Source organism: Cannabis sativa, chromosome 1 (genome assembly GCF_029168945.1).
Source record: "Cannabis sativa cultivar Pink pepper isolate KNU-18-1 chromosome 1, ASM2916894v1, whole genome shotgun sequence".
NCBI lineage: Eukaryota > Viridiplantae > Streptophyta > Magnoliopsida > Rosales > Cannabaceae > Cannabis > Cannabis sativa.
The window spans coordinates 31592126-31664214 of NC_083601.1; the positions used below are offsets into that span (position 1 = coordinate 31592126).

The window sequence follows — 72089 nt, forward strand, 5'->3', positions numbered from 1 at the left end:
ATTTTTATTTTTATTTTTTGATTTTATTTAAGCTCTGCCCAGGTACGGGATCGGATTCGGGTTCAAGTCAAAAGTCGGGTTTAGCGTCAGGACCGTAGGGAGGGGATTTGGATCCAGGTCTGGTCGTAATCTAAAAGATTGATTAAGAAAAAAAAACTGTTTAAAAAAATATTGAAAGTGATTTTTTTTTTGTTTTTAAAATTTTAATTTTTAATTATAAAATTGAAAAGTAAAAACAGTTTTATAGAACATGTTTTTGAAAAATATTTTCACTTTTCTACTTTTAAAAACAAAAAACTAATTAAAAAAGTGTTACAAAACGCCACCTATGTCTATAAAAGTTAATACCACATAAAGTTTTATATAAAAATATTGTATAAAATACAATTCAATATAATACAAGGGAAATTTGATTTTCTATACTTAAAAAATCAAAAAATTTGATTTCTAAACCAATAATTTAAACCCTAAAAAAACTATACCTTTTTTTTCAAAACCCCAAAAATACCCCCAAACTCTCACAGCATCTCTCTTTCTCTCTCTATCTCGGCCGGTCCCAAGAATCCCACACCCCAGGTCCAATGGTCGGACCATGGGGTCCGATGGGGTCCGACCAATCGGACCCATCGGACCCCAAGGTCCGACCATCGGACCTCTCTCTTCCCCTCTCTCTCTCAAATCGCAGGAAAAAAAAATAATTAAAAGACGGTCGGACCTTGGGGTCCGATGGGTTGGTCAGACCCATCGGACCCCAAGGTCCGACCATCGGACCTCTTTCTTCCTCTCTCTCTCAAATCGCAGAAAAAAAAAAAATTAAAAGACGGTCGGACCTTGGGGTCCGATGGGTCCGACCAATCGGACCCATCGGACCCCAAGGTCCGATCATCGTAACCTCCGTCTTCTTCCCTCTCTCAAATCGCAGAAAAAAAAAAAAGTTTCGAGACTCGCCTGACGGGGCCGGGGCCTGACCGGGGTTGCTCTTTTGGGTTGGGGTTGGGGTCGGAGGGGTTGGGGTCGTGGTCGACGGGGGTGAGGGTGGTGATCGGCGTTGGGGTTGACGTGGGTGGGTGAGGGTGGTTCGGGTGAGGGTGGGCGGTTGGGGTGAGATAGAGGGAGAGAGAGATGATGCAGAGAGAGAGAATATTGTGAGGGGGGTATTTTTGGGGTTTTGAAAAAAAAGAATAGTTTTTTTAGGTTTTAAATTTTTGATTTAGGGAATTTTTTTTTTGATTTTCTAAGTATAGAAAATTAAATTTCCCTAATACAATACAGTACAAGCCTTTCTAAACCAACCTCAAGAAAGATTATTTCCATACAAATTTGTTGACTGTGGAAACTGGATGGACAATTATGAAAATGCGTTAACCTCCCTAGCTCCCCTGGATCTTAGCACTAATTTCACCTCTATGATTTTACCCCATTTATTTGTCAAAATGAGTTCCGGTCTGTTGGAACTAGATTATTATTATTATTATTATTATTATTATTATTATTATTATTATTATTATTATTATTAAGGAGGATCTAGAATTTTCGTGTGAAAAGAAAAAGCCAAATTAAAAAAATACAAGTAAACAAAATTGTGAGAGAGAAAAGTAGTTTCTTGTGTAAAGTTTGAGAGAGAAGAAAAATGCATTCTTTATATTAGAAAAATTTCGTTAATATGTAATTTGTTTAAATTATAAAACATCCCTATAATATTTTTTATGTTCTACATGTCCATAAATTTGATAAAAACAAAATTGTTATACTTCCAATTAATATAATTTTTGATATTCAATAATTTGTACTATCACCATTTTGGTGTTTCAAATTTGCTAAACAAGTCCATTTTTTGTCCGACAAATAAAAAAAGCTCCATTTTCTTTCTTCTATATGTCTAAATATTAATGACGTTTGCAATGTAGGATGGTCCACCTGCACGTGCGGGACACGTTTACATTAGGATTTGCATATGCTTTTTTTTGACAATTGTGTTTTGGACTTTGTGTTTTATAAAAGTTACTCATTGCACTCTCTGTTTTGTTAAATGACAAAATAAATTTTATATTTTCTAAAATGGTACAAATAAGACCCTTAACTTAATTTTTGACAACTTTTTTTTTAATATAACCAACTTGAAAATACGAATGTAAACAGTTTTGTCATTACACTTTTAGATTGGATTATTATTAAATTTTATTTTGACAAAAAATTAATTCAGGGTCCTATTTTTACCATTTTGAAAAATACAAGGTCCATTTTATCATTTAACAAAACAGAGGGTCCACTCGGTAACTTTAACAAAACACAGGGTCTAAAATGGTATTTACCCTGTGTATAATATATATAGTTACCAATCACACATGGTATTTTTCTTTCAAAAAAAAAGTCACATACCACACTTCTACATAAGGTTGTTCATCAAACCGCTCAAACCGTCAGCACCGTAAAAAAATACAGTTTGAAATTCTTTGCGGTGCGGTCGCGGTTTGAATTTTTCCTAAACTACGCGGTGCAGTTTGTGGTTTTGAATTATTAATATGCAGTTCAAACCGCAAATTATAAAAATACCAATTTTTATAGTGAAAATTACATGAAATATGGGATTTCATAACAAAGTTAGAAAAATATGGCATTTTTAGGTTTGCCACTCTTCTATGGCTTTTTTTCACATTTAAGATTTTTTATGGTATTTGATATGCCATATTTTTATAAACTTATTATCCAATCCCATGTTTTATGTTTTTGTTTTTAGCTTAATTAGTTTTATTTATTTTTTAATTTATTTTACACTTACATTTTAGGGTTTATTTTTATTTGAAAAATTTACACCAAATACTACATTTTTTTCAAACATTACATTTTTAATTTGACAAGAACATTTTACTTTTATACTTTTATTAAATTTTTTTTTCTTTTTTACTTATTGAAACTTCAAAAAGTTTTTTTTATATATTTTTTAGTTAATTTTGGCTCTCTTTTTTCTTTTCAATTTTGAAGTCAGTTGTTACTTTTTTTTTTCTTTCTTTCGCTTATCTCTCTATTTTTTTTTTCTAATTTCTCTTTGTGTCTCTTTTTTTTTTAATTTTTTTTTCTCAACCTAATTTTTTTCTCTTAATATATATAATAAGTGTACATTTTTATATTTCATTTTTTTTTACAAAAATTAAACTTGTTTTTTTTTTTATTTAAACTACTATTTGTTTTTTTTTTTTGTTAAAAACTAATTATTCCATTAAAAACAGCAGAAAAAAAAAACCAGTTTCATCAACATCATCCTGAAAAAAAAAACAATATAAAAAATCATAATCTAAAAAGAATCCAAACTTTAAAAACTAGTTTCATCAACATTGAAAGAAACTAATAATTTCATTTAAAGAATACAAAAAATAGTTTCATCAACAAGATAATGAAAAAAATTACAATCTAAAGACGATACTAACTTTAAAAACCAGTTTCATCAATATTAAAAGAAACGAATTATTTCATTAAAAGAGGCAAAAAAAAAAAAATAATTTCATCAATAACATAATAAAAAATACACAATGCCTAATAACTAAACTTTTACAAATTAACGATACTAAATTTAAAAACCAGTTTCGAACATATAAATTTTATATCAATACCTAATAATCAAACTTTTAACTTCATTCTTTATTTTGGCATTTAATTTTTTATTTGCTTGCTCAAAAATTAGAGTTAATTTAAACATACAATATGCAACAAATATAACAAAGAGAATCATAAATTTAAATCAAAGAGAAAAAAAAAGAAACAAAGAAAATTAAAGAGACAAAAGTGCAATAAAAACCATAAAAGAATAACAAAAAAAAAACAGTGGAATGTGAGAAACCAGTTAGTAAAACAACCAAAATAAAAACAAACAAATAAAAACCAGTTTCTTGAAATAAATTAATAAAAAAATTGAATAAAACTCAATTATGAACAACAATAAAAAAAAATTAGTTATAAAAACTAGTTACTTAAAAAAACCAGTTATGAAAATAATAAAATAATATGTGTGTCGAAATCGACTAATTAAAATAAAATAAAAATTGTTGTTCAAATATCATACAATAATAAACTCGGTTTTATACAAACTAAAAAATATATAATAATATCATAAAAATTGAGCAACCCCATTACAGAACAGTTAAAACCTGTGAAACCAGTTTCGACATGTGAAACCAGTTTTGACGTTATAAAAAATCATAATAAAATACAAATGTTAATAATAAAATTAATTGAAACCAGTTTCATCAGACAATCAAATAAAAACCTACACACACAAATATACAAAAAAAAAAAAAAATACTAATCACAAATATAATCAAAACAACACATAATTCCTACCAATAATTTAATAACAAAATATAAGTGTAAGTTTCCAACCTAGAAACAAAATAATAAAAAAGTAACTTGAAAAAAAATTCTAATAACATAATGAAACTATTTTTTTTATTCTTTTAATGAAATTAATAGTTTCTTTCAATGTTGATGAAACTGATTTTTAAAGTTTATATTATCTTAGATTATAATTTTTTATATTGTTTTTTCTTCAGGATGATGTTGATGAAACTGGTTTTTTTTTCATGCTGCTTTTAATGAAATAATTAGTTTTTAACAAAAAAACAAAGAAAAAAAAATAGTAGTTTAAATAAAAAAAAAAAAAACAAGTTTAATCTCTGTAAAAAAAAATAATATCTATAGTTGAGATCATTTTTTATTTATTTTAGTATTTTATTTTTTTAAAAAAGAAAAAATAAATAAAAAGAAACACAAATTTAAAGTTTTTTATGGCATTCCTCAAGACTTTTTCCCATATTTGTAAGTTTTTTAAAAAAATGTCATATTTAGTGTAATTAAGTTTTTATGCCATATATATCAAAACTTATCTTTATTTTCCCATATTTTTGTAAATAGCCCATTTTTATATTTATTTAGGTCCATGTGAATTGTCCAATCCAAAGCCCACTAATTATTATATTATTGAAACTTAATTTTTTTTCATATTTATTTTCAAGTCTTACGGTATTTTTGACAAGTGTTGCTTAATTTTATTGTATTTGTGATAGTTAATTTATTGGTGATAGTCCAAACCGCATAAATTGCAAAAATCGCACAGCACCGTACCATTTTTTGCAGTGCAGTTTTTGCGATTTGTTAATTTCGCAGTGCGGGTGCAGTTTGAGAAATTAGAAAAACCGCATGTGCGGTTAGTTTGAAAAAATACTCAAAAACCGCACTACCCGCACTGCGAACACTCCTACTTCTACATATATATTTTTCATATATTTAAGTGGCATTTTACAAGAGATGAGAAATTATTGTTGGTGCATATTAATGGTGAGTGTTAAAATGTTCGGTCAAGTTATGTCTCATCTCTTATTGGTGGAAGTGGTGCAAATGTTATCACATTTTCTAAAGTTGTTCTCGCATGGTGTTGGAAAACCAGGGTATTGTTGTGTGTTCTTTATTTAGTAAACAAAATTCACTTATTATTACTATTACATTCTAATATTAGAATCTTAATTTAATAAATAATAATATAAATTCTTAACTAATTATAGAACGCTATATCAGTAGATATTATGATGCTTAATACCACTATGAGGTAATTACAAATAATTAGTTATTTCCTATAATTATTAATAAAATAAATAAAGAAGATCTGATATTAAATTACTCATATAATGCTGTATTCATAGTGGAGCTAGCTAACTATGTGGGTGTGCCCTTTACCATTTCTTTAAATCATAATGCTCTTATTTAGTAAAAAAGGCAGATAGGAAACTAATGAATTGAATATTGAGGGCAGAGACATATATACAGAAGAATGTATGTGTATTTTGCTTGAAGCAGTGAGTAAATTAATTAAGTTTCGTTTACAATCTAGAGTTAATATTTTGGTGCTTATTATTAGCTTGTAATACAAGTTCCTTCCTTAGAATTTTGCCTGCTGCTGACCTTGGAATGGCATTGATAAAGTCTACTTTCCTTACTTTCTTGTAAGGGGCCACCTGTGTGTACGTAATTACATCATCAATTCCACCATATCAATAATCACTAATTATAATCAATAAAATTAACATTATAATTATTTTGTACGTACTACCTGGCGAGCTACATATTGTATCACTTGTGCTTCTGAAAGCTGATCAGCTCCGCCCGCTCTCACCACATAAGCCATTGGTATTTGTCCTACTTCTTCATCTTCTACCCTGCAATATATATATATGTATGTATACACATTAATACATATAATAACACATGTATTCAATCAATGGATATCATATATGAACAGTACTCACGGTACAACGGCTGTGTCCAGAACATTAGGATGGGCCAAAAGTATAGCTTCCAGCTCTGCGGGAGCAACCTGCATTTATTATATATAACTATTAAAAAAAATTACTAAAAAGTACTGGTGTTAATTAGGTGTAATATTGAATTGTATAATTTTGTATAATAAATTTAATAAATATTAATAGGCGGATTCATTATTAATTACAAATTTTTTATGATAAATGTTAAAGAGTTCATGGTTTCTAGCACCAGGATAAGTCTTAGATATAAACAGGCTTTCCGTGACAAGAGTACTCTAACATTTTTTGAGAGTCCAAAAATAAATTAAAATTAAAAGGTCCAATTACATGAAATTATGAATAATATTAATGATTGTCTACAATTGGGTTGGTTCATGAGGCGTATATAGCATTCCTTCGAATTTGTTTGTCAGTCCAATTATTTACTTAAAAGATTTATTTAAATTAATTTCGCATTCTACTTTTTTCTTATGAAAAAGTTTTTTACTAATTTAAATTCTATTTTTTAGCAACTTTTCATTTTATTTCTTTCTTTAATAGTAAGCTCTGTTTAATTTTTTTTTTTCAGTGGTCCACATGAATCACTCATATATTAACATTATTGTGGGAAAAAATTCATTAATTTAATCATCAAATATGTTCATAATAATATATATATATATATATATATTATATTTTGGTAAATATTATTTGATTAGATTCGAAACTTTAATTAAATTTAAATCTTAAAGATAGTCTTCAGTACATGCTTTGATTTTTTTTTAATATAGGTAAAAATGAATTTCAGGTGTACTAGGGCTCTAAAATTATCTTAGACCATACATTTTTAGGCCAGCTCAATCAACTAGTACTCTTCAGAGATGTAATATGGTCATTAGTGCAATTTAATATCAAATATTACTTATTTTTCTTTAATAAAAAAATCACTAACTAATTATAATTAATTAATTACTACTTAGTGTTAGTGCTAGACGCCCCATATCAATGCATAATTTTTATATATGCATGCATGAGGATTGAAAGAGGTACGTACTTGATAGCCATTATGCTTAATAAGCTCCTTAATCCGATCAACCACGTAAAGAAACCCATCCTCATCAAAATAACAAAGATCTCCAGTTTTCAACCACCCATCCCCACTAACCGTCTCAACCGTCGCTTCCCTCTTCCCCAAATATTCCTTCATCACCGTTGGACTCTTCAACCATAGCTCACCCACCTTATACGGACCCAAACTCATCCCATTATCAACATCAACTATCCTTCCACAAAATCCGGGTATAAGGCCACCACAAGATCCAGGCCTCACCTTCGCCTCTTTCTCCGAAACGAACAAAGTCGCCGCCCCTGAACTCTCCGTCAACCCATACCCAGGCCTCAGCTCCACCCACGGGAACTTCTTCCGAAACCCTTCTATCAACTCTTTACCCAGCGGCGCCGCTCCCGAACTCACCCTCCTCAACGAAGAAAGGTCCCCGACTCCGCCGGCGCAGAATCTCCCGGCGTACTTAACGAGCCCGAGGATCACGGGCGGTACGGCCGGGATGTTGGTGACGTGGTGGGTTTGAATGGCTTTGAGCATTGCGTTGAGGTCGTATCGCTCCATTAGAACGGTTGTGGTTCCGCAGCAGAAGAGTCCGAGTCCGAAAAAGGCCAAGCCGTAGATGTGGAACATTGGGATGAAGCATAAGTACACGTCGTTCTCCGCTCGCGTGACGTCCACGCTCCACCTGAGCAGCGCCATGATGGAGATGAGGTTGGAATGTGTGAGCACTACTCCTTTGCTGGTTCCTGTAGTTCCCGATGAGTAGAGGATGGCCGCAGTGTCGGACTGAGTCGGGCGATTTAACTCAGTTTCGTCTGTGTCTGACCGAGTCAACTCGACCGGATCGCAACTCGAGATCAGCTCTTCGATGGAGAGTTCATAAACATCATCATCATCATCATTGCCCTCTGGTGACCGTGTGGTTTGGATTGTATGGACCCCGGTTGGGATTAGCTTGTTTAACAAATCGGGGGCTGCGATAGCGAGTTTGGCGCCCGAGTCGCTCACTTGCTTGGCGATTTCCGAGTCGGTATTGAGTGGATTCGCTGTGGTCAGAACTGCTCCGATGGATAACACAGCTAGGCAAATAATCGGGTAAAGTAACGAATTGGGGGAAAGGACGAAAATGACCTCGCCTTTTCTGATTCCCAACGCGTGGTACAATCCCGAGGCTAGGGAGAGAACAGAGCGGTTGAGTTGAGCGTAGGTGAGTCGCTGATTCGTGGCCGAGTCGATTAGTGCGACTCGTAACTCGGCCTGGTGATGGGGTGGGAATTGTGATAACACAAATGTGGCTGTGTCGAGATTAGGCGTTGTGGGAATTTTGTGATGTTTACCTAGTTGGTGAACCGAATGGTAAATTCCAGTACTTTTATCGAAGCTCGATGGCCGGAGATTACTACCGGAATTATCTCTGGAGGCGGCTGCTTCTGCACGGTATGATTCCTCCGCCGACATGATGATGTTTTTGAGGTAATTATAATAATAATAATGATGATGATATATAACAACTCTGTATATATATACATATATAGAGTGAGTATGGGTTGGGGCCGTTGGGCACTGATTAGCATTGTTAAGTACGTTGTAATATTTGGAACTGTGTATATAATGTTGCCGGCTAGTCCAAAAAATGATGACCATTTCCAAGGAATTTTTTACCATGATACCTAATCTCCTTGGAATATTATTTAAGCTCGATTAACAACATATTATTAGGTAGATAAAGATTCATTTTTTTAAAATATATTTTTGTTTTATGTACATAGAATTAATAATGTTTTATGTAAAAAAAGAAAATGCATTGAATTAATAATGATCGATTGTGTGCTGTTCTTTATTTATTTAGCAAGATTGATATCGCTGCCGTCCTTGGTTATATAAAAATATTTTAATTTTATACTTATTTGAAAAGGATTTTATGTTCTTTTGCACAATGTGTTTTTGAAAAATTACAATTAAAATTTTATATTACATCTAATAACTACTAAGTTTTAGGTTTTAGTAATTAGATAAATTATACTTCTACGTATATATATATATATATTTAATGGAATTGTTCATGTATGTGTTAATTGAGGCAAGTAGCTACAAAGCTTTTGAATTTATTATTATTTTGGTGTGATTAAATTTATATAAAGAAAAAAATACGTTTTTGCTATATAAAATATGTTATTTGGACTACTTGATATTTGATAACAACACTTGGAATAAAATCTATGAAACAATATTAATAATTTTTGATAATTAGATAAATGGAACGTGTGATTGATTGAAATCTACCAAACAAAACAGTACTTGTAATAACAATTACATTCAAGAATACTAGTTTGAAAGCATCGGTGCCTTCCTTGAAAAGAGCAAGACTGGATATGCATGGATTGGTTGGCTGTCTACTTAAAATTATTTTGGTAAAGTTAAAGGAAAGAAAATAATAAATAATTATTTAGCATTGCTATTAGGCACTAGTGGTGTTTAGCACTTTTACGACATGTAGCGTTGCGATTGGCTAACGATACTCCCTAAAAACTATTATATTAAATTATATGGGACCTGATACTTAGTTGTACCGATAGCAATATTGACACATAGGAAGGTGCCTTTTAGCATTTCTCATAATTATTAGCATGTTTACTATATTAATATATATATTCCTATTTTAATTTTTATTATTTATTTTCAACAAAACAAAATACAAATTAATGTCTCTTCTTCAGTCCCTCTAGTAAGGAAGATTTCCTTTCCTTCAGCCTTTTATCCTTATACCAAACAAATACTAGAGGGAAGATTTCCTCTCCTTCAGCCTTTTATCCTTATACCAAACAAATGAAACTCAAAAATATATTTGATCATTCCAATTTATAATCTTTAATCCATCTTTAATTTATTCTAATATATATCCCTTTCTACCAAACAAACTTAAGGGCAACAAATAGCCTTGTGGTTGTGGTTATGTTAAGAAAAAAATCAAATTGTAGGTTGGAGTTAATTTTATTTTAATGATTAGGGAAGAGTTCATTGAAGTCAATACTACTTTCAATTTCAGTTTTAAACAAATCTATATATAGAGTAATTGACGGTGAAACCCTTTGTATTTTAATTTTTATGTACTTAATCAGTTGATTATTTTTTTTTGTTTGTGTGGCAATATACTTCCTTAATTTTACTTTTTAAATTTGAGTTAAATTTTATAGTTAAATCTTAACTTAGAGCCAATGAAAACATGTTACTTAACAATCAAGTACGTATTCAAACAATAAAATTTAACTGGAATCTCAAATTTACAAAAGAAAAATTAACCGAAACTTTTTTTGTATTTTTCCCTTATCTTTTTCAAAATTTGTAGTTTGCCTTCCTAATTTTAATTTAGAATAATTAGCAAATTTGCTCCCTGAACTTATGTCACTACCAAGTTGTGGCCCCTAAAATATAAGGGCTGTTAAAAAATCTCCCTAATATATAACCAGTATATTATTGTACCCCTTCTGTTGGGTTTTTTAACAGATCCCCGTTAATTTGCTGATGTGGCATAAGTAAATTTGAGGTGGCATAGTAATTTGATGGTAGTTGAAAGTTTATTAATACCCCTACCTAACAAAATGGATTTAATTAGAAAATAAATAAAAAAACATAAAATAGGAAATCTAAATATCCTCACAATCTTCGTCTTCTTCTCTGCCTGTTTCTTTTTTTTTTTTTTTTTTTTGCCTTCAAAAATTTTTTGCTCTGTTCATATTTGCTTAATCCCACAGCTCTTTAGTTTAGGTAATGTCTTCTTCCAGTAACTCATACAAAAGTAGAAGGAGATTCGTAGAAGGGGGTGAATGGATTCCACCCGAATGTAAGTGTAGAATGAAATGTGTTGAACGTACATCGTGGACTGAAGGAAATCATGGTAGAAGATTTTTTGGGTGTCCTAGATACAAGGTGTGTACTAAATTATGTGATAATCAATTGTTTTTTTTTTTTTTTCTGGTATCATGATTTGCTTATGCACTTGATGTTTGTTTTATTTTTTTTATAGAATAATGATGAAGTTGGGTGTCGTTTTTTAAAATGGATAGACCCTCCACCACCAAAAAGTGAATTTGATTTGGTTAGAAGGATGGAGGAGCTTGAAGAGAAAGTGAAGATTTTATCTAAAATTATTCAGAGAAGGAATGATGAAGTTGACAGCTTGATGAAGTTTAGGAAAGTGTTCAATGTGGTGGCTCTATTTGTTTTGGTTTTAATGGTGGCAGTATTATTGTTCTATTATGTGTAAGTTTAGTTGTATATGTTTGGAGCCACATTTGGTTTTTTGAGCTTCATTTTGTGTGTAAATTTAATATTGAATATGAATGAAAATGTTGTTATGAATTTGGGAATGTAAAAACTCAGTGATAGACACATTTGATTCATGATTTTGGGTATGTGAGAATTACTTAATTTTATTAATCAATATAATTTTGAGGTCTCAGTGGAAATAAAATATTGATTTTCAAACTCAGTGAAAATATATTTTGTTTTGAAGGAGTAAACCTTATTATTTTCAAACTCACTGGTGGGTCTGTGGGAGATGGTCTTTTGCATCATATCAGGTTCATCAAATTTTGATTTGTTTATTTTCTTTGCTTTGTTCTTATAGGCTCATTTTTATTTAACTGAACTGTATTTGTGGGTCTGGGGGGTTAAAGATAGTTTAGTTTGAAGCTTTAGTTGTTGGAGTAAGAACATTAATTGGGTGTTATAGATTTTGTGTAATATATCTGTCATTGGTTTTTATTCATATTACCTCAACTCTTGTTCTGTGGAAGAAGCCATATTGTTGTGTACTGTATTTATGTGTGTAGAGATTGAATCATGAGGATTTCTCACAAGTCCTTTATTTTATTTTGTTATTACTGCTGTTTATATAATTTATAAATGGCAACAGCAGGGTTGGTGTTAAGAATTGATTAAATAATGTAATTAGGCTGTTAATTATTTTCGTTAAAGGTAGTGTGCTGGTGCACACACTACTGAATGTAAGAAATTAAATTGTGTTATAGCCTTTTTGCTTGAATTGGTTGTATTGCGGTCCCATCTTATAGGCCTTGTGTCATCTGGTAGGACCCTGTTAGAAGGATTTACATGGCAAGACATATTATTGAAAAGTACATAAAACCAGGTACATAACAATATCAAGATCTTTTTCTATGTAAGAAATTGTAATTGTATGTTTGGTACTTCATGAGGATAGATAGTCTCCAAATGTTGTTTCTAGTGGGACTTTTGTATTCTTCCTTCCTAGTCTGATAATTCAAATCAAAGTACATTTGGTTTGCACCTAATTTTCATCACTCATACAGGAGCATCAATGGAAGTTAATGAAAATGGTAAGCTATTTCTGTTGATCATTAATAACTTTGTTGGCATTCCCATCATAGTACTATTATTAATTGTGGCTTAAAGAACTTGCCTTTATTTATTTTTTTATGGTTTCTCTCTATAAAGAACTTGGGAAAAGATTACTGGTCATCAATGTTCTTCATGAAGTTCAAAGAAGAAACTAGCATGAGATCAAACGACTGCAATTTAGAGCAGATGACAGGATGGAGTTACTCTCCCAGGTTGAGTGCACTGCATGGAGTTGATGATCCCTTCCATCAAGAACACTTGTCAAATGGCTCTAGTTGTATATGATTAAAGTTAAAAGGATACTGAACCTTACAACAAAGAAGAAAAAGAAGATGTTTTTATGTATAAAAGCTGTGCAGAGATGATTAATTATTTGATTATACAGCTTAGGGCCACTTACTTAAATTGTATTAAACTACTCATTTTTGTCACATATTATACGAAGCTATATAGTAGCACCTGGGCTGTTGGTCTATGTTGGGTAATTAAAACATAGGAAAGAGTACTTGGGACCAGTGAGTCAGTGACCCCACAAAAATTAAAGAGAGAAAAGTGTCATACAATAAAGGAGGTCAATTTTTGCATTGATTCTATCATTCTATATAGGTGGTGCCGTGGTGGTAGTAAATTTAGAGTTTCTGTGGCATACTTGGTTGCTCACATTGAATTGTATTTGTCATTCAACCAATTCCTGACAACTAAGGGATAGTTCCATTTCAAAAATCCCTCATCTCTTTTGAATAGTTGTGGCATTCACAAGCATCACACATCTATGCTTTCCATTTTCTTTAAACAGTCCTATCAATTCTCATTAACCAGAAGCTATCAACAACAGCATAATAACAAACCAGAAGCTATCAACAACAACATTTACTTGATTAATTAACATGAAACAACTAAATTTACTATCAACACCAGCATTTACTTGATCAAATACAGCATAATAACAAAGAGTGGGATTTACACATCACTTCCAAACACATTACAACTCTTGATAGCTATACCCAAAAAATAAAAAACACTCCCAACTACCACCAGGTATCAGTACATATTCTCCAAAATTAGTTTCTAACTTCAAAATACCAAAAGCCATTACCAGCAAAATACATTACAACTCTTCATATCTATATCCAAAAAAAGAAAAAGCACCAACTCTTGTATTCCATTACTGAGGGGGTAGCATGAATTCTGAAGATGGTGTAAATGTTGTTTGCTGCCATGATTAGTAATCAATATTAGTGCTCAATAAAAATTGTAGGCATCAGAGTAGTTGCTGCCATGATTAATTTCACAAGTTATAAATTTTTAAAATTTACCTCAACTTGTGTAGTTGCTGGCTGCAATGAACTATCCCTATTTGCAGAGCTCACAGATTGGTTTATTTCTAGGTTAACATTCCTAGAGTACTCCTCAGGGTCTGCTGGTGCTTCATTTACCTACAAGCAAAATGATACATTACATGATACATTGAATAACAGCCACAACAGAATTTATAACACAAAACAACCAGAACAGAATTTATAACACACAACAATCATAAATATACCTTGTTCTTGTTATTTTTGCTGCAAGTCCTAAAATTATGGCCCTGTAAACCACAACCAGAACACCTCATTCTGTGGAATCTCCTTCTCAGCCTCTTTGCTCCTGGTGGAGCAATTTCATCTAATTCAAGCCTCCTATTTTTCTTTGGTCTTCCAGGTTGTATTTTGCCTTCAGGTTTCACCATTACCAACTTCCCACTCCTTGGCCACTCTTCTTGACTCCTAATAGGGTAAATCTGTTGTGAGTATGCTTTCATGTAGTACTCTTTTGTGTACCATTTGCTCACATACTTCTCTGGATCCTCTCTGTTAGACCAGATTGCAGCAACAGCATGGCTACAAGGTATTCCATTCAATTCCCATTTTCTGCAAGAACAGACCCATCGTGCCAAATCAACAGAAAACATGCCCCCGTACATATTCTCCACTTGGTACAACCCATTACCAGAACTAACAGGCAAGTGACCCCCTGCATCTACTTTGTTATTTTCCAATTGTTCTGATATCTTTGGTGCAATGTTGGACTGCCACATCACCACTGAATTTCTATTTTTGTTCATTCTTTCCATCAAGTACATTCTAATCTTCTCAAGCATAGTGAGAATAGGTCGATCCCTAGCAGTCAATATAGATTTGGTACCATTGAATCCTTCACACATATTATTACAAAGTATGTCACACTTAGGAGTAACCCTAAAGTGTGCTCGACTCCAATGGTGTGGCCCTGCTGCCATTAACCATTTGAAGGCTTCCTCATCCAACACTTTAATCTCCTCCATCACTGCTTCAAATCTTCTCACAGTATCACTTTTGGCAGCTTTCCATAGCAGATTCTTCAAGGTTTTGTCTTTGAACACCTTGATGAAATTCTTCTCAAGATGTCTAACACAATGTCTGTGCTCTGCCTCTGGTATTCCATCTCCCCACAAACCCTTCAATGCTTGCTCTAACCCTTTCTGTTTATCTGTGATAAAGCTCCAATGCAGTGAGTTTTCAATTTTCAAATCATCCCTCAAAAGGTTGACAAACCATGACCAAGTGTCCTTGTTTTCTATCTCTACTACAGCAAAAGCAACAGGGTACATTTGGTTATTTCCATCAATCCCAACTGCTGTCAATAATTGTCCTGGATGTACCCCTTTTATATGGCAACCATCCAACCCAACTACTGGCCTGCATCCTTCATTGAACCCCTGTTTCAATCCACCATAACATATGTACATCCTCTTGAACCGAGGCTTGCCATCTTCTGTTGTGTCAGTTAGGATTTCAACTGTTGAACCCTTGTTAGTCCACTTGATCTCCTCGGCATAATCCCAGAGAGCATTATATTGTTCTTCATAACTCCCTTCTATAGTCTTACTTGCAAACGTCCTAGCTCGGTATGCTTTATCTCTTGATATTTTCAATGTGTGATCTTTACCCACTTTTAGTTGGAATGAAGAAATGCCCCACTTGTCATGCATTTTGAACTCATCTAAGTACTTCTTACCAAGCCATTTTCCTGTGGCAAATCTATTTGTGTTGATTCTTGGGCATTGGTGCGTTTCATTGAAGGTTTTCACTACAAATGTTGGCGTATTATCTATTTTAGATGCATACAGCTCCCATGGACAATTAACACCACCACATTTAGCCCTAACCCGAGTTGGCTCATTCTTCTTGAAGAAGATGTCCTTCCCATTTTGAATAGCATACTCCCTCACAGCATCTTTGAATTGTGACCCAGATTGAAATACCAATCCTTTCTGAAACTTCACTTTCACCATGTCAACATCAGGTCTGAACTCAGGTAAATGGGGCATTCGAGCTCTTTTGGACTTCCTTTTCCTTGTATGAAACTCATTAGTCTCCTCATTTTCTGATTCAATGTCAGATGAACTTGATTCAAAAATAATTTTTTCACCATCAGATTCAAGAACCACCTCATCCACATCAAAGTCTACATGCCTTTTCCCTTCTCTTTGTCTGTTTTCATCATTAGTCTTCTCCTCCTCCTCCTCATCCATTATGTAATCTGGATCACCATCATCTTCACTGTCTTCATTTGCTAGCCCATTGTTAACCTCAAAAGTTCCTGCATTCTTAGCAGCAACATTATTGTTTTCATTCAATTCTTCATCATAATCACTCTCTTCACCATTCCCCATCCCAAAAGTGTCAAATCCTTCCATTGCAGCAGCAACAAAGTCATCATCCCGAGCAATTTTTTCAGCTTCATGTTCACCATTAATCTCCTTATTTCCAAGCCTAATTGCTTCAGTTGTAACATCCCCTATTTCAGCTTCAACACAAGGTAAAAATTCTTCCAAACCCGTACCAATCTCCTCAATTGTAAGCCCAACTGGTTCACCACTAACAGCCCCTATTTCAGCTTCCAAGGCAGAACCAATCTCCTCAGTTGTAGGCCCAACTGGTTCACCAGTAACAACCCCTTTTTCAGCTTCCAAACCAGAACCAATATCCTCATTTGTAGCACCTAAGTCACCATCCAAAACAGGGCCTTGTGTGACAGCTCCATTTCCCAAATCAACCCCATCTTGTGTGAGATTCCCTGTTTCATTAGTAGGTGACACAACTTCCTCAACCGCATAACATTCAACCATATGAGACTTTTTAATTGATGCCCCAATCTTCTTCCATAATTCACCATCACTAGTTACACACTCAACAACATCACTATCTGCCCACTTAAAGAAAAACTTCAATGCCATCCAATTTTTGTGACCCACATCCCTAGCTATGGCAAACAGTTCATTCATACTAATAGTTTCTAATAAACAAAAATGTATATAGTGAGTTTTCCCGCCTAGGTAAGAGGGGTTGTTACCTATATTCACTAATTTTCCTTTGAGATGATACTTTAGGGTGAAAGCATTTGATGTTGGACCTGCACAATAAACAAATTGATATACAAATATTAGTTTAATGTACCCAATACTATTTAAAGCATTGAACAACAACAAAGTAAAAAAACAAAACCCCATAACTCAATACTATCAATATCAATCCTGGAAATTTATTTTTCTTGTTCATTTCATCGTTTTTGGTCTGATTATTCCTTCTCAATAAAACTGATATTTGTAGTAAGATTTCTACTTGATATGTATACATGTAAGCTCACTTTCTCACATTAGTTTGTCCAAAAGGTGCCCCACTCATTTTGCTAATACAAATTCAAAAAAATGTATGCAACATTAAAAATCGAGAAAAGTCAAACTAGAAAGGATTGCACTTACAATTTCATATAAATTTATACATAATTTACCAATTTTTTTTTTGAAACTAAAGCAAATCTATATTTTTGACTTGGGCAGCGACTCATAAATACACACTATCAGTGAAACAAACACCAATCCAAATCAAAATCAAACAAAAGATTTTCTTGTTTTTCTTTTGCTGGAAAAAAAAAACAAAACAGGAGATTCAAAAAACATTCATATCATTGCAAGAGTTTTATAAAATGTTACAAAGACTAAAATACCCCAATAGAAATCCAAATGAGAATCCAAAGACAGTTCTTAAATTACGCTTCCCATTTTCTCTCTATACATTTTCTTTTTTCAACATAGCCCACACCCACTATCCTGCAACCCTTTCATGTCTATCAAATACATTAAAGTGGAAAAAACTGCCTGCAATGGTTGGGGAATGGATTCATGCACCATCAAACCATTGTTTTCAATGGCATTAGCTGATGATACACCACCACCTTTTATGGTTAGCTCCAAAAGCTGAACCAATGACATAAATATTTCCATTCTTGTAACATCTCGATTTACCGACATAAATAATTTACCAATTTCATAACATTCAAATTATAATAAAGAGGCATAGATGAAACATTGCTTCTTTTTTCCCAGGGTAGGGAAGGACATCCTCTGCATATATATATATATATATATTTATGTATATATCTACAAGGATACGTTCATTGTTCATTGTCTCTATATACTTTATTTATTTTAAATATTAGCTATACCCCACAAAACCTTGGGACCCAATTCAAGATTCCAAAACACTTTAACACAATAACTCACATGTGTTCTCTGACCATAACCAAACAAACAAAATAAAATGACTAAAAACCCCATTTCTTACATGTATAAAAAACTAGTACAAACGGGGTTTTATAAAAAGCATATATTTTCTTGAATTCTTAGCATTGTTTCAGACATTCATTATCAAAGGTGTTTCAGAAAGAAGAACAAAAAGGAAGAACAAGAAAACACGAAGCTTACCGTAAAAGGGGACATCGATCCCTAACCGCTCAGGTGCCGGCCTCGGGTACCCTCTCTTCTTCTTCGAGGAAGAAACACCTTTCTTTCCCATTAAAATTTCTTGCACAATCGTCACTTGTATCAGATTTTGCCCTAAATTGTGAGTGTTTGTTCCTTTTTTTTTTGATTTTTTTGAAACAGGTCACTGTGTGTTGGTTTCTTTACAGGGGAGGAGACTTGAGACTTAATGGGGTTTATTATTAGAATTTTAGACTTTTATTCAACAAGTTATTTTTTTTTAATTTCTTCCCTTTTCTTATTTTGTTATTTAAAAAATAATAATTATACAAAAATAAAGGGATCCCGTTATTTTTCCCTCCAACCTGAGTCAATTACAATTTTAACCTTTAATCTTATGCCACATCAGCAAATAAACGGGGGTCTGTTAAAAAACTCAACAGAAGGGGTACAATAATATACTGGTTATATATTAGGGAGATTTTTTAACCGCCCTTATATTTTAGGGGCCACAACTTGGTAGTGACATAAGTTCAGGGAGCAAATTTGCTAATTATTCTTAAGAAAAAAAAGGTAGGAGGTAGTATGGCTGAAAAAATGACGCGTAGGCGTAACCAAGGTATAGTATACATACAAAATGAAAGTGAAGATTCAAAAGGTAAAATGAGTATGACAACACAATATACATAAGAAGATTCATAAGCAAGACTTGTTGAAGAAGAACAACCAATAGGAGATTATTTTAATTGATTGATCCACTTTTGTAACTTTGCTTACGTTTACCAATTGTATTTCGCTCTATAATAGATACAAGATATATATAGCTATTTGTGATTTTAGAACAATAAGCTGTTGGGTTGGGCCTCACACATGCAATTAGGGGCCACTGGAGTTTTGTTGCTTCTACTGTTTTTTCCAATCTCACAACCCACGCCATATAAATATATTTTGCTTGATTATTTGAATGTTTCTTAATATAGTTGATATTTATATTTATGCATAACATAAAATTGATTGGGGAAATATTATTTTCTATTTTGTATTTTATAAAAATTACTGATAGAATTATTATTTATTTTGTTGAATGATAATTCAAACTCTTGTATTTTAATGTACATATTGTTTTATGTTATTTTAAAAAATATAAAATTTAATTTATCATTTAGAAAAACAGGTAGTGTAATTGATTGATTCTGTTCTATTCTAATTAACTAATATATGTATATCCCATCCGTATTTGTATGCAAAGAAAACGTGAGCTATTCTATTCTATTCTATTCTATTAAATAATTGTAATTGTATTATTATATTTATATAGTATTATGGCTATGGTTTGGTAAGATCCACATGACCATGGTGTGTAAAATAATACTAACATTAGTTATTAGTGAATCTTGAATTTATGAATGTCTGCATATAATGAAATGCATGTTTTGATTGTTGTATATATATATGGTTTAAATCTCAAGTCTGAACCCTGGGTACGAAAGGGATGGATTTGCAAATGAAATGAAATTAGCAAATTATCATTTGCATATCATTTTACTGTAATTGAATTTGAAGCTAATAAAAAATTAAAAATTAAAAATTAAAGAGATCAAAAGTAATGGAAAATTAATTAGTATTTGTATTTTTTAGAATCAGTCGATTCATAATAATGAAAACTAATTTACAAATCTTCTTTTAATTGAATTAGTTTTTATTATTATGAAAATTATTTAGTTGAATTGGATTTCTTTTCTGAAGTATTCAAATTGAGTAAATAATTTTTTCTCTTTTGTATAGTTAACAACATATTTTTGGTTTTGGCATAAGACGGTACAACTCGAAAATAATACAAAATAAATAAATTTAGGTGACATATTTAATTTAGGGGTAATTGCGGCATAAATACCTAATGTTTACAAATTTATACACTTAAATACCTAAAGTTTTTTTTTTATGGCAAAACCACCTAATGTTATATTTTAGTGTCTACCGTTACCACCACTCTGTTAAAGGGTTAAAACAGAGACACGTGGATGACCAAAATTTGTATGGTTTTGTTTTTAAAAAAAAAAAAAAAAAATCTATTAGTTTGTAAGAAAAAAGCTTGATATAAACATTTTAAAAAGAAACATTAAATTGATTAACAAACAAAAATCGATAAATAAACATAAAATACAAGATTCTTTTCTTCAAAACCTAAAAAGCTCGTTCTCCCAATTAAGAAGACGAACGAACGCCGGCAGTTGAGAAGACGAATGAACGTGGACTGAGCTTTCCACCTTGTGCTGAGGACGTCAAAATCGACAAGGGTGGCTTAAACTCATGCATCTCCGGCGGCTGCCTGGGGAAGACTCCCCTGGATATGGTAAATGTTGAAACTGGAACTTGAATGATAAATTATTATTTTGAAATGGCTTTTCGTGCCTTTTATATGTCTGATTGTTAACTTTTATATTGAGTATTATTTTAGTGTTATTTTTGTTTGGATATGTTAATTTGTGAGTTAGGTGTAATATTAAATTCTGGTGGGGTACTGTTTGTTTTTGGAAGGTAGTGTGTGTTCACATGTGAATTCATTGAGTGGAGTAGTTAATGTGGAATATTTTTTACTGTGGTAAAGTGTATATGCTTTGGGAGTTGTTTTTTTTTGTTTGTGTGGGTCATGAAGTGATTTTTTCAATGATGTAATTTTTTGGCAGACTTGGAATATGAGTTGTTCACAGTAATATTGCACCATGGAGGAAGATGGTACAATCATTTTGAAGAGAAAAAATATGAAGGGGGTGAGATTGATTATTTTGATTATTGTGATTGGCTAGATTTCAGCATGTCTGAATTGGAGAAATTTGCAGTGGCACTTGGCTATGATTTGCCTATTCAACTTTGGTGGAGGCCATATGAGAATTCACAGAGGAGGAGCAGCATCCATTGGGACCATCATAGCTATTAAAATTGACAGTAAACTTGTTCCTAGAGCAAAAGAGAGAAATATAATTTTTGGAACTCAAGTTATACTCCAAGTAGAGTGGCTTATCATGAATTGAAAGGAGTGCTTACACAAACAAAAAACTAGGAAAAAGTTCGTAGGATACCATAATATTAGAGTAAGATGTTTTCTAATTTTTTTTGTTTTGGCATTTAAGAGAGATGGTGGCAGCAATTATTTTGGTTGGATTTACCCAGCTGACAGAACAAAAAAAAATATATATATATATATATATATATATATATACTAGGCCAGTTTAGAAAAATTAGGTAGTTAGAACACAATCTAGGTAATTTCAGAGCAGCACCAAAGATTATGGTGAAGGCTTTTCGAATTAAAGTATCAATGGGATGTGGAAACTACTATTTGAGAGAATTAACATATGTAATTGGAGATGGTCATGGTCATAGTCATGGCTAGATTTGTAAATATTTCCTCTTCCATGATCTCCCAAGATGTAATTTCTCTTAGCTGTATTAAAAAGATGTATTAAGGATAAAAAAAATACAGGTTATGAATGAAATTTTTGCTTTTTTGTTTCTTACAAACTCTCTAATTTATAGCTGATATTGTACATTTATGCCTGCAATTGAATCATAATATATAAGAAAACTTATTATTTTCTTAAAAAAAAAGGAAAATGAAAAAGATATTCAATTTTTATCTGCCTAAATATATCAAAAGTACCAAAATATATCAAAAGTATCAATAACCATTGATCAAAAAATTAGTTGTTAACTAAACCTGCTATCCATAGTACCAAAATATATCAAAAGTATCATTGCTCCTTACAATAACCAAAAAGACATTAAAAATTACGCTACTCATAGTACCAAAATACATCCAAAATATGATAGCGTCTTATAATAAGAAAAATACATTAAAGAAGATGATATCCATAGGTAGCAAAATACATCTAAAAAGTTCTCTCCATGCATGAGTAATTCAATCTTCTTGTTGTTGAGATACAGAGGCTTGTTCCCTTGCAATTTGTTTCTTTCTCCTTGCATTCCGTTTCACTGTCTCAGGCTCTGGATTAGTCTTTGGTGGTCTGCCTCTCTTCTTTGGAGCATTATCCTAAATTAGATGAAAAATAGTGTAAATTATTGACAATTTTATTAAATTAGACTACACAATCATAATAAATTAAAAAAAAAATGAAATATCTACCTTAGTAACAACATTGGCTTCACAAGTTCTTTTAGAATGTCCTGTCTGCTTACAATTGCTGCAATGATTTTGTTGACTCTTCCTTGGTTGATTCATAACAGCAGCAGGAGGTTCATCATTACTTCTGTTTCTTTTTTTCTTAGGTCTTCCAGGTAGGCTATACTCTGGAGGTGGAAGTATTGGGTTTTGACCGATTTCAGGCCACATATCTGGACTAGGCATTGGTTCAATTACCCCTGCATATGCAGCAACATGAGCATCTTTCTTATACCAGTCATCAACATAATCCATGACTTCCAAACCCGATGACCTAATAGAAGCCAATGCATGCGGACAAGGTATGCCTGACAATTGGAAACCTCTGCAAGTGCATGTTTTGCTTTTCAAATCAACCACAAATCTCTTTGATCCAAGATAAGACACTTCAAACTTTGCATTTCCTGACAGGACAGAGTTACAGTGTGTTGCCACCTTCTTATTTTTCTCAATAATGTCACGGATTCGTTTATCAACTGGAACCACCCATTTCTTAACACTTTCCCTTTTCCTTCGAAATCTACACATAAGCCAAAATCGAACCTTTTCCAACAATGTTATTATTGATTGGTCTCTTGCAGGCATGATTGCTGAGTTGAAGCTTTCACATAAGTCAGACAATGCTTTTTCTAACCCCTTTTGCCTATCGCTCATCATTGTGAAGATGTTTGGCCTTTGAATGTTAAGATCCTCAACAATTAGCTTTAGAAACCATGTCCAAGAATCTGTATTTTCTTTCTCAACTATTGCATAAGCAATAGGAAACTGTGAATTGTTTGGATCTATTCCAACAGCAGCCAACAACATACCTTTGCAATAGCCTTTTAAGAAACATCCATCCAATCCTATGAGAGGCCTGCAACCCTTATTAAATCCATCTTTACAGGCTTTCAAACAAATGTATACCCTCTCAAACACTCTTTTCCCATCAATCAGTCTAGTTTTAAGTATAGCTGTGCTTCCTGGGTTTGTTTCTAGCAACTGCCTACAATAATCGTCAAGGATTGCATATTGATCCTTCACCGACCCATTTAACAAATCTCTTGCTTTCTTCTTAGCCCTGTAAAATGTAGAACCTGAGATGTCACTGTATTTAGACTTAGATATCATCTCCCTGAAGGCCTCATATTGCATGTTTGGATTAAGTCTAAACTGTTCCAAGTAATGACTGGCTAACCAAGAACTTGTGACAAGTTTGTTATCAAAGACTATGCCACAATCATGTTCATTATTCAATTTGTTAACCCTAACAGTGTTGTTATCCCCACTTACTAATCTTGCATAAATAAACCATTTGCATCCTTCAGCTTTGCATTTGGCTCTGAGCCTATGTTTGTCATTGAAAACAAATGAGTACTGTCTATTTGTTTTTATAAATACCTCTTTCAATGCATTCCTTAGATGGCCAATTGTAGGAAATAGCATATATCTCTTAAACTCAAAATCATCAAAGTTTGACTTTGGGTTGAATTCGTTCTCACTCCTTCGAATTGGATTATTTTCGTCTTCGCTATCCAAGCTGTGCAAGTCATCTTCAGATATTACTCCTTCAGAATCATCTCCATGATTTTCATTGCATAATTCAGTCACTGAAGACCACCATATACTTGGATTAGTAGTATTCTCTAAATCAATTTCATGTTCTTTGTGATGAGAATATTCTTCCTCTTCGAATTCATCATCATCTTCAATGGCAACTTTCTTCTTTCCTTTCCAAGGCCTAGTCTTTTGTACTTGATCATGGACATCTTCATTAGCTTCTTGGTGGACATTTTCATTCAATTCTTCATGTTGGGCTTCTTGGGTTTCATGTTGTGGATTCACTACAATATTAGCAAGCACATTAGCATCAGGGAACTCCCCAATTGTGCAAGAAGACTTCATATTACTATTTTCTAAAACTGCTATTAGGAAGATATCAACTTTTCTATATTTTCTTCTTTTCATATCAAAAGCCATTAGACTAATCTCTTTATCTGAAATGAGCAGTGTACCATCTTTCATCGAATTCCCATATGGCCTCCACCAAAGTTGAATAGGCAAATCATAGCCAAGTGCCACTGCAAATTTCTCCAATTCAGACATGCTGAAATCTAGCCAATCACAATAATCAAAATAATCAATCTCACCCCCTTCATATTTTTTCTCTTCAAAATGATTGTACCATCTTCCTCCATGGTGCAATATTACTGTGAACAACTCATATTCCAAGTCTGCCAAAAAATTACAGCATTAAAAAAATCACTTCATGACCCACACAAACAAAAAAAACCAACTCCCAAAGCATATATTCACTTTACCACAGTAAAAAATATTCCACATTAACTACTCCACTCAATGAATTCACATGTGAACACACACTACCTTCCAAAAACAAACAGTACCCCACCAGAATTTAATATTACACCTAACTCACAAATTAACATATCCAAACAAAAATAACACTAAAATAATACTCAATATAAAAGTTAACAATCAGACATATAAAAGGCACGAAAAGCCATTTCAAAATAATAATTTATCATTCAAGTTCCAGTTTCAACATTTACCATATCCAGGGGAGTCTTCCCCAGGCAGCCGCCGGAGATGCATGAGTTTAAGCCACCCTTGTCGATTTTGACGTCCTCAGCACAAGGTGGAAAGCTCAGTCCACGTTCATTCGTCTTCTCAACTGCCGGCGTTCGTTCGTCTTCTTAATTGGGAGAACGAGCTTTTTAGGTTTTGAAGAAAAGAATCTTGTATTTTATGTTTATTTATCGATTTTTGTTTGTTAATCAATTTAATGTTTCTTTTTAAAATGTTTATATCAAGCTTTTTTCTTACAAACTAATAGATTTTTTTTTTTTTTTAAAAAAAAAAAAAAAAACCATACAAATTTTGGTCATCCACGTGTCTCTGTTTTAACTCTTTAACAGAGTGGTGGTAACGGTAGACACTAAAATATAACATTAGGTGGTTTTGCCATAAAAAAAAAACTTTAGGTATTTAAGTGTATAAATTTGTAAACATTAAGTATTTATGCCGCAATTACCCCTTTAATTTATGTGTCAAAATTGGATCGATACGATTAATGATGATATCGTGTTCGTTTTCACATGTGTCAACACTAAAACACTAATTGTCATTCTTATTATATTTATTTCATATTTTTCTAAAAAATTTAACTTTTATTATAAATGGTTTAGCTCTATGTGTTCTATAATATTTTTGTAGGATTCGCAGGAATTTTTATCGTTAATTAAAGGTAAGTCGTAATTTTGGGTTGGTTTTTTGTGTTTGGGTTACATTTACATGTTATAGATACTAATGGTTTGGCTTTGGTCTTTACTTTCTCGATAACTTTAAATTGTATTAAGTTAGGATTTTTGTGAGATGATATTGTATTATACAGTTTCTTTTAGATATCTTTATTTTATATATGCTCCACGTTTATAAATTAGATATGTGGAAGAAGCACACAATACACATGGGTTGAATGCATTTTTATAAATTAATAATTTCATCTGATCATAATTAGAAGTATTTTTATTTTTATATTTTTTGAACAAGTATTTTTAATTATTTTGGATGAAATGTTTATTGTTAAAAAAAAAAAAATTAGTCATGTGAAATCTAACTTAGAGTACTATTAACTGATTTTTTACTCTATTTTTAAAGGCTAATTAGTAATTTTTTCCCCTGAATTTTGACATGTACCAAATCGTGCCCCTAAACTTTTTTTGCCATTAAAAATTCCCTTCGAACTATTGAGATTGTTAAATTTAAGGACTTTTGTCTAATTTCATTAAATTTTACTGTTTCAGTGATTGTTTATGTACTAAACCATGCTCCCCATACTTTGATATCTACCAAATCATGTCCCTCAAACTTTGATATGTACTAAATCATGCCCCTTGAACTTTCATCCATGTTAGAATTTTTTTACTAAAATTAGACAAAAGTCCTTAAATCTAACAATCTCAATAGTTCAGGGAGAATTTTTAACGGCCTAAAATGTTCAGGGGGCATAATTTAATACATGTCAAAGTTCTAAATTATACTAATTAGCCATTTTTAAAACATATTACTAAAAAATTCTATTTTTTTATTTTACAGCATATTTTTAAATTACACCATACATTACTTTTTTAAATTACATTACCAAAACTTCTCATTTTTTATAGTTTTAATATATTTTATTCATTTTAAATATATAATATTAATATATGCATATGTCTCTATATAAAATAATTATTTAAATCTAAAATATTTTTTTTTTTTGAAAAATGCATTTATAAATAAAATTGAAGTTAGACCTCATGATCATTATAAAAGATATTAATAGGTATAGTATGTATCTCTACCATGCCCGTAACATTGTTGGCAAACGCCCATTTGGCCACATTATGGGCCGCGTAGTTACAGTTTCTAGCTATACAAGAAAAATTACAATTAGTCATAAAAGTAGAGAGGAGCTTGCAATGACGCACATAGTTCTCAATCCCCCAAATAGAGTTATCCCCTTTTAGGTTCTTGATAACAATCTCTGAATCACTCTCCACCAAAACAAAAGGATGATACAATGAGACCGCCGTCTCCATGGCTAAAAGACAGGCCGCAGCTTCTCCAATGAGTAGGTCAGAGAAGTGTAGCATTTTTGCCGCCACCCACAAAACTGATTCGTTATGGTCTCTCGCAATCGCCACAGCACACATAGTTCACCTCCGACTTTGACATCGCAGTTGATTTTAACACAATCTTCCGGCGACGGAGACCAATCCTGAGTCCCAACAGACTGTGGAGGGGAAAGAAGGCAGGAGCCATAATCTGTGTAACAAGAAGAAATAGAGTCAATATAGTGTTTAATGTTACCCATTGATTTACTATGTACCTTGTTGTTGCGGGCCCTCCAAATCGTATTTACCACAATCGAGGCATAGAGGAACAACTCATCAGTATCAACTCCTCTGGATTTAAGATTCCATAGAAAAGTAACCCAGTCCCACATTCAGGCTCCTGAATCCAGAACATGCATAACCCCCCAAGGAGAAGATCGCCAAAGGTGGAAGGCAAAGTTGCAATACAGGAACAAGTACTCTGTGGTCTCCTCAGCCTCCCCACAAATAGGGCAGGAAACCTCCTCAAAACTCATTCTCTTAGCAAGAGGGGCTCGTAAGGGTAGAGTATTGGAAAGGATACTCCACCAATGGACCTTGTGTCGCTCCAAAATCTTTGAGTTCTAAAGTTTGTTCTATAGTGCCGGAACAATGTTGTACAAGGGAGCCCGATCAAGGTCTTGAATAAGATAGGCAGACTTGGTTGAAAACAGACCATTTGATTCTTTTGTCCAGACCCATTTATCTCTTCCCTGGCTACTCGAATACCACCTCTTAAGATGTTACTAACAGTTTTATGGTCAAAAAAAAATTAAAACATATGCGATAGTATTTTTTAGTGATGTTTTTTAAATTTTTTAAAGCTTCATTATTTTAAAGATATTGATCTTATAAATTATAATACTAGAAAACGACGCACCAAACAACCTTACTAAAAATAAAATTAAATAAAAAACAATATCATTAATAATATGAACTTGTGTTATTAGTAATTTTTTTTAAAAAAAAAAAAATGTAAAAACCACGTGATAGTATAAGATTTTTAGCTACACAAGTCCATCCAAGTGTGAGTTATCAAATATCAGCCACAACAAATCCTGGCCACGGAAAAACAGAGAATCCAAATCCAAAGAACAAAGAGAAAAAGAGATGAGGTTTTGTTCCCAACTGTCATTTGCATGGCCTTAGCTTAAACTATCCATTACTTCTAATATCTTCTTCTTCTCCTTCTTCTTCTTCTTCTTACTATATTTCAACATCATCTTCAACCTCTCTCTCATCTTCTATCCCTCCAAAACAGACAGTCCTTTTCTTTATCAAACACCTTTTCTTTTTCTTTTGTCACTTTTGTTTATTTGTTAGTTTCTCTGAAAATGGCTGCTACCTCTGCTACTATGGCCGTAGCTGATGTTTCATCATCATCATACTCCAAGACCCACCTTTTAAAATCTTCCCAGATCTCATTCTTGTCCAACCATCTTCACAAACACCGACGTTGTGCTTTTCGACCTCTTCCTCCAACTCAATATGCCAGAATTTCTTGCTCTGTTGCTCCCAAGTAAGCTCCTTTTACTACTTTTATTACCATAAATTCGTAATCTTACATATATATATATAATATTTCATTTTTATATTCGTATTTATTCTCAGTCAAGTTGAAGCCCCGATCCCAATACAAGCTGAAGACACAAAGAACAAGCCTGAGTGCTATGGGGTGTTCTGCCTCACTTATGATCTCAAAGCTGTCAGTTTTTTATCTTCACTTCATCAAACTTGATCACTGGGTTTACTATCTTTATTGTTATTTCTATTGTTGCTGTTGTTGGTAGTATTTGGTTCCATAATTTCTCGGAGTTTGTCGGTTGGCATGGCTTTAAAATTTGTCTGTCATATGTTTGTCCATATGTGTAGCAGAGTTTCCTTAGTGTTTCTTTTCTTTTTTTCTTTTTTTCTTTTTTCTCAAGTGTTCCAACTGTTAATTCGTATGTCAATATTTTTGTTGAGTTTTTCAAATTCTGATATAACGTAAGCCTAGAGACAATAAAATCTTGATGAGTTTGTTTATGGGTGGAAGACAGGATAGGCCAAACTGCCTTATGCTTATCTATTCTGCTACAATTTTGGGTGGCTTCTGATAATTGTAAAGGCTAATTGTTTTTACGTATTTCAAATTTCTCAGGAAGAAGAGACGAAATCATGGAAGAAACTAATTAATGTTGCAGTCTCAGGAGCTGCTGGGATGATATCAAATCATCTACTTTTCAAAGTAAGTGTGCCTAGATCACATTGGAAGTGATTCTTCTTTATAAATAATGTTTTGTTATATTTTTGCTTTTGGACCACAACCAAGTTTGTTTTGTTTTGGAATTCCACCAAGTTATTTGTTATATTTTTTAAAATGTTTTGTCATGTCATTGTCAGCTTGCAGCTGGTGAGGTTTTTGGTCCAGACCAACCCATTGCATTGAAATTACTGGGATCTGAGAGGTCTATTCAAGCTCTTGAAGGTCTGTTTCTTAAAAGATTTTGTTTTGAAAAGATTTTACTCTTAACATGCTGCATAAAATCAAGATTTGTTCTATCTCTGATGTATGATTTGTTAAAGATTGTATCAATAATATGGAGATTACCACATGAGTTACCAGACGAAAACTTATTCTAGTAAAATACAGTTCAACATTTTGTGTGCATGACTTTCAAGACTAAAATTAAACTAATTTTCTTTAATAAAATCAGAGTGGGGTGGAATCTAAAGGTTTAGCTTGGTTCTAATTGATGAAACAATTTTCTGTGCAGGAGTTGCCATGGAATTGGAGGACTCCTTGTTTCCCCTGTTGAGAGAGGTCAGCATAGGCATTGATCCATATGAGGTATTTCAAGATGCAGAATGGGCTCTTTTAATTGGAGCAAAGCCTCGAGGACCTGGACTGGAACGAGCAGACTTGTTAGACATAAACGGACAGATCTTCGCAGAACAGGTTTCCATCATGATGTTAACTATTAGTCCATTTTCATACACAATAATAAGTTTTAACTTCTTATGTATTTCTTCTATCTTCAACATCATAGGGAAAAGCTCTCAATGCTGTTGCATCTCGAAATGTCAAAGTTATAGTGGTTGGCAATCCTTGTAATACCAAGTAAGGAATTCCTTCATGAGGAGGTGATCAATAAAGTAAAAGGAATTCATTGTAATGCTTGTTACTGATATTACTGTTTTCTTTTTTCATGTAGTACTCTAATTTGTTTGAAAAACGCTCCAGACATACCTGCAAAGAATTTCCATGCTTTAACACGGTTAGATGAAAACAGAGCAAAATGTCAGGTAGAAAAGAAATATTTTATAGGCATCATCACACTTATCAATTATATTAAGATTTAACTATTGGAGGCTTGAAATGATGGTTATAATTTATGCAGCTTGCCCTTAAAGCAGGAGTTTTCTATGATAAAGTGTCTAATATGACAATTTGGGGAAACCACTCAACTACTCAGGTAATATAAAGAATTTGGTCTGTTAGGAAGTGAAGGCTTTGGGTAGATAGAGCTGTGGCTGAGGTTACTTGTAATTTCTACCAGGTTCCTGATTTCTTAAATGCTAGAATAGATGGGGTACCTGTCAAAGAGGTCATCAAGGATCACAAGTGGTTAGAGAATGAGTTCACTGAAATAATTCAGAAGGTAAGAACTTTAGAACACCTAATTCCATGAAACAGAAAATTTTTCTCATTACCTTACCTATATGGTCTTTGTCTTTAACCACTCAAATTTTATTTGTTTTTCAGAGAGGTGGGGTGCTTATTAAAAAATGGGGAAGATCATCTGCAGCATCTACTGCTGTTTCAATTGTTGATGCCATGAAATCTTTGGTTACACCGACCCCTGAGGGTGATTGGTTTTCTACAGGAGTAAGTAAAGTTTATTGTACATGTAAAGTAACTAGTTTCTGTAATTCTTAGTTATCCATATGCTGTGAAAGTCTTTCAGAAACCCAACTCCATTTATATTGAGATAATTATGGTGAAAACCATTTCATTAGTATGTGATCAAGTTCACTCATGTAATTCCTGCAATCACTTCAAATTGGCCCAATTTCTTAGAGTTCTATTATTCAATTGTAGGTTTACACCAATGGAAATCCTTATGGCATAGCAGAGGATATTGTTTTCAGTATGCCATGCAGATCAAAGGTAAGCTTTTTGTAGAAGCTCGTGTTTTTTGCAGTGTATATTTATTTATCAGCTCTTATTAAGTTATTCCTTCAATTCTTCAGGGAGATGGTGACTATGAACTTGTAAAGGAAATTCAATTTGATGACTACCTCCGAAACCGAATAGCAAAGGTACTCTATTATCCAAGACTTTCTGACATTCCCAGCTGGTGTTTCAAAGCATTACAAGGAAAAAAATAAAATTGAAAGTACAGCATTGATCTCTTGTCAAATGATGGATAATTTTTAATTCACCAATTTTCATCAAAATAATCATGTTATTTTATATTACAACAAGAAAGAGACTAATAATGTCAAGTTATGGAGTGTGACATAACTTCAGATCAATTATCTTATGTGGAATTGTCTACATTTTTCAGAGTGAAGCTGAACTAGTAGCTGAGAAGAGATGTGTGGCTCATCTTATTGGCGAGGTGTTTAACAAACTTGTTATATCATAAGCTTTATATTTGTGCTGATAATATGGCATCTAATGTGGTTTATTCATTTCAGGGCATTGGTTACTGTGATATACAAGAGGACACAATGCTTCCGGGAGAGATGTAAGGAAGAAAAAGTAACTCTTATCCTCAGAATTAATATGAAATTATGATAAATGACCAAATGAGAGAAGGGATAAAAATTAAAGCTAAATCATGTAGATTAAGCATGAAAGAGTTTATTGGTTGTAAAATTTTGAGATGATGAGCCTTAGTTCTCATGAAAAAAAAATAATAATAGTAATAATAATGAGTCTCAATTCCACTATAAAATTGACACCTTAGCCTTTTTTCTTTTACTTTTTTTCACTTTTGCTTGTGAATTTATTTGTAAAAATTGAATAGATAACGTTTTAAGTTTGGTTTTGTGTAATATTGATTCTGTAGTGATATTTCTTAAATATAAAGTAGTACTACTAGTTTGGAGTTTGGACGTTGCTCAATAAAATATACAACTTCTACTGGTAAATGCATAATGAAGGTGAAAATAGCCAATCACAAAGAAAACAAGTAACCTCAGAAGTTTGGTCATAAACCAAGAGTTGATTTCTTCAACCTCACAAGTTACAACTAGGCATCATCACCAAGTAAAATTGTAACATAACAATTTTGAGTAGCATGCCAAAATAGTAGAGCTAAGAGCAAACAGTGTATGACAAGTGTAAGAATACAGAGATGCAAGAGACCAAAGAAAATATTTGTTACATGACATTTTTAAAATGGTCTATCCACAGAAGGAGCATTTTAGAAAAACAAGTAGAGGCATATAAAGCAATTTTGCAAAGCTCTAGCCACTTCTAAAAATGGCCACTGCAATTGTGGAACACTGAAATTAACAACCACAATTCATTTACACAAATCATTCATCCATCTACAAGTCTACGATGTATACATATTATATATTTTAATCCAAAGTATATTCATTACGAACTTACAATAAAATAATGTAAGATACAACTAACAAATAAATCAAACACGCCTTGCATCTGTCAAATTTAAAAATCGTTAGTTAAGTAGTAATGTAGTACACACAGATTATTTGAACCCGATTCGCATAAGATCCTAAAGAGGTAATCGAGGTGGATTTACTGCAAAATCTCTCTTGGATACTTATGCCGTGTACTCCTAACTGCTGATGCTCTACCTGGCACATATATGGCTCCCGACTTTAAAGCTCACAGAAATGATTAATACCCAAATGAACAAAAACCAGAACAAGCCTTTTGTCACCACGGATGCTGCCTTGCCAGAGAGTGTGTCAGCCATTGGCACCATAGAAACCATAGAAGCAGAACTAAGATCAGATAGGAAAATGTCAACATTGTCATTCTTTCCGTAAGACCAGCCCATCCTATCGCCATCTACTCTTAAGTTTCGTATTCTGATCATGGCAGCAGTTACATGAACTGAATTGGAAGATTGTGCAACAGAACTCAGGAGAGTCGCATCTTTAGTAGGAAACTCCGCTGCAAATGCAGGAGGAGCAGGGATGCTTCCCAACATTTGACTAGCTTGTTTGCTGAATTGATATTTAAAGTCTGCAAAAAAAGTAACACAAAAAAGAAATGAATACGAGAAAAGAATTAATGATTGGCCTTAGGGCTCTACTTGTATGTGTCTTTAAGTTTAAAAGCATATCACCAAGCCAGAACATTCACAATTCAGTATGAAAATCTTATTTACCAGGCTCAAACTTGACATCTGCCTTTTGATTTGAAGAAGAAGCCCCACTGGTATCAGTATGTTCTTCCAAGCACTGTTTGGTTCCTATGGGATCAGCCTCAGGTTCTCCAGTCACCGGCTGTTAAATAATAGAGAATAGAGTTGAAACAAAAACAAAAAAACCCACCCAAACCATTTGTGCCAAAATATTCAATCTAATAAATAATAACCCTAAGAAAATTATAGAAAATTACCGTTTGCAAAGGAAGCCCTTCTTCAGTAACATTATTTTCGGTCCACATATCAAAATCCAGGTACTGAGAGATGTCCTCATTTGCATCAAAGTAGTTTAGGCACTCATCAAGAATATCAAATTCTGCAGGATTGGCCTCAATAGGGTTTGAAAGATCATTGGTTTCTAGGTATAATCCCTCATCAAATGGAAGACTGTCCGCGGCATCTAGATATTGTTCACCAAGTGAATAATCGACATCAACAGGATTTCCATTATTACTTGGTAGAACAAAGTATTCTTCAGCAGGATTTGGATTTTGACTAATGTTTGGTTGAACATAGTATTCATCCTTGACCGGTGTATTCATCGCATATTGCCCTGGTAATTCAAATAAATTCTCTCTCTCGCCAAGATCTGAAGTTTCGCTGCCTATAATAGGCTTCGAACCATCTTCAGCATAGTCCCCAGAGTGCTCAACATAGTTGCTTGTCTCACCATAATAGAAAGCTGGTGGAGGAGCAACTTCTGATGGAGCATCTTCAGCAAGGTCTCCAATGTTCTGAAGATAGTTGTTTGCATCTTCATGATGAATATTCAATGGAAGGGCACCAATTCCTGATGGAGCAACTGTGCCAAAAGTCTGAAAATGAAGAAGGAATGTTTCACAATAATGCAAACCCAGAGGCAATTGTAAAAATCAAGAGGGAAAAAAACTGGTGACATAAAGTACAAAGATAGCAATACAATAAGGAAAAAACAATTGATAAGAAAGGTGACCCGAAAAAACAACGATAAAAATATGCAAACCTTCATTACATTGTTGCAATCTCAAAGAGGGTTAAACAGCAAACATCCCAATGCAATCATGCCAATGCTTAGCTTACCCTTCTCAAGTTTTAAATCCCTCAAAACATACCATAATGAATTAGTATCCAGTTCATTAAATGTTTGACCACTATCAGGGTTTTTACATAGATTAATGTTTTTTCTTTGAGAAGCAAATATTTATCTTAAAATTCCCTTCCAATTTTTTGTATATCCAAACCGGCAGAAATATTATAATATCTAGCGTCTTCACTTCCTCGGTTAACCAATTGTTAACGTCCAACATACGAGATGGGGAAGCATGGACTACGAAGTCAACACAAGATGCAGGCACATATGTAGCCAACACAAGATTACTGGCACTTAAGTAGCCATACAAGATTAAATACTGTGCAAAAGTACACTAAGAAGAATTTCAACCAAAAAGAACAAGCTACAGTTATCAAAAGCCAACTACTAATCACCTCGACAATGCACTAAAGTTGAGCTAAACAACTACTGAATTGCTCAATAAAGAAATAAAGTTTAACTGAAAGTGTTCTGTTCACAATACCCAAACCAATTCTTAAACATTCCAAGGACCCTAGACTATTAGACCAGCAACAACAGAGTTGAATGTAGCTACTGTAATGAAATCTATTTACATCATCTGATGGTTCTAGCAGGCAACCCAATAACTTAGCCGAAAATTTTAAAAAGGTAGACATAAATCAAAAGGAACAAACAGGAAGAAGGATTGACCTGATTAGATTCAATTACGTCAACAAACGCACCATCACCAAGTACCACTTCACCAGTCTGCACCTCTTCACCAGTCGGGACCTCATCATCTTCCCACTCTTCCTCAATAAAAGGTGCCCCATACTGCTCCCCATTCTTGGGCCCAGTACCGCTCTTTTGGAATATCCTACAGAGCACAAACGCATCCTTCTCCATACAAAACCCAAAAAATACAACAATCAATACCGGTCCAATGACAAACACCCAAAAACGAAAAACAAAAGCCAAGACATCCTAACCTGTTGAATTCCCACGTTCTTCAATTCCTCATCTTCGAGGCGGTACTCATGCATGACCCAGTTGGTTCTGTCGCCTTTAGGAGCTCGCCCAGTATGGAAGACAAGGGTTTTCTTCATCCCAACAGTTCGGGATTTATGATTGATGGGGCGGTCTTTCCCGGTAGTCTTCCAGTACCCTTTCTCAGTAGCCCGATTGGTCCTCCAACCGTTTCCATACTTCTTATCCAAAGCACTGAAGAAATACCACTCCAAGTCCCTAGACTTCAGCTTTGATTTACCTAGTAAAAGAAAAAGACGAAAAAAAAGTTAAAAAGACAAAAACAATAACAAAATTTAGATAGGATGAACAAAGTTCGAAAGAAAAAGATATAGTACTAACCAGGAAGATCCCAAGGCTCGGTCTTATAAATATCAACGACGGAGATAGGGTCGACGCGCACAGGTTTACCGCAGACCTTCCGTTTCAGGTAATAGCTAACAAGCTCTTCATCAGTTGGATGGAATCGAAACCCAGGAGCGAGCGAGGTTGAAGACTTACGACCCATAAAATCTCAAGCCGAAAATAACCAAAATTGTTGATCGTTTTCCCAAATATAACAATAAAAATTGAAGACCGAAAGAAATTAAAAAAAAAAAAACCGATTGAAACTTGAAAAAAAACCCAATTATGGATTCAAATCAGAGCGATTTTAAGAAAAAGAAAATGTAATGAAGATGGGTGAAATAAGAATTAGGGTTAGGGTTTGGGTTGTACTGGTAAAGTCAGTCAGAGGTGAGAGTCGGAGAGGACTGAAAGGAAGCGAGCCATTGCGAGAGCGAATAGGGAGCCAAAACCTCCACGCGAGGCTTATATATATTGGTCTTTCTTCTACGTCTTCTTCACTAAGTAATATCAGACAACTTTCGATGACCCGTTGGTCATTAAACACACTCTCACCCGCATAACGTGTACTGTAGAAGTTTTAAGCTTAGCAATAGCAACCTTCAGTTTGGTGGGTTCAGCTGAGCTGGGACCCATTCCTTGTTTGATGACGTGGCGTTTTTAATCGCCGTCAACGTTTAACTCTCTGCTATTGACGTAATTGCACGCGTCAAATGCAAATTTGGAGGTAAATATGGTATGAGAATTGGAATCATATTATTATTGGTATGATTAATTTAAAAAAATATTTTTTTATTTTAAAAAAAATATTGCTAACTAATTATTAAAAAAATATTATATCCAATAATAACATTCATATTTTATAACTGACGGATCAATAATTAAATACAACTATTTGCTCTCCTCAAAAACAAAAAATACAACTATTTGCTAGAAATTCTTAACGGCTTGTTGAGATTGTTCTATTGATTGTTCAAAAACAAAATACAATTATTTGCTGATATATGTTAAATTGTTATCAATAAATAATGGTAGGTGCAGAAAACCAACACTAAACTTTTACACGTCTTTCTTTTTTTGAATATGCGTAAAAAATGAACTATGTAAGGAAAAAAATAAATGTTTTTCTCAAACAAAATATATACATCAATACTTGATATGATTGGCTCATTAATAAGTTTGTTTTTTCTTCTTTTGGTTCAGTAGGTTCATTAATATATATCAACTCAATAAGACTAGTTCTTCAACGTTGATTAAACTCATTTAATAGAGAAACAAAAAGTGATTAAATTACAAAAAAGGAATCAAATATGCATTATCTTTTCGATTGATTATTTAAGACATAGTCAATGAATTAGTTAAAACGGGGTTTTAAAAGGAGAGAAGTGATTAGAGAATAGTGAGAACTGAGAAGATATAAAAAAAAGTCAAATCTGTAATGGAGTTATTCAGCTTAAAATGCTTATTTGTGGATAGAAATTAAGGAAGAAAAAAGAACAAGACAAAATAACTTGGCAATCACACCAGAACGAAAAAGGTTATCTTTTTTTTTTCCTTTTTGGAACTATTTGAGAATCTTTTTTCCTCATATCACTAATCACTTTTAAAAAGATAGTTTATGAGAAAAAAAAAATATGCATATTTAAAATCTCATAATGTAGTGAGTAAAATACTTTACCCACTTTTGTATCAGCACATAATGATTGCTCAAAGCACAGCCCTAGTAAAATCTGTTGGTGGTGGAGGTGACAAGCTTCAGCAATCTATAGTAGGATCCCCTCAGACCCTTTCTTCTGTGTTCATATTCAGTAGACTAGCATTATCAAAATAGCAATAGTAGTAGCAGAAACAAACCCAAAACAGCTCAGTTTCCACTACCTTATGTCATGGGCAACATGCAAATGCACCAGAAAATAGTAATCAAAGAAAACCACACAAAAAATCTCTGCCAAGCTTCCAATTTATTGGACCGCAACTCATTCTCTGCAAAATTTGAAGATGAGTCTGGTCCCTTTTCCCTGTAAGAATTCACTCACCACAAAATCTTTGGAACTCAGAAGGATCTAGCTATTTAAATGAGACTAGATAAGGTTCAATTTAGAAACATGACGGTTTACGCTACAATTAACGTTCGACAGAGAAAAGCTAATGGACAACCTACAACTAAAAAGATATTACATTATTTAGTCTGCTATTTCATGATAAAATAGCCAATGACTCGATTACATAGGATAGAAAGTTTCCAACTCTGAGGGAAAACAATCCCCCAAAATAAACGACTGCGAAGACAAGAGAAGGGTCATAAGGACCAGCTGGGCCCCCGAAAAGTTCCCCCAGGTGAAGAAAATGGAATTATGAGTCCACTAGATACCTCCGCTGCTTCTTTTCAAATCACTGTTCTCTTTGTTGAGAACTTCAATTCTAGATTGAAGGATGTTAATCATTGCTTGGGCACTCATCATTTCGAATTTCAGAGTGTCTCTCTCTATAGATATCTGGTGAATTTCACGTTGCAGATCCTGAATGAATTTCAAGCAGCTAGGAGACAAAGCGGAATCAGTATTGCCAGCATCAAGCTCAGGAGGCACTGGAGTACTCTCCTTCGGTTCAATGGATTCTAACAGAGAATACTCCACCAATGCAGACAAAAAATTTCTTGTTGTCGGTGGTCTTGTTGTCGCTGTTGTGACTGTTGACATTGTTGTTGCGGCTGTTGTTGTTGAAGAGCTACGATCTTGAGCAGCTCCACCTGAGTTTTCTGAAGCAACACCATTGCTAGAACTCGAATCATTATGACGCCTTCTTTTATACATGAGCAGTGGTGAGGACACCCGGTCACCCAATGACAAGTGTTGCTGCTCATCTAACCCAGGTACAGAACGACCATCCAAACTATCTTCTCGATTAACCACACATGGCATTGTGTAGTCATCTTGTCTCTCAATCTTGCACACAGGTAAAACATTTTGTTTTTCTCTTGGAAGAACCAGAGCGTGATGAACATCCTTTTCAGTGGACTCAGTATCCTGAAAATGATTATTAACATCATATGCAAGCTTTCAATATAACATAAATGGAAGTACAATTTCAAAAAAAAAAGGTACATTACTAGGTTAAAAAGTATCTAATTTTATTTCAGGCAAAACAACATGATAAATGCAACTTGTAAAAGTAAAGAATCAGCACAATGCGATGTATCAACCATACACTAAAGCAGAACTCTACTGGAACTTGTTTAAACCAGATATCCCAAGTACATAAAATAAATTCTAAGTAACTAGATTTAAACATTATTTTCCTTATTTCTTCCAGCTACGGATTTAGAAATGATCTTGGCTTAGTTAGTTCTACTACCAAAAGATATTTTCAGTTCTCAGATACTTGAAGATTTGTGGAATATACAAAAATATCTACTAGTGTAAAAGCCTCCAAATCCAAGACAAACCAATCATCTAACATAAAAAGCATATCAATTTGGCCACAAAAAATGTCATTTTATTTTTTATTATCTTCTTCCTAACAAATCCCCAAAAACATCAGAGCAATCCACAACAAACCTTTACTTTTGCATACAAGAATTTGTCGAAATTCAAAGATGGGCAACAAAGAATATTTACCCCTTGCCCCCACGAAATTTTGATGATATAGTATGGTCCACAAGGTTATTCCACAAAGTATATGCAATGCTTCTTCACATTAAAGTCAGTAACTTCAAGAGAAACACTCATATGGAGGTTCATCTCCTTCAGCGTCGGGAATAAATAAATTCATCTACAGATGTTAGTGTGACAGTCAGTAGTCCCGTGATCCGTAAGGGGAAATACCGGGTAAGCTGTACAATCCCACACCGCCTGGGGAAGGTTAAGTGGGATGATTCTGAGACTGTGTAGGTATGGGACTACACAGTTGAAGAGAGCTTAAATGGATTGATTGGTACTACCTATGTCAACAAGGTGCATCTTGTTTTTCGGTAGCCCATCACGAAAGAACTCCACAGTTAAGCGTGCTTGACCTGGGAGCAATTTCAAGGATGGGTGACCTCCTGGGAAGTTTTCCCAGGATGCGTGCGAGTGAGGACAAAGCACGCTGAAAACACTCGTGTTGGTCTGTAGGGTCAGTCATCAGTCCATGAAGCAGCCAGAGTGCCGTACTCGTGTATAAGAGCCATTAGTCCGTGGGTGTAAGGACCCAATGGAGGCTTGAAGCGGGGACGTTACAAATGGTATCAGAGCCTTGACCCAGCCGGAAGTGTGGTCGACGAGGACGTCGGACCTCGTAAGGGGGGGTGATTGTGACAGTCAGTAGTCCCGTGATCCGTAAGGGGAAATACCGGGTAAGCTGTACAATCCCACACGCACAGGGAAGGTTAAGTGGGATGATTCTGAGACTGTGTAGGTATGGGACTACACAGTTGAAGAGAGCTTAAATGGATTGATTGGTACTACCTATGTCAACAAGGTGCATCTTGTTTTTCGGTAGCCCATCACGAAAGAACTCCACAGTTAAGCGTGCTTGACCTGGGAGCAATTTCAAGGATGGGTGACCTCCTGGGAAGTTTTCCCAGGATGCGTGCGAGTGAGGACAAAGCACGCTGAAAACACTCGTGTTGGTCTGTAGGGTCAGTCATCAGTCCATGAAGCAGCCAGAGTGCCGTACTCGTGTATAAGAGCCATTAGTCCGTGGGTGTAAGGACCCAATGGAGGCTTGAAGCGGGGACGTTACAGTTAGTTATTAAATAACCGAACATATAGCTAGTCTTAATCATGGGATTAAAACATATATAAACTAACAACTTTATCCTGACAATACATATGCATCTATAATATCCACTCTATGAAATTTGTAATCCTTTTAAAACACTAGCATTTTAAGATGCATTCCAATACACTGGGCTTCTTCGGGTCACTCAATGCTGTTATAAGCTTTGAAGACCTACTTGTTAGTTTCAGACCATAAATAAGCTCTCGCATCTTACACCAAGTGCTCTAATTTACTGTGTTTTCTTATTTTATCATCCTTCTGTAATTTGTCAAACTTCCTTTATTATAATTTCTTAATCAAGATCCCTCCAATCTCTCTATGCAGGTGGTGGTCTAAAACAGCTAAAATCATGCAAAACCCGCTTTGTGCAACTCAAAAATTAAAAATATGGAACAGTCAAGCATTATAAGTGTGATGGAAGAAAGGTATTTCACACATTAATAAAGTTCAACCCAAACAACTGTCAATGGATTCACCTAAGCAACCATGAATTTATTATAGATATGTTACATGACTACCTAATCTTGACAATTGACTAATTTCAAAATTTTCAAATTATAGATTGCAACATTTCAAGGAAAATATCAAGCATTCAAAATAACTATTTTTTTCAACCCCAACATTCCCGCAATCCTTCAACCAAGTCTATGAATACCAATCAATCTCTAATGAATGATTGTATCAATCTCTAATGAATGATTGTGAACTTCAAGAGAAGCATTCGTCAAAAGCAAATTCATCTCCGACCACCAATTTGTAAACACTGCATAACATAATAGTAGGATTTTAATCCAGTACAAATTCTCAGCATGCCTAAGTCTACTTCAAGTACTTTATGTTTGAGCATATACAAAACAAAGAATTTTTTTAATATTGTGATAGGAATTTCCTATCATTTTGGGTATAATCAGTAGCAAGATAAAAGAAAATAGAGCCAAACAGTAAAAACAATAGGAAATAGCAAGTATATTGATATTAGAGTGACAAAAGAGAACAAGTTTGCTGGGTATTCGAGAGACCCAGCTCTCTCCCAAGAGCTATAAGCTCACTTAACTAAATCATTCACACCCCAAAACCCTTCTATTACTCTCCTATTTATACAATCTCAATACTCCAATTACAATTACCTACTTACCCTCTTTATTTACTACCCTAAGGCCTAACAATACCGGCCGCCCGAAATTCACCTTGTCCTCAAGGTGAAGAACATGAAATCTTCAACTGCGGCTCATGGACGTCCTTTGTCGAAGAACCAAGTCAGCAGGTGGACGTTGTTCATACTGCGGAAGAGAACACACCATTCAGTAAGTCGACCTCGCTCAAAAAACCAGTTGAGCAAAGTCGCGTTCTTGCCTTTGGTAAGACAAACAAGTGACAGTGGAAATGTGGCCGCAAGTCGAACGATTGTCAAATTGAATCCCGAAACCCAAACAAGAAAACAATAGACATCTGAGTTTGCCACATGAGATATTGCTCCACCCCTCCTAGCTGTTGTCCTTTCGTTGTTAACAAAATTCAAACACATCAATTGGGTAGCTATTTTCATCACGCCATGTCGAAGACAAGAAGTTAGATCTGGTGCCAAAGCAGCTTCTTCATGGCTCGACCAGCGGGAAAATCCCCACAGAATTATTGTTCTGCCCTTGTCAATAATCTTGCTTCCTCCCAAATGGAATTCATCAAGTTCAACTGCCCTTTGCTCCCTCACTAAGCGAACTAACCCTTCTTCTGTTTTGTTGACGAAGTTTTCTGCAAGAGGAAATGTCTCCCTGCCCTTTATAATAAAATCTTCATAAGCCAAGTGAAGCTTATCCCTTTGCTGAAAATAATATTCAGCAGCCTTGATAACCCTCCAATTAAGAACATAAAACCCCATCAGTGTAGGAAGAGCACCCAAGATTGAGATTAGATGTTTAATTTCCATGACTTGTTTAACCAGCCCCTGCAAGGGATAGCCCCAGATATCACCAATTAACCAAATTGCAAACAGAAGATTATCACTAGGTGGCCCTTTTCCATACGAAATACCTGGTAAATTGCCAATCCCGATGGGTAAACGAGAGAAACAGGAACTACTCACCCAATTGTCATAGTTGTGCTTCACATGTAATACCTTAGCAAATATTTCTTTTTGTTGGTGCTCTTGCCCAAAACCAGTAGGAAAAAAATAGGGATTAGACAAAAAAATCCCAGGAATGAAAATTAAAATCTCATTCTTCCATCTTTGTCTATCACTTAGTACCCAAATGGTGTTATGTAAGCTTTGCCATGGAGGGTATTTTTGAACAATAAATTTTCTTCCCCTGTGGAAAATCCAACAAATATAAAGAGCATTCATTTTTTTAACATACACCATATCAGAATGTGAAGGTTGTCTTTCGGCCACCCTTATTTTTATTTTTTTTGTGTTCGGAGCTATGGTGTAGTACATCCATTGCATCTCCTTCTTGTAATACCAAGAAAACTTCAGGCCAACACCAGAGATGGGTACAAGTCGGAGTTCCTTCTTCCCAGGTGTCGACTGCCCTGGAGAAATTCCATACACTGGATTTATAGTTATCGAACCCTCCCCCAACAGTATTGTCGTCGTCTCCAACTCCGATGAACCCAACGCTATCGCCGGTATTGTGACATTCTTCATGACCGACCATCCATGGTCATTGTCGTCGATTTGGTGCTGATAACGATTGCCTTTCTGCCTTTCTCTAAACCAAAACAACATGACCGAATGGATCTTACCAGGATCCCATGAAGTTAACCCGATATGGAAATTAATTAATTCAACTTGTGTGTTTATATGGGCCGGGCTTTGGGCATTAGTGAGAGAGTTGGGCCTTATGTTGTTGAATTTTGTAGAGACAAAATTGAGCCCTAATTCCCAATTATAGGTCTTGATTCCTCTACAGCGAACAATATCGCAGTCATACAAACATGGTGGTTTGAACTCCTTCTTCTCCGACAAAGTCTCCATCGGCTTCTTCGCCGGCGTGATGCATGTCTTCTCCGACACTGGCAACCGGTCCCTAGCGTGGTGTAAGGCCGGTAACATACTCAACCCAAAATTGAAATCAGAAATCGTTGTTGTTCCGTCATTGACGGCATCGACAAATCGCTGGTTGTGTTTTCCACGATCAAAGAGTTTGTAAGCCACCATTGACAACAGTGGAGTGCTTCTTGTCCACGACGCATTACCAAACCGAGCTTGATGGCTTTTGGGTGGGAAGATCTGGCTCGAGTTCTCACTGTACCACATTGGTATCGTCCCCAGCCATGGTAGTTCGATCTTCGCCTGTGGTGATGCAATCTTTGTCGCTAGAATAAATTGATGGCTGGATATAATCTCTACTTCTTTTTCAGGGAGCAACTTTGATTTTAAGCCATGATTAGGATCCTTGATTTCCACCATTTTCGTTGGAGACTCGACAAGATTAACATATTGTTCCTTGTTTTTGCAACTCTTCCTTCTGGGTGCTAGTTTGATTACGGGACCTCAGCTGTCCTTCAACGAAGAATGCTTTGGCAATGACTTCAGGGAGTGTCCTTAGTTTATATTCACGAACTTTCTTCTTCACCTCTGCAGGAAGATTCCCAATAAACATGTCACAAAGAAAGGTTTCGGGAATATCCGACAACCTTGTTGCAATTGGAATGAACCGAACCCAGAACTCTAGCAATGAATCCTCATATCGGAGAGCCATCAATTCGTCAAACGGATCGTTATCAATTTTCGAGCAGCAATTGAATAACGTGGTGCGGAATTCCAACCAGTTTTTGATTGGATCTTGCTCCTCCACTGCTTGAAACCATCTCCAAGCAACATCCTCTAAACATGCTTGAGCCACAGCAACCTTCTTGCTTTCTGGGGTCTGATAAGCTTGGAAATATTCTTCTATGCAAAGAACCCAGCTATACGGGTCATCTCCATTAAAGAGCGGTAGTCTTGGCGCCATGACGGAGGTCACAAGATCATGCTCTGATACCATTTGATAGGAATTTCCTATCATTTTGGGTATAATCAGTAGCAAGATAAAAGAAAATAGAGCCAAACAGTAGAAACAATAGGAAATAGCAAGTATATTGATATTAGAGGGACAAAAGAGAACAAGTTTGCTGGGTATTCGAGAGACCCAGCTCTCTCCCAAGAGCTATAAGCTCACTTAACTAAATCATTCACCCCCCAAAACCCTTCTATTACTCTCCTATTTATACAATCTCAATACTCCAATTACAATTACCTAATTACCCTCTTTATTTACTACCCTAAGGCCTAACATATTGATCTTAAGGGGCATATTATATGTTTGGACAATCAAGGTTGGGATGATGAGAAGCTTGGGGCTCTAATCCCTTAGAACACTATAAAAAAGAGCTATTGTTCATATTGAGGTCAAATTGAACCACCTCTATACATTATTGTAGAATGCAGTGGCTTATCACCACTGATGCACTAAAGAGTAGCCAGACACTATTTCTATTCACTAACATTTAAGGAACAAAGAGACTGCGCAAGAGTTGGAAAGTATTTAATAGGTAGTAACTTAGCATAGAAAGATATGGCCGATTTTATGATTGTTATATCCGAACTTTATGGAAGTAAGTTGGACAAGATTGAGGAAAAATAAACTGAAGCGAGGAGCTAGACCTATAGTATTTTATAGTTAAAACATAATAAAAAAAAGTGAATGAGAAGGAATTTAATCTTTATCCAATACTAAATCAGGGAATATAAAATAAAATCAGCACCCAAACTGTCCTCACATCATAACAGTTTTTAACTTTATAAGTTCCATGGTTAGAATATTAAGAATTAAACTAAACTATGGAGGGGGGACCTCTAGAAATCCCCCTCATCAAAGAACTTATTTTGAATCTTAAGAGTGCTAACATATACTCACTCACCCAAATTCTTAAGCCAGCCTCAAGTGACATCATCACCAAAGTTATTTCACCCTAGTGTTGAACGACTAAGAATATAGTAGTCAGTGGTTTAATTGTTTCACACAAGAGTTATTGATTTCATGTATAGTATTCATCCTACTCTACTTCTTATCAAAGTTTATGCTTCCATATTCATTCTTTTAAAAAAAGAAAAAAAAAAGAATGAGAATGGAGAAGAATCAAGCAAATAAGGTATCATGATTTTCCTAACAAGGCTCGCATCTAGCTTTAAAGCCATCTACTACACCCTATCGAGTATCGAATATTTAGAAACTTTAATTAGATTTGAATCTCACATGTTTTTCATTTCAATTGCTAAAAGCAAGATGAGGAATAGAATAAGCAAAATTTCTATTTATACACCTTGTTGTACATTATTATTAAAAAAATAGGCGACTCACCAGTTCGTGCAATATTTAAGAAACATAAATTTTTTGCAATTGTTATGTAGATACTAGAGAGGTTCAATCCTTTCATCTTGTACAAGTCATGGTCCAAACTATTTAAGCTAACCCTCTTGAGTTATGCAAGAGAGAGGTGTTTACAGTATGGACAATGCGGTTTGAGGCCTATCTTGTAGACCACATTGCAAATGTGGTTTTAATCATTTCTAAAACCATGGGATTTGAATTCATGACTTCAAACTGCATATCCGCACTACACTACTTTTGCTATATTTTTTTCTTTCTGAATTCATGTAGAATTAAAATATAAGGAAAGATATTATAACTAAATTAAAATTTAAACTTGAAAATACACTTACAATGTTATTGTTTGGTAGGCAGAGAAGAGATGGGTGGATGGAGAGGGGTGGAGACAGAAGTGAAGGGGAAGTAGAATACATTGTTTGGTAGAGGGTGGGAGCAATGCTAGACATGGATTGATTCATGGATAGGGGAAACTAGATTCTGGAGGAGTAAGATATCTCAACCCTCTCATAGTAGCATGAATACAAATTCTCCCTTCCCATAGAATTTGTTGGTGAAGCCCTTAAGAATGTGTTTGTTAGTAGCTTGAAAGAAGACTAGAAAAGAACTGTAGTTGTTTGAACTGGTGGGATTGTTAAAAGTAATGGAGGTGGAAAATGAGATTGAAGAGAAGAATTAAGTTGCAACGAGGAACAAAGGAAGCAGCTACGCAGTCTTTGAATGTGACAACTAATTAGAATGTCTACCAATTAGAAAATATATACCAATTTGAATGTGAAGTTGCTGCCATTACAAGAGGTGACCAACACATAGCAAGCAAGTTTAGTACAATACAAGAAAGATGGATGTAAAAGATTTACAATCAAGTATCAAGCACAATGGATAAAGACTTTGCTTCAGGTGTGACAAGAAATTTTCAGCAAGTCATAGATGCATGACTAAAAACTAAGAATATTGTTTGATCATCATATTAGGAGAAGCCATGGCGGACTTTGAAAATATCTTATTCGTTAATAAGCTAAGTAAAAGGCAACACTAGGAGCTTCTGCCTCAATCAAAAAGAACATATACACTATCAGCTTCTACCTCAATCAAAAATATCATATAAACTATCAGCTTCTACCTCAATCAAAAATATCATATAAACTATCAGCTGCTCCAACATGTTTTCAAAGCATCCACAACAGTCTCACACAAATTCAAAGAAGCCTAAATTAACCCTTTAAATTATTGCGAATCAAAATGTAAGCATAGAAAATGTAATATATCTCAATTTAAAAACTCTGCCAACCATTATGAAAATTGAGAAGCATGTTGATCAATCACTTAGTTTCATCGCAATTATATCACCAAAAACATGTTGGGAGACAAATCAAAAATCCAGACTTTTGTAGCACATAAAGAATAATATAAACTAAATCATTAGAGCACAAACCTTCTGAATGGTATCTCCTTCAATATATGTATCACACGTATTTCTTTCGATAGATGTCCCATGGTTATTTCCTTCAGCACATACAATTTCATTGTTCCCTCCAACATTCTTGTTGCAACCAGGCGCAGCTGCTACATCATCCCCATTATTTATTCCAGGCACCACCGCAGATTCATCGTCTTCCCACTCCTCCTCAATAAAAGGTGCATATCGCTGCCCACTTGGTGGTCCTATATTACTCTTGTGAAATATTCTACACAGCACAAAGGCATCCTTTCCCGCCCAAAAAGAGAAATATGTACAATAATAGTTAGATAAAAAACAGACACCATAACATTGCAATCGAACATAAAAGGACTATGATGTTTGGCTGCTGAAGAAAATCTAGGCAGAGACAACTATCAACTTCTAGGTACTCCAGTTCATTAACGCCAACAATAAACCTCACATGTAGACTTTCCTATGACCATCAAGCAACATCAAAAACCGTAATTGTTAAGCAAAAATGGATACATTTCCAATTATCTTCTCTCAAATGAAACTGGATTGCATGAAAACATAAAAACACATACAAAAAGCATTAAACAAGTTCTGGTCAAGGCCTTACCTGAGTTGCACCACCTCTACCTCTTTCCAATTCTTCCTCTACAAGTCTGTATTCATGCATAACCCAATTAGTCCTTTTACCATCTGGTGCTCGCCCACTATGAAAAACCAAAGTTTTCTTCAATCCAACGGTCTTGGAGTCACGCTTGACCGGCCTATCATTTCCAGTTGCCTTCCAGTACCCTTGATTCGTTGCCCTGTTCATCCTAGCCCCGTTACCATACTTCTTGTCCAATGCACTGAAAAAATAGTACTCTTGGTCCCTGCTCTTCAAACTTGACTTATCTATAGAGTCCAACCAAACAAATAAGATAGTAACAAATGACTAAGCACAAATGAAAATGCTAAGTGTCAACCATACAAAAGACAAGGCTCAACAAAATGTAGCCTGGAAAAACACAAATCAGTGCCAACAAGCTAGAACCCACTCCGAACTGACAACAAAGTAAGCTCGCAAAAATACAAAAAGCCCAGAAAACTCAAGGAAAATTGAATGTAACAACACCCATTCATACACCCAAAATATTAATAAAAAATAAAAATTAATAAATTAATAAAATAAAGAGTAAAGAGTTGAGTTTTCACCTCCAAGGTCCCAAGGCTCGCTTTTGTAGACATCAACCTCAGTTATGGCGTTAAATCGAAAGGTCTTACCACAAACCTTTCGCTTGAGGTAATAAATAACGAGCTCTTCGTCAGTGGGGTGGAACCTGAACCCCGGGGCCAAAGTAGGCGCCGCGGGCGTCTTGGCTTGCGGCGCAAGGCGAGTTTTTTCCGATGGCACAGAGAGGGATAGAGAAGGCGGTGAAGTCGGCGGAGCCGCCATAGCACGCTGAGCTGCCACTAAGGATTCACGACCCATCAGCGAAAAAAAGACAAGCTTTGGATTCTGACAACCAAATAATGGATTTGGCTGGTTAGGGTTTCTGAGTTTGAGAGAGAAATGAAAACAAAATCAGTAATATTAAGGCAGAAAAATGAGTTTGAAGCTTTGATTGATGTTGAAGAAACTGCAGGTACCTTAAATTGCAAGAAACCCTTCTGAGAAGAGAAAGAGGAGTGATAAAACGAAAAGGGTGTCTCTCTCTCTCTCTCCTCTCTCTAAGTTATTAAGCTTATGTATGTATATCTCTCTGTGTTTTGGTTTATCATTTTTTTATCATTATTTTATTTTTTTTTATATTGAATAATTGATAAGAAAATGACAGTTTCATTGTAGTGACAAAAATCATTTCTACACCATCTTTAGTTGAAAATAAAACATACCTGCATTATGTAATTACACATATGGTAAAACTATTATTATTGTGAATAAATAATTTTAGTGTATAATAATAACTATAATAATAATAATAAAAAAAATTGGGTGACGTTGTGGTGCCACCTGGAAAAGGGTTTGTGCTTTTAAGTTTTAACCATTTTGTGTTAAGACTGTTCTTAGTTACTCCTCCTCAGTATATGGGTTTACTTGTGCTCTGTTCATTTCACCTACTTTGTTTTTCTGATATAATGTGGCATAAACTAAGTAATACATTTAATGCTTTTAAATTTTCCTAAATAATAAAAAGAGTAGTTTATAAAAAATAAATATATAAATAAATGTAGTAATGACATGACGAGTTTGCATAAAATCAAAAAAATACAATATTGGTGTCGATTTGTTTTTTTTTTCTCCATTTAATTTAATAAGAGCATATATATACACTTGAAAGAAAAGATAAGGTAACATTGTTAGTGGTCATATACATATTATTAATATTTAAAATTATAATAAATTAATCTTTTTTATATAAATTTTAATGGTAACATTTATTTAATTACACAAACTCTATCAGTGGATTATACAAGTTTTTTTTTTTGTTGATAATTTTTTATCACAGCTAGCATTTATCCACTAAATTTAACTTAAAATCAACAAATGTTATACATAATAAGTGATAATGTGTATAGATAAAGAGTAGTGATAAGTGTCCTTGCCAAACTCAAGAATCAATATAATTTTAATGTCTTCATTCAAAAAATATGTGTATCGATTTTAATTATTATTTTTATTGATCTCACTTACTAAATTAAAATATGTATATATATATACTTTTTTTTTTTTGGTTAATTAGGATTTTTACCTTTGAATTTTGACATGTATCACATCATGTCTGTTGAACTTTTTTTACCGTTAAAAATTCTCCTTGAATTATTGAGATTGTTAGATTTAAGGATTTTTGTCTAATTTTATTTAATTTTATTATTTCAATGATTATTTATGTACTAAATCATGCTCCCCAGACTTTGATATCTACTAAACATGTCTCTCAAACTTTGACATGTACTAAATCATGCCCCCTGAACTTTCATCCATGTTGGACTTTTTTTACTAAAATTGGATAAAAGTCCTTAAATTCAACAATCTCAATAGTTCATGAGGCATTTTTAACGACTTTAAAAGTTTATGAGGTATGATTTAGTACATGTCAAAGTTCGAAAGGTAAAAATCCTAATTAGCCTATTTTTTGGATAAAAATTGTGTGCACATATTGCACAAAATATTGACTAAAATATAGATGATTGTTCAAGAGTACTATTGGTTTCTAGTACTTTTTTTAGTGTCATATCGTTATTGGTGTAATTAAATAGCAAGTCCTATATAATTTAAGAAAATAAGTTTTAAAGAATATCATTAACCAATCATAAAATGAGATTTATATAAGGTGTTGGATAGCACTGCTATCCAATAACAATGCTCTAAAATATAACACGAAGTAATATTTATTTTTAGAAAAATATCTCAACTACCAAGATCAAGAGTAATAAAACTCAACAAAAATAGGGGTGAGAATGCATTAGAGTAGTATTTGCTATTAATAAGCTAAATACAACTTTGATAATCCGACCACCAAACAGTGCTAGAGAATGTTGTAAGAGCGACTCTAGCTAAAGTATAAGCTACAACACTAAAATCTCTAAGACAATGCAAAAAATAAACATCTTTAAAATCATTATAAAAATTACTAATTTCATCCAAGACAAGACCTAAAGAGAAAATTAGAGAAACTTTACTCATCACTTCAAAATAAAGACAACGTAGGGGTGTTGAGGGAGGCTAAAGCCTACCCTGAGATTTGAAAATATATTAATATACAACTTTTGTTTACATATATACATAGTAATTAAATAGAATAATTAGTTAAGATGCTTTAAATTTACATGGGAGACCATGTTTCGAATCCCATTGCCCTTTTTTATGTGTATTACTTTTTATTTATTAGAAAAAAACAAATGAAGTAGAAAGTTCAAATTAGGTTCAAACTTATGACCACTACAATATGTTGCTAAACCATCAGTCCACTTAAATTTAGCTATTTATTTATTATTTTGGATTATATTAAATGTATAACTAAGTCCACCATAAATTTAATCATGGGTCTGCCACTGTTCTAGGCACCAAACAGTAAAAGCAAGAACGATGCCCAAATAATCACGCACTACCATACCAAGACCACTACAAATACTAATTATTTATAACAAGAACGATACACACGAAGTAATATGTTAATTATTTGTAATCCATTTACAATTATTTTAAGTAGGGCCAATTGTGTCATAAAATATTTAGGGCTTGTTTGGTACACTGTATTTTATTGTATAGTATTACATAAGTTGTATTGTGTTGTAATATTGTATAATATTATTTAATGTAATGTTATATTTAATATTGTCATGTTAATGGTTGTGTAAAATTATATTATTTTTACTATAAATTTGGATTCGGACCCCAATCTTGGACCACGACCCCGATCTTGACTCAGACTCACTCACGACCCAAACTCCAAACTCGGAGCTCGAACCCGAACTCAAACTAGCCCCGAACCCTAATCTAAGACTAGTTCTAAATATTATAATTTAAGCTAATACAAATTATTTATGTATATTAAACAGTACAATTTATTTTGTATTAAAATTTATGATGGTAATAATTAGGGAAATTTGCGGCAAAAGTCCCTAAAACGTTCAGTTTGATACAGATAAGTCCCCAACCTCCAAAAATAGCAGCAATAGTCCTCAAGGTCATGTTTTTTATTTGTCCGTTGGTCTCTAAGTTAACAGATCCGTTAAACCCATTTTAAATGCCACATGTCGAAATATTATTGGTGGGTGTTATTATTTTAATTTAAAAATAAAAATAAAAATAAAAATAAATAAATAAATAATTTAAAAAATATATATTTTTTCTTTTTCTTTTTCTTTTCTTTTTCTTTTCTTCTTCTTCTTCTTCTTCTTCGTTTTCTGCTTCGTTTTCTTCTTCGTCTGCTTCGTCAACCTTGTGAACAAGGTTCTTCGGTTTCTTCGTCTTCTCACTGTCATAAACCCACCAACCCCCAACCCTTTCTCTTCTTCTTCTTCCTCCTCCTTTCTCCTATTGCCTTTGTTCTTTTTCGTCGATGGCAGCCACCAACACCATCTTTCCGTCAACCACAAACCTAGAACCCAGCTAAATACAAAACCTTGTCGAAGGTATAGAGCTTTTTCTGTCCACCTGCACACACACAAACACGGACACAGAATGGCTCTTAGCTTAGGAACTCAAATATAATGGGCGTTTTGGCTGCCACAACCGATACCCATAAGAAATTTGGGCATTAACGAAAGAAAGAAACAGAGAGACGAGAGAGAGGACCATCAACGAGGAAACCTGTGATTGTTTCCATCTGGGTTCATGATAGTGAAGGAAGGCCGTCAAACCGAGCAAAAATGAGAGAGAGAGAGAGAGAGAGAGAGAGAGAGAGAGAGAGAGAGAGAGAGAGAGAGAGAGAGAGAGAGAGAGAGAGAGAGACGAGCACCTGTGATTGTTTCCATCTGGGTATTTTGGGTTATCGTACTAGAGGGGTGAGGGTCATTGAAGACAGTAAACAGAGAGAGGGAGAGAGGTCTCTGGCAGCTGAGGAGGTTTTGGTTAGAGATTTAGGGTTTTTTTTTTTTTTTAGGTCTCTGGCAGACGAAGAAGATGAAGAAGAAGAAAGAAAAAGAAAAAGAAAAAAAATATATTTTTAAATAATATATTTATATATTTATTTTTATTTTTATTTTTTAAAATTAAAATAATAATTTCGACCAATAATATTTCGACACGTGACAATTTTAGAAAAGTAAACGGCTCAGTTAAAATTAGGACTAACGGACAAATAAAAAATATGACCTTGAGGACTATTGCCGCTATTTTTCGAGGTTGGGGACTTATCTGTATCAAACTGAATTTTTTGAGGTCTTTTGTCGCAAATTTCCCTAATAATTAATACTATACAAAATTACTCAAACATAATATTTATTATTATTTAATACAATACGATATTTATACATTCTTCAAAACAAGCCCTTATCACATTATTTTGTATCATATTTTAGTAATTAAATTGGGTTGAGGGAATTATAGATGTACAAATTAATATCCTTCCTAAAGCTCATTATTAAAAGCTTTTCTCATGGCTTTAGTTCAATTTGTAAGAGCACTCACAACAAGTGAGTTGTAATAGCTAAAAGGTAAAAAAAATTGTTAAGAGCTTAAAATTAAACTCCAACAAATGCTTTAAACCCTTAGCTATTATAACTCATCCTAAACTCCGAGAAATTCTTCTCTACATTTAGCTCATGAATAGTAAAGAGGTAAAACATATTTTATATTTTTTCTTTCTCTCTTTCACTAAATTAATTAATTTTTTTATTATTCTTTTTACTCATTATTTTTTTTTCTTTAATTAATAAAATAAATGTAAAAAATATAATATTTAAAGATATAGAGAAAAATATAGAGAATCTGATATATGATGTAATGTAAATGTGTGAGGTAAAATAAAAAAAATGGAATTTTAGTAAAGTATTTTAAAGAATAGAGTAGAGAAGTTGTAACGCCCTAAACAATTAGGCACGCTACCCAAACTACTTATGAAAGCCTAATCCCTTAGACGGGATTACTAATCAAAATAGCGCAGAATTTAAACTTTTATATTAAAAAGAATGAAAATAGAACTTGTAATAATCTAAACTTTTAAACAGTTGGGATCCCAAAAATATTTACAAACTTTATTACAAGTCTTTTTCTTTCAGCCGGCCTAAGCGGCAAAATAGAGTTTCAAAATACATCGCTGGTAGACCCTTAACCCGCTTGCTATGAAATGGCTTGAACATGTACATTCTTCACCCAGCTCCTGAACTCATGGCTGATCAGCTAATGCCTTACCCTTTCCTGCACAGTAGAGCACCCGTGAGCCAAGCCCAGCAAGATAGTATAACATAACAATAATAATAATAATATGATCATCATACTATTTAAACAATAATGCCATTCATATATGTCTGTGTGTCACAAACCTGCATGTTACACTCACATGTCTATTTATGTCTATGTGGCGTAGACCTATGTATTGCGCTCACACATCTATTTATATCTACGTGGCGTAGACCTACGTGTTGCTCTCACACGTCTAAATACAATAAGGCCTTAGAATTGGTTCATCTCAGTTATGGTTACCGAGTACAACCTGATTATGCCTTAAGCGCATAACCCTTGAACCTCATTACATATGACATGACATGGCATTTTCATACATATATCACTAAGGTAATAACCCTAGGCAACTATACCATTCCTATTAGGGTAATAACCCTAATCCCGATTATTAAACGATCATACATATCACTTTCAATATAAGCGCCACTGCGCATACTCTACGTGCTAATCACTGTCTTACCTGTTGTCCCGCAACTGACAGAGATTCCGAATCCCCGGGTGCTCCTGATCAGGTGCCGGTAATCCTAGTCACACAAATCTGAGATTTTCACACATAGGGTTAACCCCTGGTTCCATACTCATAAAATTCAATCATGGCATTTAAAATTCAGATAAGCATACAGAGCTCGGAACGAGCTTTCCAACGATATAAAGAATTCCCAAATCGGAGTTCGGAATAAAAAGTTACAAAATTTCAAAGTTCGAACTCAATCTGCCCAAAAACATGAGGGTGGGTCGCGGCATGCCCAAGCCATGCCGCGACACCTGGGACGAACCTCCAGGTTCCATCTGTTATAAATATTTTACCAGAATCTAGATTTACTACCATGTATGTTTCATGAACATCCTAATATGAATTCTAAAATAATGAAATAAACACATATAAAGTTTAGGAAACCTTACATTGGGTGCAGCAGAATATAATGACTCCTTCCGTTCAGATCTCTAGCCCTTGATTCCTTTCTGTAGCAAAACATAATCAAGATCTGAACCTGGATCTCTTTCTCTCCTTCCTTTGATGCAGATTCTCCTTATTCATTGGATTCTACACAATCTTCCACACTATGATTGAGGTACTGTTTGCTGTGTGTGGGCACTACTCTTTCACTAGGTATTTCGAAATTGAAGAGAAGAAAAGAGAAGAAGAGTGGTGGCTATGAGGCTCAGGTTTTTCTCTGAGAGAAAATAAGATGCAAGTCCATAGTTTCCTGAAGCCATCACTTTCTATTTATAGAATGCCATCTAGGTTTAGGTTAGAATTGTATGGCATTAAAATAATGAAAAATATAAATGGTAAACCCTATACAAAGTGGCCAGCCATATTAGTGGAGAATGGGCCTCACTTTGTAATTTTGCTATTTTGTCATTTCTCAATCCCATTTTCTCAAAAATGCTAATTTTCCAATTCAACCATTTGTTTGAAATTTTTTTACCAGGATCTTAGATCTACTCACAAGTATGTTTATTAACATCCTAAATATGAACTTTCTAAAACGATGAAATAAACACATATAAAGTTTAAGAAACCTTACATTGGGTGCAGCGGAATATAATGACTCCTTCCGTTCAGATATCTAGCCCTTGATTCCTTTACGTAGCGAGCATTATCAATATACGAACCTGGATCTCTTTCTCGAATCACTTGATCTTTGAATCTCCTTTGCTGATGATCTTTCTTCACGATCTTCCTCACTATGATTGAGGTATCACTTGATGTGTGTGGGCACTACTCTAATCACTAAGGATTTCGAAATTCATTGAAGAAGAAGAGAGAGAGTGGTCAGCTAAAGATAGGGAGAGAGAAAGGCTCAGGTTTTTCTCTGAAGGAAAAATAGAAAATTTTAGTGTGTCTTTCTGAGCCTTCCTTTTATTTATAGCATTCCACTTAGGGTTAGGTTTGAATTATTTGGCATTAAAATAATGAAAAAATCGGTTTAAATTTCCTACAAAAGTGAGGGCCCTATACTAGTGGATTTGGGCCTCACTTTTTGCAATTTTGCGGTTTTATCTTTTACGCATCGATTTTCTCAAAAATGCCAATTTTCTAATTCAACCATTTAAATGCCAATTCTAACTATTTAATAACTATAAATAATTATTAAATAATATTGTCATTTATCATATTTATTAATTGAACCATACAAAGTATCATAATTAACAAATATGCCCCTATAAACTCTTTCTTTACAATTTCGCCCTTACTTAGTGAAAAATTCACAAATAGACATAGTCTAATTTGAGAATTATAATTGATTAATCAAAACCAATTACATGAGTCTTACAAGCAATATTATCTCAACTAGTGGGGGGACCATGGGTCTATATAACCGAGCTTCCAATAAGTAGATCAAGAAATTTATGTTAAAATTCACTAACTTATTAATTCTTCGTTGAATCCACGCACAGAACTTAGAATTGCACTCTCAGTATATAGAATGCTCTATATGTTCCACCATATAAACACATCATTAGTTATCCATTGTTATAATCCTAATGTGATCAATGATCCTGTATATGAATGATCTACAGTAAAGGGATTAAATTACGGGTACACCCTGTGTATTTATTCCTTAAAACACTTGACCTAGTATAAATGATATTTCGGCTTATGTGAAATGAGTACTCCACCATTTATGTTCGTTTGGTCAAGCTCGAAGGAGATCATCCTTTGCTTACTATTCGCCGAGATAGAAGCTATAGATTCCATGTTTATGATAGCGCTCCCAATTTGTACCTTATCGTGTTCCCAAAATGTACGTATCACTTTGACCTAAAAGTAGGCTTAACTAACAAATCAAAGAACACGAATAGCCTTTCAAGATTGAGCCTTTAATCATATCGGGATTAAGATCATTTGATCTAGGATCAACTAGGCGATATTGACTTGAATAGATATTACGGTAAGTTTAATAAATCTAAGTCAAAGTTCAATATCGAGTCCTTCCGATGCATACTCCATGCATCCAACACGAGCTTTACTTTAACCAATGCTCGGAAAGAACATAGCATTTCTCCAAATGCAAGTAAACTCTCTTGTAGATTATCATATCGGTAAAACCTGTGTACGATAAATCTAGGAAACTTTATTCACATAGTCATGTTTACTTTCCAATGTGTTGACGGCACAATAAACAGGATCAAGTATGTGAAAAGGGTTTCAGATGAATTTATACATTATGTACATATAATCATGAAATAAATCATGTGAACCATGCAACATTAAATGTTATTTCGATCTATATTAATAAGTAAATCTGATTATATTGAAATGAGTTTTATTTAGGGCATAAAACCCAACAAACTCCCACTTGCACTAATATAAAACAAAAGTGCGTTTCAAATAATCTCAACACTTTGATATACAAATCAAGTGTAGTAGTAGTAAACTCCTCGTAATAGGATACGAAAAGGTTGAATTAACCACAACCTTTTCTCCACCATTACTCTTCCTTAATCACAAAATCATTGATAATGTGAAATTCCTCTCTATATCTCTACTCTCTTAGGGATGCTTGGATTCTATACCTTTGGCAACTATTTTTGGTTAATCGGGAAATTAACACTAGTAGTTTAAGGCAATTTGGAATGGTGCCAAAGATGTATAGAACTTTCCTTAGACCGAATAAGTACCTTTCTGCGGCTTTAACATTCGGTCCACTTTACGGTAGACCTAGAGACTTCAGATAGGTTTTTACACTTCTCCAAAATCACTATTCCACCCCCAGAGTAACCACCATCTTATCAGAAAGATTTTCTAGCACATAGGCAAATTTCAAAAATCTGATATGGTGTAGTATAAGAGTTTTAAACACATCCTTATAGACTAACATATAGTTCCTCTTCTTTATCTTAAGATTTACTTGATTGTCTTCCAATGTTCATCTCCTGGATTAATCTGATACCTACTCATTACTCCCACAATAAATGGCAGTGTATGCGTCTAAGGCATACAAAAGCATATCTAAGACCTCTCACTGTTGATGTAAGAAATTCTTTCATGGCTTTATCTTTTCTGGAATAGTTGAGACTTTTCCTTAGATAAAATCTATGCCTAAGAAGTTGTGAAGCTTACATAGATTGCCATTAGAAAGAAAATGCTTGACATCTTACTAAAGTAAGTTGCTTGCATTAGAGTAAGTAATTACCAGGTATACCATAAGCCATAGGTTTAGATAAACTCAAACCTATAATGCTAGGAACAGGAAGTTTTGTTAAGTCCATTGAATGGACTTATAAACGAAAATTTCCTTTTATGTCCTTGTAATAGAAAACTTTAAGTTACTCCATGTGAATGGATTAAACCATAGTTCTATTGGCTTTCTTCTTAGTTTCTTATCTTGACAATCCATTACTTGTTTAAACTCTGAATGGATTTTAATCACTAGTATCTCCCAAGTCATAAGAAGGTGAGTTTCACAGAAACTCTCCCACTACGACAAGGTACCGTGAATTATGTCGAAGAAAACTAAATGGTATTAACCTCTTTGTTTGTGACAAGACAACGAGGCGAGTGGGATCATCATATATTATATAAGATGATAGAACACTTTTGGAATCAAGAATTAAATATCTCCTTTATTTGCTACTTGTTTCAGACTTAGTCATTTTCTTAGAAAAGTAGTATTTGTTTGAACAAACACTTTCTTATCTATTGACAATGGGATGGTCTACCCCTAATCACTTAGAATAGCTAACAAACCATGGTTAACAGTTCTAGCTTTTCTTAAGATTTTGATTAGGTCATCCATGAATCTAGTAATGATTTACATTAAGTATACAACCATTACATCATTCTGAAATTGTATTACCATAGAAGGATTTAGACAATGACTAGTAACTAATCATCGACATGCAACTCGAAATTTGTGGGGAGGTAAGTTTGGATATAATTCAAAAATCAATTTAATGATCTTTGAACCGCATATCTACTAACTATTTTTCCACCCATCGATTCGCAGATCTTTAACCACTTACCTTAATGGTTTTAACCATTCTTTAGAAATTAATGAAATTTTTCAAACATTTCAAATTTCTTGCTAAAAGGTATAATCTAGAGTTATCGTTTTAAGAATACAACGAAAAACTCATATCCACCCCTGAATGTACATCCATCTACGAATGAGATGAACTACTTTCAGTGGATATAGGCATATTATCTCTTTGCAGAGATTGATCATGTCAAATTCACTATGAACAAGATACAAATGCCATAGATTAAAAAAAATGTGGTAGTATTTTTTTGATGACATAGGTTTAGTTACATCAAAGAGTTCTTAGAATAGTGCAAGTGGATCCTGGTCACAGAATACCTAACTCATATTCCATACGGTTTTGAATCCATTAATAAAAGATGGATATTTAAACACTTGAGAAAGTGTATTTGTATTGTATACGGAATTAGAAATATAAGAAAATTTGTTTGGATTCTAAAATTAAAGTCAAAGACTTAAATTCAACCAAATATAATGAGTAATTCTTTCTTGGACCACCACTTACTAATACAAACTCTAAAGTCGATTTGCCCATACAAGTAGGAGATTTCTAAGATTGAGGATTTATATCAATTGAGAATAGAATTTCGGGATTATAATCATAAGCGTCATTTAATTTCTTAAGAGAAAATATAATGACATGAAATGATTTATAGACCATTCATCCAATGATATATTTTTAAAGCTAATTCGAAATGAATAAGCTAAGAGAAATTAGGATAATTTCGTTTATAAATAAGAATCCAACGATGCTTCGATTAGTGAAAGACAAAGTAATCTTATTTATGTAATCTTCTTATTTTATATTGTAAAAATACTAGTCTAAGGTGTCATCAATTGATGAACAGTTAGATGTCGCATATACAATACTTATCTTTCGAGATCTTACACTATTATGTATGTCTAATGGTGAAAATCCACTAGGATTTACTCATTAGATAAACAAACATGTTGGACCAACGATGAAGATTCGAAATTAATCTACAACTTAATAACGAGAAAATAACATGGTTCAATATAAATTCATACACAATTCGAAATTATAAACATATAGAAGTAGGAATGACTAGTGAAAATACTAAAACATACAATCCTAAATAATTTCCAAGGTTTTCAATAAGGCGATACAAAGGTCCGGTGGCGAGAGTCAAAGCATCATTTATTGAATAGAGTTGTCGCTCATCTAAAATAGAAACCATTCTAGCAACCTTTTATTCGATCAAAATAAGAATCCAACGTTGTCCGTAGGCGAGAGTCAAGGTTATTCTCATTTTATGAGCTTACACCATTGTTTCATGTTTCATAAGTTTATCTCTAAGTAGTCACGTAGGAGAGTCTAATAGAGACGAAAACTTACAAAACACTTATCAAATGAAATCTTACGGTGTTAAATGCGTTCAACGAATAACCATCCATAGGGGGACGAAGTGGCGTCTCGAGGTTATATTGAAAACATTTAACTTTTGTAAGACCAACAATGGAGATCGAATATCTTAATAATAATCGAGCTCATTATTTAAAGTGAGTTGTATTTTCTTTGATTCTCTTTATTTAATTTATTTATTTTAAATATATATTTATTTAAAATTTCCAATTTAGAATGAAAAATTCTAAATATAAATTTTAATTTAAAATATATAGATTGCATTTCGAAAAATTAAAGTATTTAAGAATACAATTTTCAAAAATGCATGTTAAAATAAAAAATTAATCCTGGAAAAATTATTCTAATTTAATGTTGGCCCAAAATTAATTAATAAAATTAATTTACAACAAAAAATATAATTTTCCTATTTAATTAAATATATAAGAAAAATTTCAAATATTTAAGTATGATGATGAAAATCATCTTAAATATTAATTTTCTATTTAATTAAATACACTAGAAAAATACTTCAAGCAAAAATATCATCTATCTAGATTTTCCTTTGACTAATTAATTCAATTTCTAATAATATACTTTAATTCAATTTATTTTAAATTAATCAATAAATGAAAAAATCATTGATTTAAGTTGATCCAAGAATTAATTAAAATAATTAATTAATTTACAACTTAATCTATTTTTCAAGATAAAATTCAAAATTCTAGCATTTAAGAAATGCAATTTCGAAAATTGATTAATAAAATAAAGAAAAAAATATATTTTGAAAATTATTTAAATTTAGTTGAAAAAATAAATTTCAACTAAAAATAATTTTCTATTTAATTAAATGTCATGAAAAAGAAATATTTAAGTATGATGATAAAAATCAACTTAGATATTTAATTTTCAAATTAATTAAATGTATTAAATTCAAGAAATAAATAATTAAGTGTAGAGAAGGCTTAATTATTAATTTCTAGTTTAATACTAGGAAAAATATACTTAAAATAAATTGTACCAAAATTAATTAAATAATTAATTTCACAATTTATAATATTTTCCTATTTAATATTAGAAATAATAAGTAGTCTAGAAATAACTATCTAGAAAATATCTTATTTGACTAAGTATCTTTTCCACAAAATTTGAAAAAATATCTAATTTAAGTTGTATTAGAAAAAATCTAGAACTTAAATATTTTTTTAAATTTAAATTTAATTAAATATCAAAAATTAAGTTGTAACCACTTAATTTGAAAATATTCCATTTTAAGTTAATATTCGAAAAGATATTAACTTAAAAAATATCTAAAGAATCTTAATAACCAATGCCTAAAATTCCTCAACTTAATTTTGAAATTTTGAATTCAAAAGATATTGATTTAAGTTGGTTAGTTGTAGATAACTAAATATCAACTTAAATAAGAATATTTAATGAAAAATTTAAATTAAGTTCGAAGAATCTAGATGGTTATAATTCTATATTTAATTAAATACAAGAAAATACATATAGTTTAGCTTAGAATAAAAAATAATTCTTTAAACTATATTTTTCTTAAATTAATTTCAAAATAAATGAAATTAATTATGTTGCTAATCAATTTTAATTAGGTTAAACTAGTGTAATTAACCTAGTACGATCATTCAAATTAGGCAAATGGGCCTTCACAATTGGGGTTGTTTGTGTGAGGGGTGCTTTGGGTTCGGTATGTCGTACCCATTCACTTCATGGCTCCCAACTTCTCACACTGAAGGCCCGAAAAGAGAGGAATTTAACCTTAATAAGAACAAGTTATTAATTGAATAGGCCCAAAAACTAAATGGGCCTAAATAAATTCTATCGATAACTATGATAATTTATTTTAGCAACATTAACCTATATGCATCTATAATAAAATTAAACACATAGGCTCACACGGGCACACTTTGGATGGGTCACATCATGTTCTTAGGTCATACAGATGAAAGAAGATTGTAAATATACATGTTACAAATTATTATCTTGACCAAGGGAGCCATCAGATCATTAGATACGGCAAAAGGTAACCATGGCTATTTGCGAATCAAGTAATAATAGGTTTTAAAAACTTACAAACAAGCTAAAACACATACTCGCAATGACGAGGTTATTTGGATAGTTGGATGTAGGATTTATTTAATTTTAAATTAAATAATTAATTTCGAAATATTATTAAAAAGATTTTCGAAAAAAAAATAAAAAAATTAAAAAAAAATTCGAAAATTAATTAAATATTTAAATTTAAAATTAAACCTACAATTTTGAAAAATTAGGTTTCAACCAACCTAAATATCATTTCAAAAATTTGCTAACTACTTTTAAATTTTAAATATTATTTTATAAATAAAAATTAAATAAAAAATTAGAAAAGATAAATAAATATCTTTTTCAAATTTTAAATGTAATTTAAATAAATAAAATAACAAAATTTAAAAAAAATTAGCAAAATATCTTACATCTATTTAAAATTACATGATTATAAATATCTTATTTTAAATTTAAATAAGGTCAAAATATCTAAAAAGATTTAATTAAAAAATCTTAAAAGATAAGATATTTTTAAAATATCTTAAAAGATATTATAAATATCTTAAAAGATAAGATATTTTTAAATATCTTAAAAGATATTATAAATATCTTAAAAGATATTATAAATATCTTAAAATATACGAATAAATTTAAAAAAATATAATCAAATTTAAAAATAAGATAGATTTTTAAGCAAAAAGATAAATACTAATTCTATTCAAATTCAAATTACACTAATATCTTGAATTAAATTAAAAAAAAAAATTTAAATTAATTCAAAATGATAATTAGAATTGAATTAGGAATAGTAATAGTATATATACAAAACCATACAAAAAATTGGAAGTTAATTCCATGAAAAAGTATGAAAAATTGAAGAAAATTGAAAAAATTCGAAACTGTACGGACAGTTCTGCGATCGCGAAACTATCAACATTGTACCGATTTTGTCAAATCTTCAAAAAATCATAACTAATTCAAATAAAATCCAAATTGAGTTCTGTAAAAGGCTAACTTGCTTAATTTTTTCCATACTATCCAATAAAAATAATGCCAGAACCGAAATAACAATTATTTTTCACGAAAATTTCACAATCATCAATCAATCATCAAATAACACTCAATACAACATGATACCATCCAAAGAACATACAAACAATCGTTTTAAAGTCCAAATTTCTTGCAAGTAAATCAATTACCATGGCTGCGAGGCCGGTTGTTTGAAATTTTTTACCGGGATCTTAGATCTACTCACCAGTATGTTTATTAACATCCTAAATATGAACTTTCTAAAACGATGAAATAAACACATATAAAGTTTAAGAAACCTTACATTGGGTGCAGCGGAATATAATGACTCCTTCCGTTCAGATATCTAGCCCTTGATTCCTTTACGTAGCGAGCATTATCAATATACGAACTCCGGATCTCTTTTCTCGAATCCTTGATCGAATCTCCTTTCTTGATGATCTTTCTTCACGATCTTCCTCACTATGATTGAGGTATCACTTGATGTGTGTGGGCACTACTCTAATCACTAAGGATTTCGAAATTCATTGAAGAAGAAGAGAGAGTGGTGCCTAAAGATAGGGAGAGAGAAAGGCTCAGGTTTTTCTCTGAAGGAAAAATAGAAAATTTTAGTGTGTCTTTCCTGAAGCCTTCACTATCTATTTATAGCATTCCACTAGGGTTAGGTTTGAATTATTTGGCATTAAAATAATGAAAAAATCAGTTTAAATTTCCTACAAAAGTGGCAGGCCCTATACTAGTGGATTTGGGCCTCACTTTTTGCAATTTTGCAGTTTTATCTTTTCTGCATCTGATTTTCTCAAAAATGCCAATTTTCTAATTCAACCATTTAAATGCCAATTCTAACTATTTAATAACTATAAATAATTATTAAATAATATTGTCATTTATCATATTTATTAATTGAACCATACAAAGTATCATAATTAATAAATATGCCTTTATAAACTCTTTCTTTACAATTTCGCCCTTTACTTAGTGAAAAATTCACAAATAGACATAGTCTAATTTGAGAATTATAATTGATTAATCAAAACCAATTACATGAGTCTTACAAGCAATATTATCTCAACTAGTGGGGGGACCATGGGTCTATATAACCGAGCTTCCAATAAGTAGATCAAGAATTTAGCACTAAAATTCACTAACTTATTAATTCTTCGTTGAATCCACGCATAGAACTTAGAATTGCACTCTCAGTATATAGAATGCTCTATATGTTCCACCATATAAACACATCATTAGTTATCCATTGTTATAATCCTAATTTGATCAATGATCCTCTATATGAATGATCTATTTTGTAAAGGGATTAAATTACGTTACACCACACAATGTATTTATTCCTTAAAACACTTGACCAGTATAAATGATATTTCAGCTTATGTGAAATGAGTACTCCACCATTTATGTTCGTTTGGTCAAGCTCGAAGGAGATCATCCTTTGCTTACTATTCGCCAGATAGAAGCTATAGATTCCATGTTTATGATAGCGCTCCCAACTCGGTGCCTTTATCGTGTTCCCAAAATGTACGTATCACCCTGACCTAAAAGTAGGCTTAACTAACAAATCAAAGAACACGAATAGCCTTTCAAGATTGAGCCTAATCATATCAGGATTAAGATCATTTGATCTAGGATCAACTAGGCGATATTGACTTGAATAGATATTACGGTAAGTTTAATAAATCTAAGTCAAAGTTCAATATCAGTCCCTTCCGATGCATACTCCATGCATCCAACCTGAGCTTTACTTTAACCAATGCTCTGGAAAGAACATAGCATTTCTCCAAATGCAAGTAAACTCTCTTGTAGATTATCATATCAGTAAAACCCTGTGTCTGATAAATCTAGGAAACTTTATTCACATAGTCATGTTTACTTTCCAATGTGTTGACGGCACAATAAACAGGATCAAGTATGTGAAAAGGGTTTCAGATGAATTTATACATTATGTACATATAATCATGAAATAAATCATGTGAACCATGCAACATTAAATGTTATTTCTGATCTATATTAATAAGTAAATCTGATTATATTGAAATGAGTTTTATTTAGGGCATAAAACCCAACACCATTTAAATGTAAATTCTAATTATTTAATAACTAAAAATTAATTATTAAATAATATTGTCATTTAATATATTTATTAATTTAGACATATAAAGTCTCTTAATTAATAAATAAACCTAGAATCTCTTTTCTTCACAATTTCGCCTTTGTTTTGTGAAAATTCATAAAGTAGACATAGTCTAACTTTAGAATTATAATTGATTAATTAAAATCAATTAACTGAGTCTTACAAGCAGTATGGTCTCAACTAGTATGAGGACCATGGGCCTATATAACCGAGCTTCCAATAAGTCGAACCGAATTTACCAAGTAAATTCCCTAACTTATTAATTCCTTATTGAATCCAAACTTAGAACTTGGAATTGCACTCTCAGTCATATAGAACGCTCTATATGTTCCACGATATAGATACGTTATTAGTTATCCATTGTTATAATCCTAATTTGATCAATGACCCTCTAATAGATGATCTACATTGAATAGGAACTAAATTACCGTTACACCTTCATTGTATTTTATCCTTAAAACACTTAGCTTCGTATAAATGATATTTCAGTGAAGTGAAATGAGATCTCCACCATTTATCTCTGTTTAGCCAAGCTCGAAGGATATCATCGTTTCACTTCTAAATTCCTATAGAAGTTATAGACTCCATATTTATGTTAGCGCTCCCACTTAATTATACTATCATGTTCCCAAAATGTACGTATCACCCTGACCCAAAAGTAGGCTTAACTAACAAATTAAAGAACATGTATAATACTCTTAAGATCAAACCTAACCATATCAGGATTAAGACCATTTGATCTAGGATCAGCAGGTGATATTGAATTGAATAGATATTACGGTAAATTTTAATATATCTAATCAAAGTTCAATATCGGTCCCTTTCGATGTATAGTCCATACATCCGATACTGGTGAACTTTGCCAATGCCCTGGAAAGGACATAACAATTATCCAAGGTGTAAGAATACCTATCGTTGATTATATCATGCCAGTCTAAATCCAGTGAACTGAGAAATCAGGGAATAAACTTTAGAACATATAATTAAGATTATATTCTACTGTGTTGACAATACTATGATCATTAACAAATTCATATGTTCTGGACTTAAATAGAATTCATACATTATATTCATATAATCATGAAATAAATCATGTGAACCATGCAACATAAAAATGTTATTTCTGATCTTTATTAATAAGTAAATCTGATTATATTGAAATGGGTTTTATTTAGTGCACAAAACCCAACACCATCAGCAGGGGCGGGCCGCGACATACCCAGAGCATGTCGCGGCACCTGGGTTCCAAACCCAGAAAACAGCATGCAAAACTCGAAAATTCAACAACCCAACTCAACCAAATCATCCCAAAACTCAACCAAATCCTCACAACAAGATTATCATTCATCAAGCTCAAATATAGGACATTAAGATACATACAACAAGCATTAAAACTCACACTTTACCGTGAAAATTCAGATTGTGAAAACATATCAAAATCATGCTTAAATACACAAACTTCAAGCTCTCAAACTTGAACTTAAATCCAACTTACCCCAATATTTTCCAGCAACAATTATCCCCAAACAATAGAATTAAGGTAAGAAACAAACCCTAAAATTCCATCTATAGCTTAATCAAACACCACAACAATAATTCAAGGACAAACATACTTAAATTTAACAAAATTAACTCTAACTTTATCATACATGCATAAACAAGGCTATATCACTTAATTCATGCTTTTCCACAATATTTCAGCAAGGAATCACAAATTAAAAACTATAAATCTACCTCAATCTCTTGCACAATCAAGCCTCAAGCTTCCAACACCCTTTTCCAACAATCAAGCTTCAATTTAAGCTAGTTTCTCACAAATTCAAGTTTGAAAAATCAAGAGGGTAAGAGAGGGAGAGAGGGGCGGTTGAGAGGGGAAACAAAGGCATAAATCTCATTCTATTTCCTCAAAAATTAATTCTTGGCAAACATAAAAATTAAAGGTCAAAAGACCAAAATGCCCTTAGGGCCCAAAGCACACATATTCACCTTCACAAGGGTAAATTTGTCATTTCATGCATAAATAAATTCCAATTAATTTCAGATTATCACTTATCAAATAAAATACCAATTAAATCAATCCAATTTGTATTTCGGGCCCGAACCCGGTTCGGCCCGAAATACCCGGTTGTGACTATACCGCGCTAACCTGTCAGAACACACCTGAAAAGACAACACATGCATACTATATAATAATATAGTTCTATTAAGCACGTAATTAAATTAATTTCATCATTCTACCTTTCTCGGGTCATAATTACTAAAATGCCCCTGGCTCACCAACGGGGTCTTAACATATTAAAATCCATATTAATTCACATATACTAAACTATATAATAATATAATTCCTCAATTATTCATAATTATCTAATTAGGGTTTTGCTAATCCATTTCTTAATTCCAGGGTATTACAATCACCCCCTCCTTATAGAAATTTCGTCCCGAAATTTACCTGAACAACTCTGGACATTTCTACTGCATATCCGTCTCGAGTTCCCAAGTTGCCTCTTTTACTTTACTGTTTCTCCACAATACTTTTACCAGTGCCACTATCTTGCTCCTCAAGACTTTCTCTCTTCTATCGAGTATCTGCACAGGTAATTCCTCATAAGACAAGTATGGCTGAAGTTCCAATGCTTCATAACTCAGAACATGGGACGAGTCTGAGACATATTTCCAAAGCATTGAAACATGAAACACATCATGTACAGCTGCCAGCGCTGGGGGCATAACCAACCTGTACGCTACTTGCCCTATCCTCTCAAGGATTTCAAAAGGTCCAATGAACCTCAGGCTAAGTTTTCCTTTCTCCCCAAAGCGTTTTATACCTTTCATCGGAGATATTCGGAGAAATACCATGTCTTCGACCTGGAAATCAATATCCCGACGCTTTGGATCAGCATAACTTTTCTGTCTACTCTGAGCCGCGAACATTCACACTCTAATCTTGTCAACTGCCTCACTTGTTCTCTGAATAGCTTCGGGACCCAAGAACTTTCTTTCACCCACTTCATCTTAGTGAATGGGGGACATGCATTTCCTTCCATACAAAAGCTCATAAGGGGCCATCCCGATTGTTGCCTGATAGATGTTGTTATAAGAGAACTCGATCAAGGGAAGGTACTTTACCCATGATCCCTCAAAGTCAAGCACACATGCCCGTAGCATGTCTTTTAGAATCTGTATCGTCCTCTCGGATTGTCCATCCGTTTGAGGATGAAAAGCTGTGCTGAACTTTAACTGAGTACCCATAGCTCCATGTAGACTCTCCCAAAATCTCGATGTAAACTTCAGATCCCTATCCGAAACAATGGACTTTGGGACACCATGAAGACGAACAATTTCTCTGACATATAACTCAACATACTGGTCAATGGAGAAATTCGTCCGAACAGGTAAAAAGTGAGTTGTTAAAAAGGTGATTCGTTTTAAAGTTGGCAGTTTCTCTGACATATAACTCAGCATACTGGTCAATGGAAGTTTCTTGTTGACTTGGCACATAATTGAGAATGTTAAAAAGGTGATTCGTTTTAGAGTTTTAAATGTAAAAAAGAAAAAAGCTAATGTACAGGAAGTGACCTTTTATACTAGAATTATGAATTCTTAGTTTTTGTTCATGCTAGTTTGTAAGGGAGCTGCATGTAGCTCTTTAGTGTGTTGGAGTATTTTGCTTCTGATTAATGAATTTTGTTTTTAATAAAAAAATAATATATGAGTTATATCAATATTTTGTTAGAAATGTGAGATTTTGGTATTGTAAATAGTTTAAAGAGTAAATTAAAAATATAAAGGCATTATTTAATTATAATAATAATTGGGAAGACTATTTTAATATATAGGGTAAATACCATTTTGGATCCTGTGCTTTGTAAAAGTTACCGATTGGACCCTGTGTTTTGTTAAATGAAAAAATGGACCCTGTATTTTCCAAAATAGTAAAAATAGGACCCTGAGCTTAATTTTTGACAATTTTTTTTTTAATATAATCAACTTGAAAACAATTCCTAATACGAACAGATACAGAAAATGTAAACAATTTTATCATAACACTTTTAGATCGGATTATAATTAAATTTTATTTTGACAAAAAATCAATTCAGGGTCTTATTTGTACTATTTTAGAAAATACAAGGTCTATTTTGTCATTTAACAAAATAGAAGGTCTAATTGATAACTTTTGCAAAACACACGGTTCAAAATAGTATTTACCCTAATATATACGAAGTGTAAAAATTTTAGGAACTTTAGTACATTCCTTAAAATAATGTTTTAGTAGGGTTTTTTTTTTTTTTTTTTTTTTATGTATTTTGACATTAAAAAAAATTAGTCTAATTTTTTTTTTCACAATCTCATAAGTTATAATTATTTGATTTAAATTTTTAGAAAATTCTGAAAAATTTATAGTGTTAAAAATTAAATTTAAATACTTATTTATTACGTGTACAAAAAAAAATAATTATGTATGTAATAAATATTTAAATACTATTTTATTATAAATTATTTAAAAAAAATTTAAAAAATTATACATTATCGTAAATAATTATAATATTACCATTATAAAAAAAATAGATTATTATTTTTTAATGCTAAAATAAATAAAAATTCTATCAAAACTTTCACTATATAATTATTAAAAAATAATTGATTAAATAAATTCTGAATAAAAAAAAAAGGGAGTTTGAAGTGTGGGTAGTGAGACTTGTTGAAGGGAATCCAGTATAGCAAATGAGGAAAGGACACGCAATTGTCACATGCTTCACCTATAAGGCAAGTAAAGTAGTTGTGGGACCCAATCCAAGTACAATTATATTAATGAATTAATCTCATTTGTGCAATTGTTTTTCCAAAACTACGTTTTGTCGTTTTATGTTTTGATTTTCAGGCTCTTTGGAATTGGAGAGAGAGATTAGACATTGAGATGATGGTCTTCTCTTCTCAGTTCCTCCCTCTATTCCCTATTCCCTACCCATTGACCAGCCCCAGCTCACCCTCACAAGCCAATCAGCTTTTTCAGAAACATAATCAACTTCTTATCATTTTTCTTTGGATTTCACTCTTTTTGGCCTCGTTTATAATATTATATTATATTAAATTAGATTATATAACATATTTTTATATAATATTATTTTTAGTTTTAATTTATATTAAAATATTATATATTTAAGTGTTTATAAAAATTAATATTATATATAATTTTTCATAAAAGTATTACATAAAATACAATTTAATGTAATACTATATAATATAATACGATGTAATACGGCATACTAAACAAACCCTTTATGCATTGAGCACCAGTAGTACTAGTGATACTTACATTCATTAATAATATTCTCTACAATTATTTAGTTAAGTTACATGAACTTTAATTTTTAATTTTTTTTTATAAATATAAAGTAATATTTATTTAATTACTAAAATTTTATTGTAGAATTAAACTCGATTTTTAATTAAATTAATAGCGACATGACATTGAGAAAAATACTAAATACTATTAGTATCTTTTAAACAATAGTAGTGACTAATATTATTTATAAGTGGTTTATTTTAATTAGTTAATTATATTTTTAAAAGATTATTTTATTAGTTGAAGGTGCTAGGACCACTACTAGTATTTATCTTATTAAGGTATCTCAAATGCTGAAATTTAAATTTGGTATTGAACTTATACCAAATGACTTATTATAAAGCCATCTCCAATAAAACGACAGAAACTCATATGTATATTGTTATTTTTCCTCTAAAATGCTTTAACTATACAGCAAAAAGCCAACCTATTTTCACGAGGCTTTACAGTGTTCCACTAATAATAATAGATATTGTAGACCACGACATAATTTTTTTAATAATTAAATAATTCATCTTAATATTTACTAGATTTGATAAATATTTAATATTAAATTATTTTTATTATACTAATAAAATAATATAATAATAATAATTATACC

General features: G+C 33.0%; 6 protein-coding genes across 8 annotated transcripts; 2 read left to right on the plus strand and 4 right to left on the minus strand.

The window, feature by feature from the left end:
- Window positions 1-5790: 5790 nt before the first annotated feature.
- LOC115706003 (probable CoA ligase CCL5) lies at window positions 5791-9278 on the minus strand. The gene is made up of 4 exons (XM_030633496.2): window positions 7342-9278; window positions 6294-6361; window positions 6098-6203; window positions 5791-6002 (listed from the first exon to the last, which is right to left on the minus strand). The coding sequence occupies exons 1-4, from the start codon at window positions 9016-9018 to the stop codon at window positions 5868-5870; spliced, it is 1986 nt and encodes a 661-aa protein (XP_030489356.2). The 5' UTR covers window positions 9019-9278; the 3' UTR covers window positions 5791-5867.
- A 1764-nt stretch (window positions 9279-11042) lies between these two features.
- Window positions 11043-11765, plus strand: LOC115702939 (uncharacterized). Its single transcript, XM_030630410.2, has 2 exons — window positions 11043-11280; window positions 11378-11765. Exons 1-2 carry the CDS (start codon window positions 11122-11124, stop codon window positions 11615-11617), a joined length of 399 nt encoding a protein of 132 aa, XP_030486270.2. The 5' UTR covers window positions 11043-11121; the 3' UTR covers window positions 11618-11765.
- Window positions 11766-22203: 10438 nt separating this feature from the next.
- Window positions 22204-28030, minus strand: LOC115724609 (uncharacterized). 2 transcript variants are annotated; one of them, XM_030653928.2, is made up of 4 exons: window positions 25244-28030; window positions 24689-24907; window positions 22659-24517; window positions 22204-22565 (listed from the first exon to the last, which is right to left on the minus strand). In XM_030653928.2, exons 1-4 carry the CDS (start codon window positions 25284-25286, stop codon window positions 22434-22436), a joined length of 2253 nt encoding a protein of 750 aa, XP_030509788.1. In that variant the 5' UTR covers window positions 25287-28030; the 3' UTR covers window positions 22204-22433. The 2 variants fall into 2 exon arrangements, with proteins under 2 accessions (XP_030509788.1, XP_030509786.1); XM_030653926.2 differs by having other exon boundaries at window positions 22659-24907.
- A 308-nt stretch (window positions 28031-28338) lies between these two features.
- Window positions 28339-32427, plus strand: LOC115706014 (malate dehydrogenase [NADP], chloroplastic). Its single transcript, XM_030633508.2, has 14 exons — window positions 28339-28847; window positions 28940-29033; window positions 29469-29555; window positions 29711-29795; window positions 30085-30266; window positions 30358-30428; window positions 30523-30613; window positions 30709-30783; window positions 30868-30969; window positions 31074-31196; window positions 31410-31478; window positions 31562-31630; window positions 31879-31932; window positions 32012-32427. Exons 1-14 carry the CDS (start codon window positions 28663-28665, stop codon window positions 32063-32065), a joined length of 1341 nt encoding a protein of 446 aa, XP_030489368.1. The 5' UTR covers window positions 28339-28662; the 3' UTR covers window positions 32066-32427.
- A 403-nt stretch (window positions 32428-32830) lies between these two features.
- Window positions 32831-36769, minus strand: LOC115706004 (NAC domain-containing protein 53). The gene is made up of 6 exons (XM_030633497.2): window positions 36119-36769; window positions 35740-36017; window positions 35462-35647; window positions 33915-34535; window positions 33682-33799; window positions 32831-33536 (listed from the first exon to the last, which is right to left on the minus strand). Exons 1-6 carry the CDS (start codon window positions 36282-36284, stop codon window positions 33139-33141), a joined length of 1767 nt encoding a protein of 588 aa, XP_030489357.2. The 5' UTR covers window positions 36285-36769; the 3' UTR covers window positions 32831-33138.
- A 1397-nt stretch (window positions 36770-38166) lies between these two features.
- LOC115706009 (NAC domain containing protein 50) lies at window positions 38167-49454 on the minus strand. 2 transcript variants are annotated; one of them, XM_030633503.2, is made up of 5 exons: window positions 49310-49454; window positions 48875-49215; window positions 48291-48574; window positions 47684-47956; window positions 38167-39147 (listed from the first exon to the last, which is right to left on the minus strand). In XM_030633503.2, exons 2-5 carry the CDS (start codon window positions 49149-49151, stop codon window positions 38485-38487), a joined length of 1497 nt encoding a protein of 498 aa, XP_030489363.2. In that variant the 5' UTR covers window positions 49152-49215; window positions 49310-49454; the 3' UTR covers window positions 38167-38484. The 2 variants fall into 2 exon arrangements, with proteins under 2 accessions (XP_030489363.2, XP_030489364.2); XM_030633504.2 differs by having other exon boundaries at window positions 48875-49178; window positions 49310-49453.
- Between the last annotated feature and the right edge of the window lie 22635 nt (window positions 49455-72089).

Bases quoted from the DNA above. Each gene is read 5' to 3' on its own strand.
- LOC115706003 (XM_030633496.2), bottom strand. From the start codon at position 9,018: ATGGTAAAAAATTCCTTGGAAATGGTCATCATTTTTTGGACTAGCCGG. The intron at 6,204-6,293 runs GTGAGTACTGTT...TATATATTGCAG, and splicing joins CTGGACACAGCCGTTGTACC to GGTAGAAGATGAAGAAGTAG. The intron at 6,003-6,097 runs GTAGTACGTACA...ACGTACACACAG, and splicing joins TACAATATGTAGCTCGCCAG to GTGGCCCCTTACAAGAAAGT.
- LOC115702939 (XM_030630410.2), top strand. From the start codon at position 11,122: ATGTCTTCTTCCAGTAACTCATACAAAAGTAGAAGGAGATTCGTAGAA. The intron at 11,281-11,377 runs GTGTGTACTAAA...TTTTTTTTATAG, and splicing joins TTGGGTGTCCTAGATACAAG to AATAATGATGAAGTTGGGTG.
- LOC115724609 (XM_030653926.2), bottom strand. From the start codon at position 25,286: ATGCATCTCCGGCGGCTGCCTGGGGAAGACTCCCCTGGATATG. The intron at 24,908-25,243 runs GTAAATGTTGAA...ATTTTTTGGCAG, and splicing joins GGAAGACTCCCCTGGATATG to ACTTGGAATATGAGTTGTTC. The intron at 22,566-22,658 runs GTAGATATTTCA...CATCTAATTTAG, and splicing joins AAGCCAATGTTGTTACTAAG to GATAATGCTCCAAAGAAGAG.
- LOC115706014 (XM_030633508.2), top strand. From the start codon at position 28,663: ATGGCTGCTACCTCTGCTACTATGGCCGTAGCTGATGTTTCATCATCA. The intron at 29,796-30,084 runs GTCTGTTTCTTA...TTTTCTGTGCAG, and splicing joins GTCTATTCAAGCTCTTGAAG to GAGTTGCCATGGAATTGGAG. The intron at 30,429-30,522 runs GTAAGGAATTCC...TTTTTCATGTAG, and splicing joins GGCAATCCTTGTAATACCAA to TACTCTAATTTGTTTGAAAA.
- LOC115706004 (XM_030633497.2), bottom strand. From the start codon at position 36,284: ATGGGTCGTAAGTCTTCAACCTCGCTCGCTCCTGGGTTTCGATTCCAT. The intron at 35,648-35,739 runs GTTAGGATGTCT...TGTATGGAGAAG, and splicing joins AGAACGTGGGAATTCAACAG to GATGCGTTTGTGCTCTGTAG. The intron at 33,537-33,681 runs GTAAATAAGATT...CTTTTTTTGCAG, and splicing joins AGATGTCAAGTTTGAGCCTG to ACTTTAAATATCAATTCAGC.
- LOC115706009 (XM_030633503.2), bottom strand. From the start codon at position 49,151: ATGGGTCGTGAATCCTTAGTGGCAGCTCAGCGTGCTATGGCGGCTCCG. The intron at 47,957-48,290 runs GTAAGGCCTTGA...TGGGCGGGAAAG, and splicing joins GTAGAGGTGGTGCAACTCAG to GATGCCTTTGTGCTGTGTAG. The intron at 39,148-47,683 runs GTTTGTGCTCTA...AATCATTTTCAG, and splicing joins AAGGAGATACCATTCAGAAG to GATACTGAGTCCACTGAAAA.